This window comes from Grampus griseus (assembly GCF_964374135.1).
Source record: "Grampus griseus genome assembly, chromosome: 11".
In the NCBI taxonomy this organism is placed as follows: domain Eukaryota; kingdom Metazoa; phylum Chordata; class Mammalia; order Artiodactyla; family Delphinidae; genus Grampus; species Grampus griseus.
Window position 1 is genome coordinate 11,289,008 of NC_139005.1, and position 72,089 is coordinate 11,361,096.

Below are 72,089 nucleotides of genomic sequence, written 5' to 3' on the forward strand. Positions count from 1 at the left end.
CCATTGGTGATGTATGTCAATTATTTCTCAATAAAACTGAGAAAAAGAAAGAAATTGACATAATCCAGAGCAACACCAAAAAAGCTCAGGAAATATATGGATAAAACCATGTTTGATCATACCACAATAAAATATTTAATCATAATTTTTTCTTATTTTAAAAATAATATGTTTACCTCAGAAAATTTTAAAATATGTTTATATTATACATGTTTTGTGGCCTCTGCTTTAAGATGGGACAATTCAGAGTTATAATTCCCTCTCCAGAAACTCTTGTGGATCAGACCAAGGCTAGACTTTACCTGCCCTTGGAAACAACTTCCACTGTGCCCTCACGTTTTCTTGAAAAGCACTCCCTCAGTAAATCATCTGCACCCAAGCCCTGTCTTAGGCTCTGCTTCAGGGAAAGCAGTTCCCTAATGTGAAGAATAAGTTGAGTCAGTAGATTGAAAAGGAGTTACCACAGTAATGGAATACAAGAATAAAATAGCTTCAAACATACCCTGGTAAAATGACTGAACTCCAAGGATAAAAATAAAATCTCACAAATAATAAATGAATAAAGGCCAGTGAACGAGCATGGGACTTCTTAGCTGCATATTGGAAGCTGATGGACCACGGAACATTATCCAGGCTTCTGAGAAAAAAAAAGAGCTACAACTTAAGGGTCTATATATCATTTAGGTAACATTTACCAGTCAGGGTGAAGGAAAGATATTCCTAGAGCTGCAAAATTTCATAGACTCTATTACCCACATACCTCACCTAAGGAAAATTCTTCAAAAAGGACTACTCAGTTGAAAAATAAATCAGGGGACTTCCCTGGCGGTCCAGTGGTTAGGGCTCCGTGCTTCCACGGCAGGAGGCATGGGTTCAATCCCTGATTGGGGAAGATCCTGCATGCTGCCTGGCGCAGCCAAAAAAAAAAAAAAAAAAGAAAAAGAAAAAGATATTAGAATAGAGACTTCAAAATCGGGGAAGATGAAGAAGAGAACAAATAGTAGTGAACTATGATTCCTGCAATGTACATATAATTAAGTCTGAGTAGATAATGATACAGTGATTGGGAATTTGTAATATAAATGCTAAATAACGATTCTTGAAAAAAAAAAGTCACTCTGCAAGAGAAATCAAAATAGTCTAGAATTAAAGTGCTAAATCATCTCAACAAATCTTTGGAGTTGACAGGGGATATAAAGAAGAGAATAGGGCTTCCCTGGTGGCTCAGTGGTTGAGAGTCTGCCTGCCGACGCAGGGGACACGGGTTCGTGCCCCGGCCCGGGAAGTGCCATGATTACTCCCACACTCCAAGTAGAAAAAGAGGAGGAAAAGGGAACTACAAAGGATCTCTCATCTGAGTTACCCTCCTTTTTAGTCAGGGTTCCCAGAAGCTCCACCCACAGCTTCCACCAGCCATACGGCCCTCCTCTCACCACAGGGGCCTTGGAAATACAGTTTTTCTCCTGAGTGCATATCACTCCCCCAAAAATTTAGGTTCTGGTATTAAGAACAAACGGGAGAATGGATAATGGATGTCTGCCAGTGATGTCTGCCACAGTGTTGTGATAAAACCAGTAGAAATAGCAAAAAGGAACAGCAATAGAAAAACATAAAGATGGAAAGAAAGAATCATGTTTATAGTTGTTTAAATGTGACAATGGACTGAATTCTTTTAAAAGCTAACTGTCAGATTAAGTTAAAAATATAAAACCACTATAAGTTGCAGAGAAACAAAACTATAAGAAAATTATTTCCTAAAAAGGCTGAACTCAGGCAGCACCTTCCTCCAGTTTCTTTATCTTATTCTTCAGTGAATAAACAAGAGTTTAGGGCTTCCCTGGTGGCGCAGTGGTTAAGAATCCGCCTGCCAATGCAGGGGACACGGGTTCAAGCCCTGGTCTGGGAAGATCCCACATGCCGCAGAGCAACTAAGTCTGCGAGCCACAACTACTGAGCCCATGTGCCACAACTACTGACCCTGTGCTCTAGAGCCTGCGAGTCACAACTACTGAGCCCACGTGCCAAAACTACTGAAGCCTGGGAGCCTAGAGCCCATGCTCCACAACAAGAAAAGCCACCGCAATGAGAAGCCCATGCACTGCAACAAAAGGGTAGCCCCTGCTTGCTGCAACTAGAGAAAGCCTGCACACAGCAATGAAAATCCAATGCAGCCAAAAATAAATAAATAACAAAACAAAACAAAACAAAAACCCAAGAGTTTAGCTGCAATGATTATGATAATGAAGATGAGTAAAGATGATGCAGAATTGCAGGTATTTATTTGAAAATATAAAAGTATCTCTTTTTTTTTTTTTTTTTTTTTGCGGTACGCGGGCCTCTCACTGCCGTGGCGTCTCCCATTGCGGAGCACAGGCTCCAGATGCGCAGGCCCAGCAGCCATGGCCCACGGGCCCCACGCGGGATCCTCCCGGACTGGGGCACGAACCCACGTCCCCTGCATCGGCAAGGCGGACCCTCAACCATTGCGCCACCAGGGAAGCCCAAAAGTATCTCTTTTTTATATATCTAGAATGCCTAATTCAAAGGTTTAGCAAATTGTAAGATTAATATAAAATTTATCTCTAAGATAGCTTGCTTTTAATCAAGTTTCATATATCCCATAAGAAAGTATTAGAAACCAAGTACTTATTGTTACACACGATTATAATCTTCAAGATAGTAAAACAGTTGTTCGGATTTTGGGACATTATTATTTGAGTGAGCTCAAGGAAAAGAGTTTTGTGAAAGATAACCTTAGAATACAAAATACGTAGGTATCTATGTATGTAAGTACAAAAATATTTAGGTAGAATTTTGGATTTGATAATAAGCAAACTTATTTCTTATTATCAGAATATAATCATTATCATAATGTTTAATGCCAGTTATTAAAGAATTACTAAGGGTAAACATCAACTACAATTTTTGTTTGTTTATTAGTTTTTAATATTCCACATATGATATTTAAGGTAGCCCTTCTCTCCACCTGTCAGGTCACTTTGCTGACCAATAAAAATGGTTAAAGAATCTGAAAAGGGGCTTCCCTGGTGGCGCAGTGGTTGAGAGTCCGCCTGCCGATGCTGGGGACGCGGGTTCGTGCCCCGGACCGGGAAGATCCCACATGCCGCGGAGCGGCTGGGCCCGTGAGCCATGGCCGCTGAGCCTGCGCATCCGGAGCCTGTGCTCCGCAACGGGAGAGGCCACAGCAGTGAGAGGCCCGCATACCGCAAAAAAAAAAAAAAAAAAAAAAAAAAAAGAATCTGAAAAAATAACCAAAACATAACCTCCAGGGCAGGTCAAGGCAAATGGTTTACTAATAAATTTAAGGGACAGATAATTATCATAGTATAAAATCTTTTCAGAAAATGAAAATATATGGAAAACAACTCATTTTAGGAAGATCTATTAACATATTATCAAATAGATAATTTTCCCAAAACATTAATAAGTGCCTATGAGTATTCCAAATTCTAGGTCCGAGGTTCTAGGGGTACACATATGAATCAGATTCTTGCTTTCAAGGAGTTCACAGACTAGTCGGGGAAAACACATAAATTCAAATGCTGTAGTTAGTGAAATCCACTTACAGCAGTTTGGCAATCTACACAATCTGAATGAACCTTCTAGCACAAACGCTGCATTATCATGGCCAGAAGAAAATAAGGAAAATCAAAGAACAAAAAATAAAAAATAAAAGGACAGTGAAATAACAACTGAAGGTGAGAGGTAAGCAAGCATCCACTCTAGGGTTGCAATGGAGAATAAATCTGTAAGGAGGCGAAGTAGAATATGAGCCTCTTCAACAAGCTGGGACACCCACAGGGCGCTAAAATGGTCACAGGTTGATAGCAGCATCCAGCCCAAAGGAGAAGAAAATGTGAATTTTCTGTGGAAGGCAGCAATGCTCAGTTAGTTCCTCAGGACTCCCACAGGTGAGCTTCAACCATATATTAGTTTAGAATATATATTTGCCAAATAAATAAAGCCACAAGTCTTCATGTATTGTAGACCACCATGAATTGACTGTGTTTATCAGTTCATTCTGACTGCCAAATTATATCACACCGTAATTTATTCATCCAGTCTCTTGTCCATGTGCAGCTGGTTTGTTTTTGGTACTGTGAAGAGCTCTACCAAGAACTTTAGTAAACACGCACCATGTACATAAGTGCTATCATTTCCCTCAGGTAAATATCCAGGAGTAGAATTGCTGGTTCAGCATAAATGTGAATCTATTTTCAAGTTCACAAGACAATGACAAAGTTTTGTTTCAAAAATAGTTGAATCACTTTATACTCCTACTAGTGTTATAAGAAATTCTGTGCAACACTTACTATTGTCATTTTAAAATTTTTAACCCATCTAGTGAATGAAAAATTGCATTTCACTGTGGTCTTGATTTGCAATTCCCTGATGACTCATCAAACTGAACATCTCTTTCTATGGTAATTGGCCATGTTTTTCCACTGTCTTTTGCTCATTTTTCTATTGGCTTGTTTGGACTTAGTTTCAACTTATATCCAACTGTTTACCTGGTCCATCACATTATTCTCAGGCAACAGGACAAATTAGATATCCAACATTAGAAGGGTTCCCAAATACATCATGCCTAGAAATTACTCTGGCATTTGTTCACGCTGTTTGCTCCCCAAGCTTGCTGTGCTCTTCTCCTTCCCCAAAGGGCCTTCAGCTCAGAACAAATGTTACCTGATCTTTGAAGACACCCCTAGGCCTGATAAAATTTGTTCTGTACACCAAGAGCATTTCATTCATGCCACTCCATTATAGCAAACCACCTGTGTACCACATAGATGTCTTCCCCTTCCCTCGCTCTTTACTTGGAAAATAGAAGCTTCTTGATGGCTTATTTATCTCTGAATCTTCAAAAGTTAACAGTTCTTGGGACAAAAGAGGCATTAAATGTTCAAATTCAGAAGAGATGACTTTGCTACAGGATCTAATTTCAACAGCATTTCATTCACATTGTAAGAAAAGCCTTATAGAACAGCTTTAAATTAAGTTCTTTAACAAACGTGTAGGAAGGCATTTTATTAGTCAACTTCAGAAAATCTCAGTCAGTTCTAATTTCAGATATCTTGCATTCTCAAATCATGTGACCCAGTTTTGGTTTGGAAAATGATTACTTCAGGACTGGACACTACCATGGGACTCATACTCACAGACAGAAACAAAAGATTTCTCATGTTCAAATAATTTGGTTATATTTTATAAAGTACATAAAACATGAACAAAAACAAAAAAGCTGTGCTACAAGGGAAAATAAAGTTCTACTAGACAGGTTCAAAAAAATTGAGGCCACCATCAAAAATATAAACAAAAAATTGATTCCAAATAACTTAAATACTTAAAGAATAAATATTTTAAATTATCATATGAATACCTATTTTCATGCTCCACTGCAGTCCCACCTTCATCCTCAATAATCTGATTCACACTAAATTGGGGATTTAATAGGTGCATCTATCTACTCAAATACACTCATTCGCTCACTCAACAAATACAATGGCACAGAAGTGTGCCAGACCCTGCTGCTTCTTTTTAAGTAACTCAGGGGTTTTTTCACTTGAATTAAAGAAAGTTGAACTTACGGGACTGTCTCACTGCCCCAGAAATTTAATTAATACCAGCACCATGGATACACTTGAGTATGGAGTAGAAGAAACCACTTAGAAGTGAAATGTCAGCAAATAGGGACGGGAGCCTCCCTGGCAGAGTCAGTAGCACGTAAAGGTTAACGTCAAAGGGTGCAGCATCCAACAGGGCTGGGTTCAAATCCTGGCTCAGTTCTGCCCCAAACCCCGTATCAGTTTCCTCATCTGTAAAATGGTAATTAATAATACATAATTCGTAAATTTGCTGGGGAATCAAATGCAATCATGGAATACAATTTGTCCCAAAGTGTCTGATATTCAATAAATGATATGATGCCAGCCTCTGCTGAGGGAATACAAGAAATGTTTCCCTGGCTAGAGTACATATGAGATATATTGATATATCGCTTAAAGTGAGATACACATACATCGCTGTCAAGGCTGGGAAATTACCCCAAAGCCAATCCAGGCAACCACCTCTAGGAAGCTAAGTGATTTCACGATGTCTAGACAAGCCGGAGCTGGGGGAGATCAGTTAAGGTGCATGGGATCACACCGCATTCGGGGGCCTTAAGCCCCTTCCCCATTTCCCTCATATAAACAGGTTAGTTAGGAGTGACAGAGCCAGGGGTCGAGCGAGGCCCTTTAATGACTTCGGTTCCCGCCTCTCCCCGCTGGCGGCCCCTGCCTGCGGCACGCAGGTGGGGCCCCGTCTCCAGCTCCGCCGGCGACCCAGGAAAGCGCCCGCAAACGGACCGTTCCTTGCTCTCCCGGGAGGGATTACTGCGTAGGACTCCACGACTAAACAGCTCTCTCGCCACACCCTTTTCTCTGAACCCCTTAGAACCCAACTCGCCTCCTCTCTCCTCTCCTCAGCACCGCCCGCGATTCGGAAAACGACTTTTACTAGGAAGTGAGGGTTTATCTCCCGGCTGCTACCGGGCCACACGACCCTCTCTCCCGAGCAACAGCAGCGCATGGATGCTGGGCAGGACGCTGCCCTGCGCCCCGGCCACGCTGCCGGCTAACTCCTGGATTCCCACCGCTAGGAGTTCAAGCACCGCCGCCGGGTACTCCGGAGTCGGGACGCTCACCTGCTCGGCGCGTCTATCTTTGTGCAGCTGACCCACGGCTAGCGCAGGGGCCGAGGGCTCAGGCCCAGGCTTGGACTTCGCCCACACGCAGCCACCCTGCATTCAGCGCCTGAGCTGGGTTACCCCTTACTCACAAAGTCTGTGAAAAAACAAAATATTCACACCCGGCAGACTCCGGCGCGCCACACTACGCCTGCACCTCAAGCTTTCCTATTGGACGCCGCGACATCCGCGGTCTCAGAGACGGAGCGGGTCGACCAGCGAGAACCCGGGTAGCACCAGCGAGAACCGCCCCCTCTGACGCCTCCTATCCAATCGGAGGAGGATAGCCGGCTCACCCTATTTGCATACAAGCCATTCTATATATGCTCAGGGCTCGAAGCCTCCCCCGCTAAGAAGCGTGTACCACTTCCAAGACGTGGGTTTGGAAAGGTAGCGATGCCTACTTTTCCCAAAAGGAATCCAAAGTCGGCAGTCCGGCTCTGAAACAGAGAGCAAAATCACTACTGCCCTGCGCCGCATTTCCCAGGCTACGTTCTAAGCGCGGACGCTAGGTTCCCGGCTCGAGCTCTGCTGCTCACACCTCCCCAAGCCTCAAGCCTAACCCCAATTAACGCTTCATTTGAAGCACCTATCTGCACATTCACACGGCAGTTTAAGCACTACCAACTCTTTTCTTGACGTTTTGAGGGCCCTAAAAAGGGCCTTTTGGGATCTGGAGATAAGCCGCAGGCACACCTCAGCCGCCGAAGCCGTAAAGGGTGCGGCCCTGGCGTTTCAGCGCATACACCACATCCATGGCCGTGACCGTCTTGCGCTTGGCGTGCTCCGTGTAAGTCACCGCATCACGGATCACGTTCTCCAGGAACACTTTGAGCACTCCCCGAGTCTCCTCATAGATGAGGCCAGAGATGCGCTTCACACCACCACGGCGAGCCAGACGGCGAATGGCGGGCTTCGTAATACCCTGGATGTTGTCCCGTAAGACCTTCCGGTGGCGCTTAGCGCCTCCCTTACCTAGCCCTTTGCCACCTTTACCTCGACCAGACATCTTTCACAACAACACGTCTACAATCAAACAGCAAGCTGCTAGTAGTTCTGTGAGCTGTGAACCTGGGCTTATAGTTCCTTCTAGCGGACCTGTTTGAAAACCTCAAGCAAGTGGGCGGAGCTATAGGCTCCAGGAGATTTCTTTCTTTTTTTTTTTTTTTAAAAATTCCCTCCCTATAGGGCTTCCCTGGTGGCGCAGTGGTTGAGAGTCCGCCTGCCGATTCAGCGAACACCGGTTCGTGCCCTGGTCCGGGAAGATCCCACATGCCGCGGAGCGGCTGGGTCCGTGAGTCATAGGCCGCTGAGCCTGCGCGTCCGGAGCCTGTGCTCCGCAACGGGAGAGGCCACAACAGTGAGAGGCCCGCGTACCGGAAGAAAAAAAAAAAAAAAAAAAAAATTCCCTCCCTATAAAATTTCTTGTTTGCTTATTTGGGAAAGATTTTCTTATTTTTGCCATGAAATTGAGGAAAGACTCGATAAAATTTATTTTGCCTTTTCTCTCTCTCTCTCTCTGTAGGGCGCGGCAATTCTAATTTTATAGTTTTCAAACGGAATGCTTACTCTTATAATACCATTCTCAGACTAATGTGAAAATCAATAGGAACCAGGAATGCTTTACTACATGTTAAATTTAAAAGCAGTTGCTTTACACCTGTGGATCTTTTTAAGTCACTAGTTGGGGTAGAGAAAATCTTTTAATGGTTCTTTTTTCTCTTTTGGGGGCCCCGTGGAGAAAGAACTAAAATCCTTTCAAAAAGTCTAACCTTACCCATTCCCCCCAATCCCCCCAGACTTTTCCCTTGAAGATTCTTCTGCACAGTTGGCAGACTTTACTGCCTCCACCGCCTCCAGCCGAAGCGCGTTTTTTGCGTTTCAATCAAATAACTATTTCTGTGATTATTTAGTTAAAATACTGTAATCTTATTTCATTAAAACCCGAGGTTCTCACTTAAAAATTCAAAGTTCCTGTAAAATAGTGGATGCCATGATCGTGGCTTTAAATAGTGATTTATACTGCAGATCCCCAATTAGGAGGCTCTCCATTCTTTTCTTAAGAGAATCCCTGAGCAGAAACAAAACTTTTGAGTAGTGTCGCCCCTCTAGGAGATAGGACTGTCTGTCTTCCCAAAAGGGTTTACTGCGATAAAAGGCAGCAGTATTTAGAGGATGATTCATAACTCTTTCCCAGGTACTTAACACCTTGAGGAACAAATATTTTAGTAAACTGTGCTCCCTGTCCCTAGTCCTGACGAATAAGCCTTTCCAGCAGGAAAGCTTTATGGTAAATATTTATATATACCTAAATGCTTATTATTTACCTATCCTTACCCATCTCCATAGCACAAAAAAGTTACTGTTATTGTTGTTAAAGAAGAATTAAAAGAGCTCTCAGAACACTCTCTGGATGGCTAAAAAAAAAAATCCTAAATAGTCAAATTGTACCACATGATTTTAATCCTTGACTCAAAGAAGAAAAGTCTTGAAGAATCAGGATTCTTGTAATGGTAAAATAGGTTGGCTTTTAAATATTTACTAAGAAATCAAGGTTAGAACATTTTCAAGTTAGAGATCTCTCTTGTTTACAAGAATAAAAAGTGTCCATAATAATAATAATAATAAGTCAAAAATTGGGGGCATACCCTGCAACCTCAAGTGCTAGAGGGATTTCTTGCTTCAGGCCTTGTACTTTAGAGTAGCTCTCCTTCCGGATTTTTCTTTTTCTTACCATGGTTTCTTAATTTTTTTAAACTTTTTAAAAAATTAATTAATTTATTTTTGGCTGCATTGGGTCTTTGTTACTGCGTGCAGGCTTTTTTATCTAGTTGCGGTGAGCAGGAGAGCTACTCTTTGTTGCCGTGAGCGGGCTTCTCATTGCAGTGGGTTCTTTTATTGTGGAGCATGGGCTCTAAGAGCATGGGCTTCAGTAGTTGTGGCATGCGGGCTCAGTAGTTACAGCTTGTAGGCTCCGTAATTGTGGCACACGGCTTTGTTGCTTTGTGGCATGTGGGATCTTCCCCGACCAGAGCTAGAACCTGTGTTGCTTTGTGGCATGTGGGATCTTCCCCGACCTGAGCTAGAACCTGTGTTGCTTTGTGGCATGTGGGATCTTCCCCGACCAGAGCTAGAACCTGTGTTTTCTACATTGGCAGGCGGATTCTCAACCACTACACCACTAGCGCCACTAGGGAAACCCGGTTACTTAATTCTTAAGACGTTATTTTCCTGCGAGTGAGCGAGGACGTTGAAACCTCAGGATCCTGTAAGTTCAACTGAACCCTTAAAGGCGGAGCAGTCGGGCCCAGGGTATTCATATGGAAGGTTATGTAAATGAGGGTTAGCAGTTTTTCTTTTGATTGGAGCAAGCGGGAGAAGGCGGTCCTTCTGCCAGCGCTCTAATTGGGAGAAGAGCCTGCCTGTCATTGGTCACCGGAGCCGAGGTTGTTGCCGCGCCCAATGGGAAGGCGCTGCCTAGTGTCAGCAAAGTGTTGGTGGAGGCAGTTCAGATGTGGTACGTTGCCCTTCCATTCTAGGAACTGGACCGCTGGGTTTTATTTCCCCTAGCTGGAGTTTTAGGCGAGAGACAAACATGTCTGGTCGCGGAAAGCAGGGCGGCAAAGTGCGGGCAAAGGCCAAGTCCCGGTCCTCTCGCGCGGGCCTGCAGTTCCCGGTGGGCCGAGTGCACCGACTGCTGCGCAAAGGTAACTACGCAGAGCGAGTGGGAGCCGGGGCGCCGGTGTACCTGGCGGCGGTGCTGGAATACCTGACGGCGGAGATCCTGGAGTTGGCTGGCAACGCCGCGCGGGACAACAAGAAGACCAGGATAATCCCTCGCCACCTGCAACTCGCCATCCGCAATGACGAGGAGCTAAACAAGCTGCTGGGGAAAGTGACCATCGCCCAGGGCGGCGTCCTACCCAACATCCAGGCCGTGCTGCTGCCCAAGAAGACGGAGAGTCAGAAGGCGAAGAGCAAGTGACCCTGACGCCGCCACAGGAGAGCTGGCTTCCTCAGCAAAGGCTCTTTCCATAGCCACCCCGCAGTGTTTTTGAATACGGTTGATGTTATGGAGGGCCGGCGCGATCTAGTGGGGAGGTGGGCGGCGAGGGGCCCATTAGGGTCGGGGGCCAATAAAGTCGGTGAAAGTTGTCTGGTCGAGAGAACTGTGTAATCGCGGGGGCCTGCCGGGTGACCCAGGGGGCAACCGGGAGGCCTTTGGAGGAGGTACTGGTGGGTCGGCCTGAGCCACTTTCTGGGCTGTTTTGGTCCGCAGGTCACCCTCAAGGCGGGCAAGGGAGACCAGAAGGGACCCACTGGCCTGGAGGTGGGCAGAGTTGGGAACTCTTCCTCCTCGCCTGAAGGCGGAGGAGAGACAGAGTAGGTGCGAATGCGGCTGGGGGAGTTATTTTTACTTTCCCTTCCCAGGGCCTTTGCTCCCCTGCCCTGTTTGGGCAGTTCAGGAACCTGTTCTAGGAAGGAGACGGTGGCTTCGAGCTGGTCTTGGGCAGGAAGTTGTCTCTCCGCCCATACTTTTCAAAAGGTAAAATAACTTGCCGTCTTGGAAGTGTGGCTCTGATGACACGGTGTCAACAGATTTTTCTTGGCCTGACAGCTGTTGTGTTTTCGGTATCAGATATTTTTATGAACACGCTTATGTTCACATTTCTTTAAAATGAAGAATACGGAAGCATGAGTGTGTAATGTGTAATACGGAAGCATGAGTCACGAGGTTGGAAGTTTGTTCCCCTGACACTCATGTTGCAGAACAGTGCAGCACCTTTAGTCATGAGTTACATATGCTTATGAGCTTTAAAAATGATTTTCTCAAGTTTCTAGCTTCATAATGGTCTTATCTCCACCATATTAGATTCCTGTGGAAATGTAATTGGTTCGATTTTGCTTTATAACAACAAATCACCCTCTTGATGTCCCTTATGTTCTACCACTGGCCTGAAGTAATGACCTCATTCCAACAATGCCTATTGGGGTTGTGTTGCTTAATGGTACAGTAATGCTTTAATAAATATGTGAGATGTGAGAAAAGGCAAGGACAAATGATTTCAGATCAAGAATTTGAAAGTTACACACTAGCAATCCAATCTGTCCTTAACTGACCCTTCCATTTCACCCTTTTCTACAAGCTTTGTCCTGGCCCTCATGCTCCACAAAATAAGATCCCCGTTTAGATTTCACGTCTTTGGATTCATCTTTCCTGTGAGTCAGAGTTGAAGTCTTCTTGAAAAGAAAAAAAAAAAACAGTATGTCTTCATTCTTGGTAGTATTGTAGTTGGCCCGTTTTCTCACATGGACTGTCTTTATTTCTTCCCCAATATTTATTGAGCATGTCTATATGCCATGCACAGTACTAGGTGATGGGTGATGGGGGTATAGCTGTAGATGAGACCAACTGGATTTTGACTCTTAAAGCTCACTTATTTGTTCAGTGTCCTGAAGGTAGGACACTGAACAAATAAGTTACTATCAGAGAAAGAATTCCCCATCAGCTTCCACTAGTACTTGTGTCTCTCTGTTGCTTGTGGAATGAATGTCGGGATTACTTCTCCCATGTGATCAAGATTGAAGCATACCAAGGTCAGGCCACACATACCCCTGTTCGGAGGCCTGAAGTAATGACCTCATTCCAACAATGCCTATTGGGGTTGTGTTGATTAATGGCACAGTAATGCTTTAATAAATATGTGAAATGTGAGAAAATACCCAGGGTATGTACCCAGGGCAGTTTCCAAGGTGTCCAGCTGTTTACTCCATTACCACCTTCTACTCAGAAGGCTTCCTCATATGTAAAATAATAGTCATAATACCTATTTTGATGACTGAGATTGTTCCTTTATTGCATGCCAGATATTAGATGCTCAGTAAATTGAAAGAAGTACCATTTTCTACAGGGATATAGGCTTACCTTTATAGGTTAGGGAATAGGTAACTGTAGTTAATATGATTTTGTTGTTTTTAATGCCCAATTATTAGGAATAGTTATCATTGTTACCACTTTGTGGAGTGATGGGCAGTGGAGGGAAAAAAAGTGTATATCGGGTGCTGGTTTTGACACTTATGTCTTAATTTCCTAAAAAATTTGAGGCACGTGAAAGATTATTACCAAATGGTAAAGAAATTAGGATAGGACATTTATAAGATAAACTTTTCTTTTCCCTCTAAAGATTCACAGGAGTCTAATCCTGTTACCTGAAGATAAAAACAGGCCAGATACAAGGTACAGTGATGACCCCCATCCTCATTCTACCTCGACCACCACTGTCCCAGAGATTCTTAGGCTCCCCTTAAATACTTCCCCTGCTGCAAGCTTCAATCAGTCCCTCACCATTTCTGTTTTTGAGGGGTTTTTAAACCTGAATAGTTTATTGGCAGTTCTTGCCAATGTATGATTGTTAACTTAAAAGGCCAATATTTTTCCAAGCACGAGACCTGATGGAAGAAGATTTAGGACAAAAACTGGTGGGACCTGAATTCTTGTCCTTAGTAGATTTCTAATCCATAGTTGTGTGTGTATACACACATGCGCTTTCTCGTGGAGATAAGCCATTCAGCGTGGCAGGCTGTGACTTGGCCAGGATTTGTTCATTCTTTGTTTTTTCCTGCAGGGCCAGTCTTGCCTTTGTGTCCCTGAGAACTGGTCTGTTTAGTTTTGTCTGCCTGGAATCAAAAGGTTTAGTCTGGCCCCATAATTGGTGATAACTATATGCAAACTCTTCACAAATCTCCTTCCGATGGTTGAAAGGTCATATACTATGGTGTTTAAGAACTTTTACTCTCTGGAATGAGACCTGGGCTCAAATCCACTCACCTCCTTAGTAGGTGGGTGATTTTGGAAATGTTACTCAATCTCTTTAAATCTCAGTTTCATCTATTAATTGGGCATAATAATAGAGTTACATCAGTGGATCTGGGGGAAGAGTTAATGAGATAATGTAAATTAAGGCACTGAGCTTCCCATATAGAAATGTGCTCAATGAATAGTAACCATTAGTATGTGAAACTGGATTTAGAGCAAGTAGCAGTAGTCACGGGACCTATTGAAATTAGTAAACATCTGGCATTCTAACAATTCTGTGACTTCTCGTCTAACGCACCATAAAAACAAGCTTAATGGCTGTTTTACTAGCTATAAGACATCTACAATCCAGTCTGTAACAGAAAAGAGAGTCGTAAATAGCGAAATGAACCTTGTGAACCTGAATTTGTATTTTTTCCCCCTTGAAGGACAACCTAGTTTGGAATTAGTAGCTTGTTAAATGCACCCACTCAGATTAAAAATGGAACCTGTTCGTTCAACAATTTATTGAGCATATGTTACATGTTACATCTGTGATTGATAACTGGCTGTCAAGAACAATGATTATCATATAATTAGAAAGATGATTATAATCTAGCAGGCTACACCTTAAGAAAGGGAGATGCTCAGGGTATTATAGTAACAGAGAAGAGGCACCTGTGTTTCTCGGCCTGGTGGGGAGAGTGGCACCTGAGATGGGTCTAGTGCAAAAGTGAGCCTGACACGACAGAGCGTTCTAGGCAGAGGGACAGCACGTGCAAAAGCATGGGGGTCAAAAGGCAATATACCTGCGTCCGGGGAATCCAGGGGAGAAAGTCTGGCCTGGAGATAAGAATCTGGGAGTCATGATTAACAATGGTCTTCATGGGTAAAATCATCCAGAGGGAATATAAATCTAGAGAATGTAGGGAAAGGTGTATAAGTGAATCTCTGACAGGGCGTGTGGGATCTGTGAGGTCTAATCTCCTGTCGAGGAAGAGCAGCCTTTCAGAAGATGACGGGACACAGACTGAAGGAGAGAGCGTCAAGGGATGGAGATTTTTCACAATTTGGGTCGCTGTGCTCCCAGACACTTCCTAATTTGTCTTTATTTTGACATGTAAGTAGAATATGTTCTTTAAAAGTTATTACGTTGTCCTACCCAGGGAACGCTGGCAAGCTGGCTTACTTTACCCGTGGCACTGGAATGGAGATGCATTTTCTCCTTGGCATTTTCACATTGCATATACAGAAATTAGAGGGAGATATATCGTGACAGCAAAAACATTTTTTAAAATTTTATTTTTTTTAATTTTTAAATTGTTTTGGTTGCGCCGAGCGGCATGTGGGATCTTAGTTCTTCAACCAGGGATTGAACCTGTTGGCCCCTGCATTGGAAGTGTGGAGTCCTAACTCCTGGACTGCCAGGGGAGTCCAAAAACATTTTTTTACAAAAGCCGAGAAGAATATTGGCAAAGAACCATTTGAGAATGCATCTTTTGTTATCATCCCATATATTTGAATACAGGTTTTTACATATTTTAATTTTAATCAATGTTTTAAGTTTCAATTTTAAAGAAGTTATAGAAATGGTGGCAACTTTTTTTCTTTTTGACTTATAGTGGATTTACAGTGTTGTGTTAGAGCAACTTATTAATTCATAAAGCCGATGTAGGTATTTTAGAATGACTAAAGCAGGAGAAATTTGACCCTGACAAACTTAGTTAATGTTTAAGTGTTTAGTTTCCCAAGAGAGGGAAATGGAGAGTAAGAGGAACAAAACAAAACAAAATGAAAAAAGAAAGGAAGCTGGCTGGCTTCAGGCAGATACGAAATTATCACCGTAAAGCTTTATTTTGTTTTCTCTACAGGGAGAGGAAAGAAAGTTTAGGTGTTGAAAAACACATTTTAACATATATATATATATACACAAAAAAAGGTTAACAGTGGGTTTGGATAGTAACTGGGGTCTTTGATAATTTTATCAAGCCATGCAATTAAAAAGCCAGCACAGCCTAACTCCAAATGATGGAAACAAAGGAGGGATAAGCCCTACACTAAACAAAATTATCTTTCTTTTAGGCAAACCAGACAAGCAAAGTGCTCGTAAGGGTTTACTTGCTTTCTGTTTTAAAGTACGTGTCAAATGAACTCTCTTGTTCCTGTCAAAAGCCCAGGGGTCCCAGATGTTCACACTATTACTGAGTTGAGAGTCCTGGTCCAAGTAATGAGCACTTTAGTTGAATCCATAGTTTTGTCTTTGCCCTTCAGCCAAAGACCACCAGGAACATACCTGTAGTTTAACAAGTTGGGTTTGTTGTTCTTTGTAGCAGGGAGCACACATACTGGGGAGATGTGAGGTGTCTAATATATTAGAAAGGATTTGTTATAGGGCTTGGGTCTGTGTATAGGATGTAGGTCTGGGGCTTCGCCCAGGATTCCATACTGTGGAGGGAACAGAGGTACGTCTTTGATTTGGTAGCTTAATACAGCTAATCAGGTACAAGGAAGGAAGTGAGGCTAAAGCTGTAATAGGTGAAGATGCTAATGCATATGGGCCAACACAGGGGCTGTTTGGTCATTTTTGGGGTTTGGACAACGCTTATGTTTTTGTGTTCATATATGATACAGAGATCTCGGTTTTGTTTTGATGTTTCACAGTAGAATGGCCTTGTGTGTTGTTGGTGTCATGTAAAATGGTTTATGTTCCACGTAATACCATGGTACAGCTATGTCAGGCCAACTCCTAGTAACGCCAGGGTCTAGCCAATAGTCCAGGCCAGTTTCAAGCTGTCATGGGCTGTGTTCCCCTCTCTCAATAACTAAAGAAAAAAGCGTGACCCTGAGAAGAGGACTTGCTGAGCAGCGGAGGTAGGCAGAGACATCCAAGGCGAATGTCGGCAGTGTCCAAGCACCACGCAAAAGAGGGAACCACTGTCTGTGGGTATTTCAGTCCCACATTCATGTACTTTAAACATCCAAATCCTCCGACACCATCCCCTTGCTTTCACATTCATCAAGGGACGTTCTCTCTTGAATTTATCTTTTTGCGTGTCTTCACATAGGGTAAAAATGTCCTGGTATTTTTCACATGATAGTTCATGTATCAATATTTCTAATAATGAATTGTTTTAAATTTTATTTATATATGCTTTATATATATATAATTATACATAATTTTAATACATTTAAATGTATATATTAAGTAAATACCATGACCTCACTTTTCTCCCCTCTTCCAATATCTTGCTTCCCATTGTTGGGCCCAAACAGAATCCAGTCAGTTATTCTGATTTGAACTTATGCCAGGAAGAAAAGCATTCAAACCAATAAAAATCTAGGCATTTATTTATAAGCTTGCTAAGTCTTGGTTTTCTCATGCATAAAGATGGGATAATAGTATCTTTTCCTTATCATAAAGCATTTAGTGTCTAGTGTATGGTAAGAGCTCAATAAATTACTGCTGTTGTTGTGATTATTACCTTATATTTTCTACTTCGATTTTCTCTTTCCCTTTTGTGTTCCCCTGTCTCTCAGTGTTTATGGTATATATCCCCTACCTGCCTTCTACACTTCACACTTCACCTGCCTACTTAAGATCGCCATAGGTTATCTCACTGGGGTCTCAACCTCAGCTGTTCCAAACTGGACCAATTCCCATCATTCCACAGCCGCCTCTCCCAGTCCACTACCTAGGTTTGAATTTCTGCTCCCCTAGTTGTGTAACTCTGGGAAAGTTATCTAATCATTCTTCACCTCAACAGACACATCTGTAAAATGTGTACTAGCTACCCCACAGGGTTGTAGTAAGGATTAAATAAATTAATACATGTAAAGCACTTCTGAAAATGCCTGGCACACAGTAACGTTCCCTAAACGTTAGCTGCTGGAGTCATCTTCTTCCTGCTGTTCTTCATCGTCACCCTCAATAAGGCAGCTTCACAGCCTTTATTCGCTGGACACTGCCAGCCAACCAAAGCCCTGAGCTGGAGACCCCACGTTCTTGTTTCTCTTTCTGCCTCATCCCCTACATCAGATTGGTTATCCAGTCTTGTGCTTTCTTCCTCTGGAACAGACCTCTCGACTCCTCCCCTCGACCCACCCGTGGTGGTCTGGCACTCTTCATCTCTCCCCTACAGTGGGGAAAGATGCATCTTCCCACCTGGGGTCTGTCACCTTGCAGCCAATCTGTCCTCTCCATCACAGCCATAGGTCTCATTCTGAAAAGCAAATGTCATTCTAACAAACATGTATGTACCATGCGCCAAACACGATTCTGGGAGTTTTATAATATTAACACATTTGTTATCTGTATTCGGTGACTTCTCTGTCTTTTATATATTATTTATTCAACACATCCTCTGTTGAATATTTATTCAGGTGCTAAGTCAGCCAGGATCCTGTCTGGAAACAGATGGCATGCCCAAATGTGATTTTAGGACAGTTTAACGAAGGGACTGCTTACAGTGATGCAGGGAAAGCACATGGAAGGGCTGGTGACCGCTGGGCTCCACCACCCTCGGCTGATGGAGTGAAGGGGTGTGGTCACCAGACCTGGTAGGAGAAGGTAGTGTGGAGGAGCCCGCATGACAGGGAGAGTCAGGAAAAGCTAACCCAAGGCAACCATGCGGGGAGGGGCCAGGGGAGTAATTACCATGACCTCACTTTCCTCCCTTCCTCCTACACAGCGCTTATTACCCAGCCTAAATGGATGCCAGAAGGTAAGAAACCCCATTAAGGCAGTTTCTACAGTTCATCCTCCTTAGGGGCATAGAAGAGGGTGGAATCATGTAAACGGGGGATCCGGACCCTTAGTTATACAAATATAACATGAGCAGGCACCCACTGCTATGGGGAGGAATGTCACCGGACCTTTGCTAGCACGACAAAGTTTATCCCCCTGACAAAAACCCTTGATACACAGTGTTCTAGCAAGAGCAAACAGGACAGATGGAATCCCTGTGTTCCTGAAGCTTCCATAAAAGTAGACCTTAAAGGAAGTCTATAAAATTCATAGATTCCAGCCTATTCTTCTGCCGTGTTTTCATATATATGCCATTTGCCAGCCATACCAAAGTACTTCCTGTCTCTTCCGGCGGCAGCGGGTTAGGAGTGCAGGGAACTCACACCCACTTTTTGCTTCGGGAAAGAACTAGTTCATGCTTAAATCTCACTGCAAAGAAGGCTGGAAAACGTAAAAGAGCACACGGAATCCTTGAGTGAGTACCACTGTCTCTGTCAGAGTTTCTGAGTATTTTTTGCTTACTTCCTAGTTCTTAGCTTTGTTCTACTTAACAAACCCCTAACACAGATGGCCAGTCAATTGCAGTCCTCTTGAGATATTTTTAAGAACAAAATGACACACAGAAATTTTATCATCAGCTAATACGCATAAGCTAATGGCCTAACCACCCGCCTGAAGGAGCTTGAGAAACATTCCATAGATTTTTGTTAAAGGAATTTGTGCCAATAATTTTACAACTAGGTTGTGAAAGTGGAAGTAAAAAGACTGAATTTTCCTTATGCTCTCGTGTGCCAGTTACAAATTTATTGCCTCAGGGCTCCAAATTCCAACTTTATACGGGCTCTGTGGTAGTGGTTGGAGTTCCTCTGGGCCTGCCTTCCTTACAGAAGCGTGATGCTAGGCTCTGTGGGGAGAGGGCACTGAGGGCCTTGGCAGGAGGGAAGTATGACTCCTGCTGGCTCAGGCTGCTGCCCGGTTGTGGTGGGTAAGCAGTGAGGGGGTGAGGATACCGGGTGGCTTCTACTCCAGCCTCGTGCCCAGAATGCACATTCCCTGCATGACCTCCAGCCCTGACTCGCCCTGGGGACCACCTTCCCATGGTCCTCCCTAGGGGGGAACCACACACGCTGGGCCTCCAGCCTTCACTGGTGCCCTGACTCCCTCACAGGCCCACCTGTCCAGAGTTTCTCTCTCCTGGGTCCCTCCCCACGTGGCTGTGGAGTGTGACCGGCCACCTGCCTGTACGGCAGGTTTCACACTTCAGAGGCAGGGTTGAGTAGTTGTGGCAGAGACTCTGTAGTTCCCAAAGCCCCAAATATTTATGGAAAGTTTGCTGATCCCTGTTCTGGTCTATCAGTGGAAACAAACACACAAAAATAAAAAGTAATAAACACAAAGCATCTTTTAAAACAACTTCTGTTGCTCTATTTGGTTTTTCTCCATAAAAGTGGTACTTTCATGTTATTCTTTACTTCTTTACGTTAACCCTCAAGTTTTTAAAATGAACATGTATTTTTATGGATAAACTCAGTACAAATATGGATTTAGAAATACCTCCTCCTGTGATTTGGGTTACTCTGTAATAAGAATCGTCTTAGGAGCAAATGTTGGATTTGTACTCTGCCTGTATTTTAGTTCCCTCCTCACACAAGAAAGCCAAGAGCCGTTATTAGAAGGTATGGGTTCGTCTTACAATAAGTCCCTAAATATGGCAACCTTTATCAACTCATTGAAGAAAGCCAGGCCTTCATGAAAATAATATGGCCTTTTCATTTGTGGGTGGTACATTTCATGAAACCAGGCAAGATTTCAGAGCTATACTAATGTTCTTTTTTCCCCTCTCCCTACCTGAACTTCGGCTGTCACCTTCCTTCGTTCTTTACCTCACTCCCCAGTTTATTGGGGTCAAGGTTGCTGGGTGCAATGATAATGAATAACGTAGTTAATTGTGTTCTTCTTTGGACTCTAATTTTTTCTTGAGAATCAATGGATATAAACATTACTGCGTTCTAATTTTCCTCACAAAATATTGTTACAAAAAGTCCTGAAAACATTTTTTGCATTTCATAGCATTTTTAAAGTGTTAATTTTCCTACATATCAGTTATTTATCTCCTGCACGTGTGGTATAATTCTTACTAAATATGGATTCATTATGGTAAATGACAATAGAAAACATCTTATTTTTAGGCTTCAGATGGCTAAAAAGGGGAAATACTCTGAATAGGATAACAGATCAAGGAAAAACATGTATTTGGGGAGCCATGGTTTTTTCTTTGAAAACTTTTTTTCTCTAAGGAAAATGTTTTCTCTATTTGGTTGCAGCATCATTAAGGTAAGCAGTTGATACTTAGTATTTTTAAATGTTCAGAGAAAATATTTTCATTTTTTAAAAATAACTATAGAAAGGTAACATATAAATATTATAAAGGTCTGATGAGTATGTCTGCGCCAGCACGTGGCACATGCAGACCTCAGATTATTTTTTTCCAAATTGTTTATTAGTGCAGGTTAAAAAAAAGAAATTCTTTAAAAAAATTAGCATTGGTAAATACTGTATTCAAAGTATGAGACAGAAGTAACATAGACATTGATGTTTATCTCCTGGAATTTCCATTAGAGCCATGATAGTAGAGACCTCATCTGATTTTCTTACTACTGCTTTCCTAGCACCTAGCTTGCAGCAGGCGCTCAATAACAATCTGTGGATGGAATGAATAGTTTGTACTCCCTCACGCCTCCCCAAACCCTCAGGTACCTCATACCATCAATTATCCTCTCATTCTCCAACCTCTCTCTCTACTGGCTATTGACCCTCAGCAAAACGAACAGGCCGATTAAGGAAAACCCCTCTGCTCACCCAGTCCTGGCCACTTGCCCTGTCCTCCCTACTTTTCCTTCACAGCCAACTACAAGGCCTTCTTAGAGACAAAAGAACTGGAGTAGGTAGTTATTTTGGTCTCACAGAAGTCCCAGCTCCCAACTTTACCAAAAGTCCTTATTTCCAGGAATGTAAAGAAAAGCTTCCCCACAGCTCATTTATACCTTCCTGAACCCAGGACCTGGATGTGTAAATTTATCTACAGCTTTGCTCAGGAAGAGCTTTGAGCTCCAGAAGTCCTGTGATAAGGCTGTCCTCCAAACCGATTCTGGCTGAGGAACATTCCCAGGTATTAGACCTGCTCCAGTTTGCATTCAGGACAAAACAGAAACGTGCAGTTCTACATGGGGTGGTGACTGTGGCATCTTCTGTGATCTGAAGAATGACTTGAATGCAGTAAAAAGTAGTTTAATACTAAAAAATGTCTCCCAGCTAAACATAAATAGGGAGATATTTTAATAAAAAGCACAAACTAGAATATGCAAAATGAGAATTGCAACTAGACCTTAGATGTCACCTCGGGCTTTATGCTGATTCCATGCCATGTGATGATCCTTAATTCACACTTTATAGTACCTTAAAGGAATTTCACAATGATGTTAAGGAGTGATTAATGTGTAATAAAGCGATACTTGGATAAAGAAATGGTAATATTTATCCATATACCTGACTGAAGATTTATATCAGGCTTACATTTCACAGCAGTGATCTAACCAGAACAAACATTTTTATAAAACCATGATGTAAATGACAAATGCAGAAAAACAGAAAAATAGATCAATGGAACAGGATAGAAAGCCCAGAGATAAACCCATGAACATAGGTCACCTTATCTTTGATCAAAGAGGCAAGAGTGTACAATGGAGAAAAGACAGCCTCTTCAATAAGTGGTGCTGGGAAAACCGGACAGCTACATGTAAAAACATGAAATTAGAACACTTCCTAACACCACACACAAAAATAAACTCAAAATCGATTAAAGACCTAAATGTAAGGCCAGACACTATAAAATTCTTAGTGGAAAACATAGGCAGAACACCCTTTGACATAAATTGCAGCAAGATCTTTTTTGACCCACCTCCTAGAGCAATGGAAATAAAAACAAAAATAAGCAAATGGGACCTAAAGAAACTTAAAAGCTTTTACACAACAAAGGAAACCATAAACACAACGAAAAGACAACCCTAAGAATGGGAGAAAATATTTGCAGATGAAGCAACTGACAAAGGATTAATCTCCAAAATATACAAGCAGCTCATGCAGCTCAATATCAAGAAAACAAACAACCCCATCCAAAAATGGGTGGAAGACCTAAACAGACATTCTCCAAAGAAGATATACAGATTGCTAACAAACACATGAAAGGATGCTCAACATCACTAATCATTAGAGAAATGCAAATGAAAACCACAATGAGGTATCACCTCACACCGGTCAGAATGGCCATCACCAAAAAATCTACAATTAATGCTGGAGAGGGTGTGGAGAAAATGGAAACCTCTTGCACTGTTGACGGGAATGTAAACTGATACAGCCACTATGGAGAACATATGGAGAGTCCTTAAAAAACTAAAAATGGAACTACCATATGACCCAGCAAGCCCACTACTGAGCATATTCCATGAGAAAACCATAATTCAAAGAGTCATGTACCACAATGTTCATTGCAGCACTATTTACAATAGCCAGGACATGGAAACAACCTAAGTGTCCATCAACAGATGAACGGATAAAGATGTGGCACATATATACAGTGGAATATTATTCAGCCATAAAAAGAAACAAAATTGAGTCACTTGTAGGGAGGTGAATGGACCTAGAGTCTGTCATACAGAGTGAAGTAAGTCAGAAAGAGAAAAACAAATACTGCATGCTAACACATATATATGGAATCTAAAAAAAAAAAAAAAAAAAAAAGGTTCTCATGAACCTAGGGGCAGAACAGGAAAAAAGATGCAGACGTAGAGAATGGAGTTGAGGACACAGAGAGTGGGAAGGGTAAGCTGGGATGAAGTGAGAGCGTAGTGTTGATATATACACACTACCAAATGTAAAACAGCTAGTGGGAAGCAGCCACATAGCACAGGGATATCAGCTCGGTGCTTTGTGACCACCTAGAGGGGTGGGATAGGGAGGGTGGGAGGGAGACGTAAGGGGGAGGGGATATGGGGATATATGTATGCGTATGGCTGATTCACGTTGTTATACAGCGGAAACTAGCACAACATTGTGAAGCAATTATACTCCAATAATGATGTTTAAAAAAAAATAAAAGAATTGACACTATATATTAGAAGCTAAAATCAATAAAAGCAAAAAACTGGGGTGACTACTAAGTGGACAGAAAAAAAAAAAGAAAAAAGATACAACGGGAAAGTAAGACCAGGTATGTCTAGCCTAAACGCAATGCATAGATTGTCTCACTGTGTGTATACATATGGTGTGTGTCTTCGTGTATGAAATACACACTATGGGTGCCTGGATAAATCACACGAGCCCTTTAGTTCCAATACCTGCCTCTGTAAAATGGGGAAAATACCTCCCCAGGATTACTGGATAGGTATTAGTTATTAAAACACTTCGTAAAGAAAGCATCAATGCAAATTAAAAGTGTTAAACATTCTCATTCATTTTCTGTGCTTCTAATAATAAAGGCTCATATAAATGACAAATTCAAAAAAGAAAAAGTAGCAGCCTTTTCTGACTGATAGTTTAGAAATGATTTAAAAGAACCTTTTGCCATTCACTAGTATCAGTTCACAAAGCTCTGGAGAAGAAAGTAATCTTTGAGAAGACGACTCATCTTTTTAGCAATATATAAACCCTCTCAATTTCTCCAAAGCTAACATATAATAAACCTAAAGGAAAATAATTATCTCTTCTTCATCCTTTAAAATTTAAAACTTAACATGTTAACCACGTTTTCAATAAAATTCTCATTCCATACCAGAAATGGTAGTTCCTTAAACCCAAGTTTTAAATACTTGCTTCTTTTCTGCCCATAAAACAGATATTATGTTTATACATTATCAGTAACACAGAGGATGTCTTGGTGTAGAACATTTATTTATTTATTCCATGAAACACTTAAAGTTTAGGTCAGTGGGAAATAATTTTAATCAAAGAATTGTACATTTTCTTCCCACATATCTTGCTTTGTATTAGGAAATGACATTGTGACCCATTTCACTACAATATTACAAAATATTTACAAGAAAACATTAAAAATAACTCAAACATGAAAGGCAAGATGGGGTGAAATAAACTGGTTTTTTAGAAATCTCTACTCCAGTGTCCACAGCACACGAGAATCAAAACAAATAAGTAACAAAGATCCCCTTGATGACAAGTTTCCAAGGAACTGGAGTAGGGGAAGAAGTGGCATGAAAATGGTGGTATGAAAGGGGATGGATGTTAGCAGCACTGCTTCAATAACCAATCTATTTTGAATGAAATACCCTCTTTTATATGCAGTAAATTCTGAACAAGGCTAAACTTTAGGATATTCCTTGAACTGAAATTAAAAATACCCTGACAGTGAAAGTGGCTCTTTCACCTAAGTTGAATAAGGGCCTCTCTCTCCATGAACCACTGATGTGAACAGAAGCCTGTTCTAGCATCAAAAGCTGTCACAGCAGCCCTTCCATCTCTTTCATGAATGCTTCATAAACATCATCCTTAGTTTGTACTGAGACGGGAACAGATGGACCGGATTTGGGGGCTGCTTTGGCAAGAGGCACAGCAGAATCATCCTCTGACTTTCTCTGGGGAGTAGCAGTAGCCCCTTTATTCTCCCGACGTACCCTCAGTGCGGTGGGCACAAATCGAGTAATCTCTGCCTTGGGATTAGTGATCTGTGGCTTGGCACTGATGGTTGCTGTGGCTTTCTTCTCAATGGTGGCTGCACTTGTATCATCCGCCTTGGGTCGCTGGATCAAGTTGGGTGGAGCACTTAAAACCCCCGGGTTCGGCAAAGGAGCTGGTGGGAAAAGCCCAGGTGGGGCAGGTCCAAGTGGAGGCACCAAAGGTGGGCGCATCATGCCAGGACGAGGTGGAGGGATACCTAAATGAAGGAGAAAACGGGCAGATGAATACCACAAGGATAAAATTTAACTACTATTAAGGATGTTAAAAACATAGGTTGACAATTTTTTTAAATGGAAAATTTATAGAAAATAAATCATGTTGTTTGCTATTTGAAACTCAGGAATATATTCTGATAGTAAAGAATATCTTTTATAAAACAGTATTCACCTTCTGTTTGTATCCCTGTACTTATGTTTTTTCCTCTCTCAGTAATGTGCTCCTTTAAACTTATAAAGTAAAATTAACAACATCAACTGGTTTCAAATATGATCTCAAATTGTCAAATCTGAAATTTGACAGCCCAAGATTCTATTCTACCTGTAGATCGCAGATGCTATCAGAACGAAGGTTGGGGATTTGATTCCCATCCGTTATTTACTGATTTGCACAACACTTTTCCCCCTCAAAAGGTAACTCAATGGATAGGAAATATAATTTTAACCCTGGGATGAGAAAATCTAATCACAAAATGTCACCATTACTGGAAAAGAATTCACGTCTTATTGTTGGCTCAGACATACCATCATCATTTACCAGGAAGTGCAGATTTAATTTCTCCAAATGCCTCTTCTAAGATTGTGATTATAAAATACCAAATTTCATCAAACCTAAGATGCTATTGCTTATACAGACTCATAATTATTCCAAATACCACTGAGAGAGAGAAAAAAAGTTCAAGTCCAAGCTGAGGAGCTTAAAAGGAGACCTTCACATTAAACTGAGACAGTCAGTGTAGTAAACCATACATACCTGTCACATCTAAGAAGATCACAAGGAAATTTGCATATCTAACCTTGATACTGGGTAAAGAGAATGGAAAAAAACATCTCCCTTGTGATTGTAAACTCAACTGATACTCATGCAGATGTATGGCATGACTTCACAATTCTAAGTGTAGTCCTAAAAAAAAAGTCTTAAATGAAGAATTTAATCCAAAGTGTTCTCTGGGTGGAAAAAGTCCCTCATGTGATAGGTAGAATCAAGGCAAATACCATCTGGAAGAACTCAACTTCAATCTACGCCAAAAGCAAATAAAAACCACTATTTTAAGATACCCCTTGATTTCAGGATATTGAAATGTGAAAATGTCTTAGAGCAAATGAGATATACAGTAGACAAGTTTTTGTCATAGAAATCAATGCCTCACCTGGAGGTGCAGGGGGAGGTAGCCTGGGTGGGGGTCCCCGAGGAGGAGGGCCAGGAGGCAGACCTGGAGGTGGACCAGGGGGAGGGCCAGGGGGTCGACCTGGTGGTGGTCCTGGAGGTAAAAGTCGGGGTAAAGGCCCTCGGAGCCCTGGCATTCCGGGTGGTCTCAGGAATGGAGGAGCTCCTAAAAAGAGAAAAGTGATTAGTTAATGTCAAACAAATATATTCGAAGTAGTAACTGCGGTATAAGGTGACTGAGATTTAGTTTAACTTATCACGTTAACCTGAAATCAGGTAACTTCAACATTTATTATGGACCATTTCTCTTTATTTCCCAGCACTGACAAAATCACAGCTCTGCTGGGCTGGAAATATATGAAGATGAGACTTCTTAAATGGTTCCAATATAAGCTGAAAATGGAATATAGAGCAGGGTGCTTTAAGGATCCCCTGAAACTCATTAAGATATACAGACAAAGACCACTGAGAATGTCATAAGAAAGGTAATTTTGCTTTGCACCAATCAGAAGAGGATGAATTCAACTGAAGATTTAATTGGCTGACTACAGGATGAAGGACTAAAATCATAATTAGCCAACAAGTTTTACATGTTGTTTCAAATTGTAAATAAACTTTTTTAAACTTTTAAGCCAAAGACTTGATTAACACTGATGACTCTGTCTCTAACTATAATGATTACACTGATATCCAAAAACTCCCAACCAAAGAAGGATACACAACAGTATTTACTGTGCTCTAGTCCTGCTTGCTACCAACTCAGAACTGGGTCAACTTGTCATATTAAAAAGTAATACTGGGCTTCCCTGGTGGCGCAGTGGTTGAGAGTCCGCCTGTGGATGCAGGGGACATGGGTTCGTGCCCCGGTCTGGGAAGATCCCACGTGCCGCGGAGCGGCTGGGCCCGTGAGCCATGGCCGCTGAGCCTGCACGTCCGGAGCCTGTGCTCCGCAATGGGAGAGGCCACAACAGTGAGAGGCCCGTGTACCGCAAAACAAACCAAAAAAAAAACTAATACTAAAGAAACTCCCAGTTACATACTCCAGGTTTCTGCCGACTAAAATCAGAACTAACCCTGAAAAAGGAAGAGCTTTGGAGAAAAAGATGGCTGTCAGAAGCACTATGACTGGCAAACAATGTTGTAGGAATGAGCAAGTTGTGCTTATCCTTTGAGAATCTTGATTTCTTAGGGAATTACACGAGGAGGAAACAAGAAATCATCAACACTAATGATGTATATTTTTTGAAATAACTTCATTTTAACCACATTTAGACTTATTTATTTACAACGTGTAAGCACTTACCTGGAGGTGGTCCAGGAGGAAGGCCTGTAGGTGGTCCAGGTGGCCGTAAAGGTGGAGCAGGTGGTGGTCCAAGAGGAGGTGGTCCTGGCATGGGAGGTGCTTGTATCTGAGAAGGAGGAACAGACTGTGGAGGAGCCTGCTGCTGTGAAGCAGCAGCAGATGTGCCATCAGACAGAGATTCCTCCTTATGCTGTTTCTGTGACTGCTTTTCTGCTTCAGAATCATCAGAATCTTCATCATCGTCTTCTGAAAATTCCTCTACTTCTCGTCCCTCCTCAGGGATTTCCTGACCTGAAAGAAATTTTAAACCAGGCACATGGAGTTGACTCATTTCTTACAGCCTGTAAAACAGCGATGCCTGAAACACATGCTCAATAAATGCTTTCTTAAAATTAACAATCAAGTCTTCTTCAATAAAATACTTAGATAACGCAAGAATAAAATAGTATTCTACTTATCCATGCTAGTGTAGCAGAGTGGAATGAGCCCAAGTTTTAGAACAAGACAGACCTGAACTTAAATGCCAGTCCAACTACTTACTAGTCATGTAACTTTGGGCAGCTGAACCTTGACTTTTGAAAAACAAGGATTATGTCTCCAAACCTTGACTTTTGAAAAACAAGGATTTATTACTTGATTGCTGACATATTAAATAGGAAAATATATGTAAAGCAACCGGCAGGAGGAAATACCAAAAGGTGATTCGCTGTTCTTTCCCTGCCTTACCTGCCATTCGAAGCATCATGGCTTGAAGAGGAGTCAGCTCCTTCATGTTCTTCTTCTTCTTCCTCCTTGATTTCCCAGGCATATCTGCAAATCGCACACTCAGACCTAAAGGGTCAGAGAAGGGAGAATGGAGTGGATTGGGATCAACAAAATTCAGTATATGCTTACTATAAGACAAACGCTATAAAGTACTAGATATAATTGCTTCCCACTACTTGGCAGAGAGACATAGCCATATTAAAGATAGTAAATCAAATGCCAACTGATGGTAAATATATGCTACAGTGATTTCAAAGTTACAAATTTAAAAAATTTAAAGAATACTATTAACATCTTTATGCCAATAAAATCAAACACCCAGATTAAAATAATAGATGATTTTCTAGAAAAATATAAATTACTTATAATTGGTCAAAGAAGTGATAAGATCAGAACATAAAAAATTAAAATGGTAGTCAAAGAGCAAGCCCCTCAAAGGCACCTGGCCCAAATAATTTTACGAGAAAATTCAGCCAAACGTTAAGTTACAGAAATTTACTGTAAAAGGGCACAGGAAAAGATGGAATGCTACCCACAACTTGAAGCTAGCATAACCCTAATACCAAAACTAACCTGCTGGCCAACATAAAATACAAGCAAATTGAATTCAATAGTGTTTTAAAAGAAAAATACATCATAAACATGCAGCATTGGTCCCAGAAATGCAAAATGGTTTAACATTAGAAAAGCCATGAATATAATTCATTACAATAAACAACTGAAAGAAAAATAATAACATCCCAACAGATACTTACGAAGTATTTATAATAAAAACTCTTAGCAAACTTAGACTAGAAGGAAACTTCTCAACCTGACAAGGGCTCTCCACTAGACACCTAAACATGCTAAATGGTGCAGTATTAGGAGCATTCTTATTCTTAGACGGTAAACATTTACAGGAGGATAGAAGTTCCACGTGGGCAGGGCTTCAGTATTATTTACTCTGCATCCTTAGTGTCTAGAAAAATGCCTTGCATATAGTAGAAACTCAATTATTAGCTGAATGTCAAATTATAGTTAGGATAACCATTTCCAGCACATGTGCACTGATGAATATATATAAGAAAAACTAACTAGTAAAAACAAACAAAAAAAACTAGTTGGCTGAAAAAAAGGAAAATGAGGCAAATGATCGCAGTCTAGAGAAAAAAAGAACTGCTGTGGCTCTAGCAACTTTCTATTGATATTTTAAAGTACTAGGTCCTACCTTAAGTGTCCTCTATCATTTTTCATTACCAGCTCTATCCACCCCTTTAAACTAGCTTTCTGGTTTGCAATAATGATTCTTAAGAAATATCAGGAGAAAAATTTATCATTATTAATACTAATATCAGTAGTATTACTAATATATACTGTGTTGCAGCCTGCAAAAACAATTACCAAAGAAGCTCCAAGACTACTGAAATGTGACAAACTATACATTTTGTAAATTTTCTTGATGAATGCCATAGCTTCTTTCTAAAAGTATATGTAACTCAGTCTGAATTTATCATAATCAAACAAACACATAACACACATTATAAGTATGACATGTTTCCATTAAATCATGACTCTACTCACAGGTGTACCTTTATGTTAACTATGGTTCTCGTTCATGTAAGATACCACGAGCACAGAAAATTTAAAGGGCTTTGAATGTAGATATTTAAACAGACTCATTAAAAACCATGTGGTTTTCTTGATACAATTATGTGGTTATTCTCTCTTTCCTATACATATCCATGACAGAACATCTTTATGCTGTTGAATAGCTAAGAATAGCTATCTTTTTCCCCAAAAGTGGACTTTACCACATAGGCTTTTTTTTTAAATTACATATACTGCTTAGATTTTTTTTTCCCCCTCATAATTATCCATCTAGTACTTATTATGTGTCAACAACTTTGAGATTTTAGAAATATAAAGATGAATAAAGCATTGATCCCTCCTTTCAAGGACCTCACAATTGCCTTCACAGATCCATTAATAAATCAGGACCTTAGGCTTGTGTGCTTCTTATTGATCAATATCATGGAATTTTCATCTGCACATACCTGACTTCTTTTCTTCATTGTTTTCTCTCTCATTATCATCACGGTGCACAAATTCATCCCCTTCACTTTCTCCATCTGATCTGTCAGTGTCGCTGTCATCAGTACTGTCGTCATGCTTATCCTGATCCATGTCTTCAGGATAGCCGTCATCTTCACTGGTGCTGGAAACATCATCATCATGACCCCGTTGAGCTGAAAAGGGAGGAGGAAGCCGGGAACAAGTTATACATGTGGATCCTCCACTACATGGCACCCCCAAATACAGAAAATCAGGCTATTTAACTCAAAATAATTTGTTTTAAAAATTTCTATGTATGATCTCAGCTATTCATATAGTCTGACAATATTTTCACTTGACAATCGTTTTAAATTCTTTTTGATAATGTAAGATTTTTTTCTAAAAGGTTCAAATTTGAAAACAAATTCTACTTAGAAGGTTACATACAGACATGCACATACACAATCATTGTGACTGTATACAATGATGCTCTAGTCTGATAATGATAAAGCTAAAAGGGAAGCGGGTATCCAAGTTATCCAGGTCTTAAGGAATTGATGGTAAGAGAGTGACATCTTCAAGAAGTCTAATTTAAAACACAACAAACATTTCCATACTTCCTTATGCATGCTGCTTTTACTTGGGTAGATTCTATGATTTATCCATCTGTTGGTATGTACATGCTATCCTCATTTATTTCCCAAGCTCTGAGGGTGGTGAACAAGATGGTTCAACAGCCAACATAAAAAATGATAGTGGAAAGGTTCTAAGAGCAAAAGGAACTCCTTACCAAGTTCGGGACTATATAACATGTCTTCATCTCGCCTACGAGGGGGAAGATCTAGGGCAAAGCCCACTTTACGGCCATACATTTGCAAGACTTGAGGAGGAGGTGGACCAGGGGGAGGACCAGGAGGCTTCCTGCCAGGGGGCAAACGTGGAACACCATGTCCAAGAAGAGGAAGTATAGAAACTGCCCGAGTTGGAGGTCTGTAAAGAAAATGTACAGTAATCACATTAATGAGGTATCTACTTCCTCTTCTGAACAATTTTCAAAGGATTTCTCATTTCATATCTAATCGAATGAGGAACTGCTTACATCCCCACTGTCCTTTATTTCCCACTGCATTAATTTTGGCACAGGACAGTCAAGAGACGCTTCTACTACACGCTGTTTGACTCTGTTACCACTTCCTTACCCATAGGCTGAAGTCTTCTTAAGGATGGAGGGCGGCTGGGCGCCAGGAAGTGGAATGTCCTGGATCAGGATGTTGGAAGGAGCATGCGGCATATCTGGCAAAGGAATGCTCTCCACCTCCACATGCTGTGCATTCTGAAACAGGGAGAATCTTTCAATAGATAAGAGTAATCCCCAAACTCAACACTAAAAATTCAACATCAGCTGTTTCAGAACCTGGATTTGCTTTCCACCTAACACAAATATCATGAAAAACAAGAATACAAAGCTGCAAGTCAACATTGCTAAAGACTGCCAATCAACTGAAACTTCGGAATAACATATATTCAGTGGTAGAGCGTGGGCTCTAAAATTAGTCTGCCTTTGCTGAATTTCTGTCACATATGAGCTGTATGACTTAAGCAGGTTACCTTAGCTTCCTTATCTATAAAATGGGACCCATACTATCTACTTTACCAAAATTATACCATTTGTTTTTTTTTTACATTTTTATTTTGAGGCAAAATTTACAATGAAATGTACAAATCCAATGAGTTTTGACAAATGCATATACCTCATACTCCCTCCCAATCAATCCCTAACACTGTCCCAAGGCAACCACTGATACAAAATCTTTCCTCCATAAATTAGTTTTGCTGGTGTTCAATGGAATCATAACCATGAAGAAAGGATCGCATGTTTTTGAGATTTATCCATTAAAAAAATTTGTTTAAATCTCATGTTGTTTTGAGTATCAGTTGATCATTCCTTTTTATCATTGAGTAGTATTCAATTTTATGAATATATAACAGTTGATCCATGATCTTCTTCATGGACAGCTGGGCTGTTTCCACTCTTCAGCTATTACTGTATTGGCAGGTAGATCAACTTCTCTTGTATAAATACGCAGATTTATATTTGCTGGCTCATGGGGTAGGTGTATGTTTAGTTGACAAGAAACTGCCAAGAGGAGGTGGTTCAACACGATCAGGTCTCCCATGAACAACTTTAAGAGCAGATCTAAACATAAAGTTTTAGTTTAGCTCTGAAAAGAAACTTGATTACCTTGACAGCATCAAAATATTGGCTAAGTTGAGCCCTCTTCTGTTCATATTCTACTTCTAGCTTTCTCAATTCTTTGTAAATATCTGGATTCTCTTTCTCATAGAGTCGTAAAATACGTTCAAAGGTTTCACGTAGCTTTTTACGCTTGTCTTTCAGCACTTTCTCATTTAACTGTGGCTGTTGCACTGGGTTAAACTCTGAGAGAAAAGAGCAGATTATGAAATTAAATACAAAAAAGTCACTTTGTCTAGGTATCAATAGACTATATCATTTAATAAAAATCTCCTTATATGTTAAAACTTTTCAAAAGGATCCAGACACCAGATATATTCTTGTCAAAAGAAATGCACTATTTATTAAAATTCCACCCCTTTAAGAAGGCCATTAATTTTACTTCCTTTTCTAAGAAATGTCACCTAATTGACTTTATCATCATTGTAATAAAAATCAATTTTCACTCCTCTATGCTAACAACCTGATATAGTGAAGCTTCAGTCAGACAAACCTGGGTTTACATGCTACACTGGCTCTGTCATTTAATTCTGAGATCTCTGGCATTTTACTTGAATTCTCTGATCTTCAGCTTCTTCATCTGGAAAATGGAGACATCAACTACTTCACAATCAAGCTCTGATGATCAAATGAGAACACAAATAAAATATCCAGTGGTGTCTGGCTTACCACTCAACTATTACTTTTATATGGGTTAGTATTCCTTGTTTAGCTACCATATAAGTCTTTCTCTCCCATGTGTTCAACATGGGGCTTAATTTCAGGTCCCTAAAAGGGACCAAGAGAGATTAGCACAGGACTCCCAGGCCTGCCTAGTCAACCATACCTGCCTCCCTCCATCCCCCTTGCCACTAACTGACTCAGAGATTAATCGGCATACGATCCAAATTGGGACCAGATCCTCCTCTGAGATTTTAAATATGGGAGAGAGAAGCTCTCACAAGCAGGAATGAAATAAAACTAGAGCAGTCTATGGCCTCATCTCTCAACCACCACTAATTCCACACACATATTCCACCTTCTATACCAAGAAATTCACTAGCAGTATGCTGACAGAGAGTGGTCAGACAGCTGGACAGTCTTGCTAATGATATCTGGGTTTTTGAGACAAGCTTCCCTCCAGAATCTCCCAATTATGGGAGTCAAGGTATACTTTTTTCTGCTTAGTTTGTATTGAGTTTTATAAATTGTAATTAGAGCTGTGATGAATAGTGTTCCTTCCTTTTTCTTAAAAGAATCACAAGCTTAATTGTCATCTTTCTTAAATCCTATTAACTATTAACCTTGATGACTTACTCAAAACTAGAAGTATGGCCTCAAACCACACTATTCCTAGTGTGATTAATGAAAGTGCTAAATGCTTGACTTTAAATCCCAGCTCTGCCACTTCCTAACAGTATAACCTTGAGAAAGGTACATAACGTCTCTGTGCCTGAGTTTCCTCATCTGTAAAATAGGGGCAATACACCTACCCAAAACAGTTGTCATGAAGATTAAAAGAAAACGTGGGGAAAAAACCTGGTATGTAGCAAGGTAAGAGCTCAATAAACCTCAGTTATTACTATACAATTTGGGGTCATTCAGTAGGTAATATCCTGACATCCTAGGGCTAGGAATTGTCCCTACCAATATTTAGAACAGGCAACAAGTGGAATCAGTTATAGCTGAACTGGGAAAGACGCAAGATGATACAGCCTGACCCAGAACTCTTGCCCAGGCTGGCTGCAGAGGCTCTGCCACATTATTTCAGAAAGCTTGTAATACCATAACCCCACATAACTGGATTTTTTTGAACCCCATTTAATGCATCATTGAGAAGTTCCACTGTATCTCTTTTACTCACTATCTCTGTTTTTTAGGCAAACCACCAAACTCGTTTGGAAACCTTTGTAAACAAAACTTGTAAAGATCACTTTAACATGAAATTAAAAAAAAAACCGCAGGGGGCAGAAGACAGAATTGGCAAAAATTTGACAGCTGAAAAGCATGGAGTTAGCTAGACTATTTTATTTTTGGATGTTTGAAAGCTACTAAAAAAAAAAGGAAAATGAAAAACTCCATGTTCTAAAGTTAAGAGAATGGGCTGAATATGGAATCCATTTTGTGACTCGTCCTCTGTATTAATTATAACTATCTAAAGCCACTTTGCACCATTCTGACTCCTACTTTTACTTAATTGTATAATGTTCTGTTAAAAATACTTTCTAGGATTTTTTCCCTCACATACCTGCAAGTATAAAGTATATAAATAAGGGAAGTAAAGGTTAATTAAATATGTTATAGGATCTTTGGAACTTGGTAAAACTGCATTCTATTTTGAAGAGGTTTTGGTTAAACTAAAGAAACTTTTTTGTGAGTTAGGATAAAACTTCCAATGGCAGCATCACAGATGATTCTCAAGCAACTCAGATACAAGAAAAGACAATATGCAATTATTTCATGTGATTCCAGTTATGACAAAGCAGTGATATTGAAGATGCACATGATGAGACTGGATACAATTATTCTGTTAAGTGTGAAAAAGGAAGAAATCCTAATACGATAGTTTTAAAATTTGATTTTAAGTATTTGATTTCTTTTATATCCTTACTAAGTGGTCAATTATCTTTGCATCTTCTCATTGGAAAAGATGGGAAATTGACTTATATTCACGGTGGTCCAATATTTAGATTTAAATGGTAGTTGCCAATATTAAAATACAAAACAAAAAAACCCCAAGGTGATTTCAAAATCCAGACTTAGTATTCTCTTAAAAAAATGAGCAAGCCAAACTGGGCTTTTGTTAACTTATAAAAAACAATTAGCTAAAGCTAAAGAATGGCTTCCCTCTTATTCTAGATGAGCTTTCCAGTTTGTAATAGCCCCTCACCCCAACTGTTCTTCTAACTCTAAAACTAAATCTAAGCATCACATGCCATAAGCTTTTCTATATTTCTTGTGTCTGTGCTGTTTCACTCATTACCTGCCTGCCTCTATGTATCAGACTATTATCCCTGTTGTAAAATCCAGCCCTTTATAAATTCTTACCCATTTCATCCAATTTTTCCATGTCCCGGATAATTTGTTTGGGATCCTTCATCTTTAAAACTGCAGCTCGTACCATCATGCGTTGTTTTTTGTTCTTAGAAAAATGAAAAAAGAGCAGAATTTAAAGAAGCTGAACACTCCTGAGTTTTCGTTTCAATTTGTTTCAACAATCCATGTAAACTGAAGTTGAACTTCTCCTTGGTTTCTGATCACTTGTTTCAACCACCAGAAACAGAGTTATGTAATTAATTTCTTACTCCCCAAAATGTTTCAACTTCAGACAAAAAGATAAATGTTATTTATTAGAAGTGTTTTCTTAGGCAAGTATTTCTTTTTAAACTTGTGAGACTTAGCAATTACTTAAGTATTTTAAGGGTTTTTTTTCTTAAAACAAAGTTTGCAGCTAAATTCTAAAATTATACATTAGAGAAAAATTTTGCAGAAATTTAATGTCAGCAATGAAACAAGAATAAACAGTTGAAAACTATTAAAAAACTAGGTTCTCTCAATGTGTTAAGGTATGATACTAAAAAGTAAACCCTTTCTTATTCTGGGGAAGCTTTTTGCCACAAACTCAACAACTACATAGTCAAGAAAATGGATGTACAAAGCTATTTATCATCACATTTACTTCCATTCACTAACTCAGTGGCTTCTAACAAAGCAGTATGTTATAATAAATAGCAAAAGAGAATTATTTTTTTAAGTATTTATTTAAGTCACTGGGAAGGGTAATCAAATAAACCATGTTACAGTAACCCATCATGAGCTCATCTACAAAATTATTTCAGTTCAGTTTCTAAGTACAGTATTTTGGCTTAGTAAATCTTACGGTTTGTTATGAGAAGCATAAAATATCTTTTCTGGAAAATAACTGGAAATGTTTTCTAAATCCACTCATCTCAAATAACAAGATGTGCCAAACTACATTTATATCTAACAGGATGCTTCTGAAATCGTACCTTCTTTAATTCTCTCTTCCGAGCTTCTTTTCCTTAAGAGAGGGAGAGAGGAAGAATATAAAACTTTAAAATCCTGAACATTAGCATTTCCTCCAATTTAATACAGATTACTGTCGGAGGTTGCCCCGTGCACTGTAAGATATTTAGCAGCATTCTTGCCTCTACCCACTAGATGCTAATAGCACCCTTCCAATCATGTCAACCAAAAATGTCTCAAGACATTTTTAAGTTCCTTAAAAAATAACTATGAATCTGCAAAGATGTCATAAAATACTAAATAAGAACTTGCAAAACAATTTGTTCAAAATTCCAAATACAAAGAGAATTGCCAATTCTACTTTGCAAGTCAATCAAATTAGAAACACGGGTACTAATTTTTTTTCATGCTTAAAAGTTTTAATCATGTGCCCACTAGAACACTAGACAACTTTATACAACTGACACCTCCTAACACTGCTGATCTTATAATTAAGAAATAATAAAGTACACTCCCTAAAGCTTACAGTTTTCACCACCCCTCTTCTTCATCATTCCACATTAATGGACACTTACTGGCTTGGTCTGTGGGGTTCATAAATTTTCCACTCTTGGTGGATGATGTAGATCTCCGTCCCATGTTGACAATTTGTGTGGTTTACTTGCTTGTTTAAAAAACAAAACAGAAACAAAACCTAAAAACCTGCAAAGACAAAAAAATAGCTTATTTTTCCTAGATTTACAAAACTTCTTCCTTTTTATATTTATAAAATTTTTTTCCTACCAATCTCTGAAAAGAAACTTTTATTATTAAGATCTTGTTCTTTCCCTAGTTTTGACTTTAGTGTGCAGGAAAGACAGCCTCAACTTCTCTAACCACAAAAAATTAGATTCCTATTATTATTTATAACATAATGGTAATGGGTCTGAAGACCACTATGAATATCATTAAGTCGTCAATTAACTTTCTTTTCTGGATCACAGCACTGACTCGTCAATTGAAAAAAATCAATCAAAAAATGCCTCAACAATATGACATAAACCATGTAGATGAGAAGCCATTAGTTCTTTTCCTATATCCTCCCTTTATTTACATGTAGGGTGGAAAAAGGAATAAAAAGGGAACAGGGTAATGATCTGGGCTCAACGACAAATAGCTCAGCCTTGCCTCTCTCCACGGTTTCTTGGCATGTATTCCCATCATCTCTAAGACAGTAAGAACTCATTAATTTAAGCCTATTTAATTCAGATTTATTTCTAATTCAGATGTAATTCCTGACGCTCAAGCAGAAGCTTAAACCATAACTAAAAACACAAATATTCAAAATAAAGTATTGATATTATATGAGAGATCTTCTAAAAACATCAACATTAAGATATTTTATTAATAATGCCTACTTGACTCCTGATTTGTATTTTTTAAGGTAACCGAAAGGGATAACTGTGTTTGAGGGAACCTATTTTATAAATCAACATTTTAATTAACCGAAACACTATTATATCCCTTCTTCCTGTCATTCCAAATGAATGAGGTTTAGCTTTTTGATACTTGCTCTTTCCAATAATAAAGGGTGATAAATTTCCTTCCTTTTGAAAGCAGACACTTTTCAAGCGTGGGAAAGGTAAGATCATGAGGTAGATTTTTTAGCAGACCACAGAATTACACCTTCCCTTCATGAAGATTCTGTCAGGCAAGTTTATTGGTGAATGCATCTTTCAGCAACTGTTCAACTGCCTTGTTTTCTGCTAAAAGCTTCCAAGCTGTTCCAGTGGCAACCGATTTGCCCTGTCAAGGGTTTCCTTCTCAGAAAAACCGGGAGCGAGGGAGAAGGAAGCGGAAACAAGCAAAATTAGCAGAAATAGAAGCTCTTACATCTTTGATGGCCTGTATCTTTTCTGCCTCCCTCTTTCAATTACCCTCAGGCCCGTGTTTTTAACCCTCCTCTCCCACACCTGAAACCTAGAATAGATACGAAGTACAGAAAATTTTTACAGAAGACACTGGAGTCTTAGTTTGCATGCACAGACTACTTTTCTATCTCAAAGCAGAGGTGATAGGGAAATCGGGTCACGGCGCTGTTCAGGGGAACTCTCAACAGTCAAAGAGGCTACAAAGGGATGGAGCCCAGGTCCACCATAGGAGCCAACAGCATTAGCAACTGCCAAAACCACAGCGACAGTTGACCCTGCCTCGAGGTGCAGGACATCAAGCCTAAGGCAACCAACCGGGCAACGTCAGGAGGCGGCGCTGACCGACCCGGGCGAAGTCAGCCGCTTGACCGCGGGACGCCGCGCCGCCCCAGGGGATCCCCTAGTCCGCGATCGCGGAGACCTCAACTGCTGAGAGGAAGAGCAGGGCGGAAGGGCCTGGTGTCCCCGAGGCAACCGCGCGGGCCCCGGGAAGAGACGGGAAAGATGAAAAAACGGAGCGGAACGATCCCGCACACTCACACTTCTGCTGGGCTCCTGGGGCTATGAGAAGCGGGGAGGGGACGATTCTCGGCCTCTTTGACTTCGTAGGGCCCTTCACCTCTGCCTCTCAATCAGCCCACCAGCCCCCGCCATCTTGAAACCTCGCGCCCCTCCGCCATCCTTACGTCACTTCCTGTCCCTACGGGCCGAAGATCTCAGCGTTTCTTCGCCCTGGAACCATAGAGAGTAACCAAGAACTCCAGGACCAGAGTGTGTTCCGCTACAATACAGTACCGAATTGGTTGGTTATAGACTAAAAGCCCGCCTTCACTACGCAGTACAAGAGCTTCATGTTGATTGACACTTACCTAGCCCAATAAGAATATGAAAATGAAGCCCGGGGGGATATATGATTGGCTGATGGGACCACTGTCCTACCTCGCCGCAGGCATTCTGACCTAATTTCCGGGAGCTCCATTTATTGAGACGCCAGAGGCCTGCGGATAACCGATAGGGGAATGTTTAGCGCTGTGCCCGTCACCTTGAATTGTGTATTGTAGGTTTTTTGTTTCCTTCATGACGTAAGCGCGTGCGATCTTTCGGGAGTTTCCGTTAGAAAACGAATCCCCGGAAGATGCGCTTCGCTAGCGTGCCGTGCGCCTGGAAGTTCAGTAGTTGTTTTTACACAAAGAATATTTGTAGACCTAAGCAATTCAGTGCCCGTGTTAGAATCCCAGAGTGCTAATCTACAGGATTAGTGTTTTTGAAGAGGAAATATGGGGATATTTGTACAATCAGTTTTAAATTTACGAGTGTGGAGGTTGGTTTATATTGGCTCTTTTAGTTTCTGGTCTTTTCACCCACCAAAAATCCTTTATGAAGTCACCATACAAAGGGGATTATTCCCTTAGCTCTAATCTTCGTCCTTTCCTTATCTTTTATCTGCTCTTTAAGACTCTTTTCCCCCTAAAGGTGAGTTTAAACATTAAAAAAATATCAGTACTATCACTTATAGGAAAATGTTAGATATAGGCCAATTCTTACTATCAGTTATAAATATTCCAAAATCTTGACGGAGGTATGTATTAATGTTTAGAAAATATTTAAATGTGGGCTTAACTGATAAGATTGATCCCTTACCTGAATTAACCTTTGTTTGAGAAAATTCTTGATTTGGTTTTAGACTGAATTCTGAGTCCACAAGAGCAGTAACAAGATACAAGTTTATGAATCAGGTAATAAAAACAAAATAAAATTTAATTTTGAAGATGAACTAAATTGTGACATTTTGCAACTAATTTATAAAAGCAATGACAAGGTAAAGAAAAGACTACATTTGAAAAACTACAGTATTTAATGTAGCTTTTTAAGTTTTAAGATATGTTGAGCTTTTAAAATTTAAAGACATTTCTTGTACTTGGATGCAAGAATCAACTGTAACGAACATTTTTGCATGAATGACTTTTTTTTTTTACATCTTTATTGGAGTATAACTGCTTTACAATGGTGTGTTAGTTTCTGCTTTACAACAAAGTGAATCAGTTATACATATACATATGTTCCCATATCTCCTCCCTCTTGCGTCTCCCTCCCTCCCACCCTCCCCATCCCACCCCCACCACCCCAGGTGGTCACAAAGCACTGAGCTGATCTCCCTGTGCCATGCGGCTGCTTCCCACTAGCTATTTTACGTTTGGTGGTGTATATATGTCCATGCCACTCTCTCGCTTTGTCAACATGAATGACTTTTAAAATAAATTTGTAAGTAGAACCTAGGAGTCTCAATGGGGAGTAATTGGTTGGTGAAGTATTTAGAAAACAAACACTTGGCATCTTCAGAAATTCAACTGAACCATTAGACCTCTGTAGCCTTGGGATTTTCCTGAAATTAGATAATGAAATGGATCACCTAAAGTTTTATATAGCAAGGGAAGCTTTCTGCTAGTATTGAAAATAAAATTTCGCTTTTTTAAAAACTCATAAAGTAATAAATTACAACTTTCCTTTAAATGACAATTCTTAAAACAGTAAGTAGCGGTTTCTTCTCCTGCATACTAAATTCATTTATATACCTGGGCTTTGCTTGTTTGCTTGTTTTGAAAATGTTCCAAAGTGTTCAGACATTCACTTGAGGGATATTTAATCATCACATCACAGTTGGTCCGGGTTGATTGCAACTATAGAAACAACTTTTATCTTTTATAGTTTTAACTTTTCCCTCTTAAAGTTCCATCCAGATTACAGTGTGTAATTAGTAGAAGTTTACAGAACGATTGCTTCCTTTCATCGTTGACATAAATTGCTACAAACCATATTTCAGTCTCTTCCAACTTACAGAAAATTGGATTTAAACTGATGGTCAAAATTACAGTAGTATTTCTATTTCATTGGAAGGCTCAGTGTTTGTATGTGGGCAGAAGTTACTAAGTATGTCCCTTAGAACTAAATGATGTCTGAGCTAGTGGTAGAAGTGAAAGTCTGTGCATTCAATGCAAATTTGAAGGATTTTGACTGGGAATTAGAAAAGGAAAAGGTAACCCCTACACCTGCTGCTCTACAATAGCATTCACCCTAATGTTGATCTGTGGAGCACAGTGAGAAGACATACCAGGATGTAATCTTTTACTCACAGGGTCTAGCACCAACTGATCCAGACATTCATCGTTGATAGAAGACTCTCTAGAGTCATCTAGTTTTAGCATCTTTGAGTCCTCTTTCTGAGTTGTTTATGGTATTTATGTCTATTTGGAAGCTTATGGAAAATGAGCCTAATCAAAGAAGCAAAACACTATTATTGAGAAAGAAGCAGAAAAATATTCCAGTGGCAAATAAAGTAACTGTTTATTTCATTTGTTGTTTCACTGTGTTGGTGACCTCAATAATGGCATGATGATATTTTTCTGAGGCTGACTTGAATTCCACCAGATGCTTCTCATAACTTTTGATGGCTTCTTGAAGCTGTGTTTTCTCCACTGCTCCCAGGATGGCACGGAAGATCATATCTATGCCAAGGCCAAGAACAGCAACTCCTATGCTACCAAGGAGAGAAGCACCAATTTGAGCTAACACAGTGACCAACTTGTTAATTATGCCAGTTGTGATGTTTGAGCCCACGAGTTTAACAGCCACTGCACTGGCAGCAGAAGTAGCTTCTCCCAGGATGACTGAAATAACCTTTTGTACTATTGCAATTTTCTCGGTTTCTTTTTCCTTAATATCCTGAAGTTTTCTATAAAGGGTTGGCTCTAGTTTATCTTTTAGTGCTTCATCAACCTTTTGCAATTCTTTTTGGATTTTCATCATGGCTTGGATGATGATATCACAGTTTTCTTTGATGGTCGCATCTCTTTTCATTTCAATGGAGGCCAGCCTGCACCCTAAGTGCGTATTTAAAACCCCAATCAGCTTATTGGTGGCATGGAAGCTGTCAGATAAGCAGTCAAGGAGCTCCTGGTGAAGACGATTTACTTCTTGTCGCCTTTTTGGGTTCTCTGGGTAGAGGAAGTCACTTTGAGCCATATTTCAAATATGATCTCTGAAAAATACAATAGTAAATCTTTACTAGAAATCTTGAAAAATATCTGCTGGATGTATAGATTTGACCAGGAAATCTTTTACTTTATGAATAGCAAAGTAGTATGCTATCTAAGGAATTTCTCAGAAAACAAGTTGTTCAAAACAAGTTTTTGAAACTTGGAGTCAGTGTATGAATATATGGGTGACATAATGCAACTTGTTGCTGCATTAATTATGGCATTAGATCTTGTGGAGGGGGGGAGATCCTAGATAGGAAAGATTTGTGTTTATCTAGCATCTGATTATTAATAAATGTGATTACTTCCGAGTAATATTTAATAACATATTTGAAATGGTTAGCTCTTGATTACCAGTGACCCTTAATTTCCTCAAACTCTAGTCACCACATTGAATACCCCAACCAGACTGATTTTTCTAATATTTGGAATTAAATTAGTAGGATCAGAAGAATATTAAGATCTCTGAGTTTACAGGGCAATAATTGCTAATTTTGTTTGTATACTCTGTTATCTTAATTTACAATATTCAAAACACTCTTTATGTCTTTACAGGTCAATTATTTGCTCTCCAAACCTAAGAGGCATCCAAAGGCAACACATATAACTTTAGAATGTTTACCAAAAACTCCTCGTGATAACGGTTTATTTTCAAGGTTCCTTAGATTAAAATCTCACTTGGAGAGACAGTGGGCATCATGGAAGGGACAGGGCAGTCCTGACTATCTCTCTGGTTCTCCATTGGCAAAGCTTATAAATTAAATTATTTAGAATTGTCTATATTACACTTGACCATTATTCAGATACGCTAGAGTTAGTCTCAGAAAGAAGATAATGTCATTTCACAAAGGTATTAGGGAATAAGTAGCAAGAGTACATCACAGAATGAATATAATAAGCCTGGTGTTTGTAGCCTGCTTGTGTCTGTACTTTGGGCTCAGAGAAAGAAGGAATAAGCAACACCCTTCTGAGTGAATTTGGGTGAGAGTTTGAAGCTAGTGAGAACAATGTTCCTCAGTATGCACACCTGGAATAGGCTTACTATGTGCCTGACACTTGAATATTTCATTTGAATTCTTGGGAGAAAAGAAGGAGAAAATGGAGTCCTTTATACCTGTGTGGGATCTGGCTCCTCCTCTCTTTGTGTAAACAACATGCTAATTAATCTAGGCCCTATCTTTCTAGGACCACTGTTCTTAGCCTAGATATTGGGAATCTCAGAAGCATGGGGGGAAGGAATGAAGATGTTTTCTCTCAAGAAAGTAAACATGAACATAACCTATCCTCCAAGTTATAAAGATACAGTTTGGAAATGGAAAGGGGAAAAATTTTGGAAATGGATTAGGAACATAATAATTTTTGCTCTTAATTTTAGGAAAATGCACTAGTACCCCTGGTGGAATAAATTGTATCAATGGTCAGAAATTCATTTTTATCTTTGATTTAGATACAGTACACACACACACACACACACACACACACACACACACACGTGACAGATACAAATGTCCACAAATTAGAATATATCTCAATTCCATTTAAAGAAATTGTTTGTTAAAGGACTATTAAATATTCCACAAACTCACCATTGGGTTGCAAACTGCAATTTGATAACCACAAATTGGGACTTTGATTTTCGCTTTTTTCTCCTAGAAATTTTACGTTAAACTGTTTTCTTTTTTGGTTCCTAGTTTTCAGATCTTATCATGAAGTGAAAACTCCAGTTTCTGACTTTGAATTTAGAAGATCACCAACTACATCCCCATCCAGATATTTAGGTGAGAGGAGTCTTTCTTACCCTGAAAAAGTGGGAAATTTCTCTAAAAGCTGTCATATGCTGTTATCTGAAGGCATGGCTTTTAGAAAAGATGTGTGGTTCTATTTACCTCAGGATAAACACATGGAGAGATGAACCTTCCTCCTTGATGGGAGGTTGAATGTTTCCAAGTGGTCACTTCCTTCCTAATTAATTCATTGTTTTAACACAACTTGACAAATTAATCATAAAATACATCTGAAAGACTAAATAGGTGAGACTACTTACTTTTTTCAGGATAAGTAATGTTGGGACTTTTTCCTCCTCAAACATTAAAACAGTATAAAAACACAATATTAACAAGTATTGTATAGGTGCAAGAGTAGGTGGAATCATGGAACAAAATAGTCCCCAGAGAAGACCCTTCTGTACATTTGACTTAACATATAATAAATGTAGAATCTCAAATCAATAGCAATCAGTATTCCATAAATGATCCTGGCATAATGGGCTAGCTTGTGGGGGATTAAACATTAATTTAAAAATATCAGTGTAACATATGTAAAAAAGATCAAATGATAAAATAGCTAGAAGAAAACAGATAATTTTCAAATGTATATGGAGGGCTTTATAAGCTTAAAACCAATGGGAAAAAGTCACACAAAAATTTGACTAACAAAGATGACCACGTAAGAAGGACTGAAAGCAAACTGGTTAAAATACAGGAAATATTAAAAAGTATTGGTTTCTAACTAGTCTTGTTATTAATACAGAAAACAGTCAGGTAAACATGCAAACAACTCTGAACAGACAGTAAAAGAAGAAATAGTATTAATTTATTGATGAAAAGTTTCAGTCTTACCAGAAATCAGATACAGTACTTTTTCAGCTACAAAAGTAGTATTTTCTTTCCTTTACATACTCAAGCCCTTGCACATGCTCTTTTATACCCTTCTTCCTAGGTTGCAGATATCCATAATTTTGTGCCAATAACAAGTCTGAGTAAGAGATATCATGATGTGCTCAGAATTATTTTTCACATCTAACGAAAAAAGACTTATTTTTCTGAGTCAGGCTTACCTCCTTTTTTTTCTTCCCTGGGGAAGGGGACTGAGGGTTCCTTATGCAAAGAGATCTTCAGCAGCCCTGCCACCATACCTGCCCCAGTACTGAATACAGTTTAAAATTACTTCCATCTCAACAGTGAGATAAATGCTAGAGAATTAGGTGGAAGAGAGGTGGGGTTTGAAGGTGAAACCAATTAATTATGTTTGGGACAAGTGAAATTTGAAGAGCCCGATGAAGGAAGTAATTTAATAATTCAGTAGCAATTTGCCTAATGGAGAGTAGTACTTTACTATTTATTATAAGGTAGTATGCTAGGCTCTGTAGAGCATACAGAAATGAAAGAGACGTGGTCCCTGCTTTCGTGAAATTTCTAATCTAGTTAGGAAGTTAAGACAGATTTAAAACTACAACATCAAGTTGAAAGCACTATGTCATACAAAATTATAGATAGAGGTGGTGCTTGCCTTGTGCAAATTCAAATTTTAAAGAACTCACTTTGAAGTAAGACAGAGAAAGACAAATATCGTGTGATATCACTTATATGTGGAATCTAAAAAAAATGGTACAAATGAACTTAGTTACAAAACAGAAGTAGAGCCACAGATGTAGAAAACAATCTTATGGTTACCAGAGGAAAGTGGGGGATGGGGGAGGGATAAACTGGGAGATTGGGATGGACATATATACACTACTATATATAAAATAGATAACTAATAAGCATCTACTGTATAGTACAGGGAACTCTGCTCAATACTCTGTAATAACCTGTATGGATAAAGAATCTAAAAAAGACTGGATATATGTATACATATAACCAATTCACTTTGCTGTACAGCAGAAACTAACACAACATTGTAAATCAACCGGACTCCAATAAAAATTAAGAAAACTAAAAACAAAACAAAAGAACTCATACTTTAATAATATTTACACTGGGGCCATGTGGAGACAGTCTGTCATCTAGGGAGGGTTAACAATTTGTACCTTTCCAATTGACACTCCTAAATATGTGCTTGATACTTAGAGGAGAGGTTATACACCGCATGGAAAATCTTAGCTGGCAATGTGCAGCATTTCAGCTATCGCCCGTGACAATTTAGTTCTGATGCTCGAATTGCTTACTTGTCTCAGCAAAACAAAAAAGGTCTGCCATTAGTTGGAGTCACCCTTCTTAAAGATCACAGTTGTTACTCAGGCATGGCTCAAGTGATGTCTTACCAGTGATATACAGTACTGTAGCTGAGAGGAGTGCTGGGCTATACACTGTCCTCTATCTTACTGCATTTTCAGGGCAGATCTTTTAAATATTAACTTGAAAGTTCAATCTTTTAAAATCATTTTAAAGTCATTTTAAAAAATGACTTTTAAGATGGGCATCAGCAGGTAGCTAAGTGGTGTACTTAATCCAGCTCTGATCACCTGCATCTTTTGTATGGCAGTTGTGAACTTTTACACTATTTGTTATAACACGATAGTGCTCCCTGTTAGTGATGGGCAGTTACCATCCACTTCTGTACCGCCGAATTTGTGTGGCTATTTGAGCATTTTATTGTAGTGGTTCATGAAATAAGTTTTAAAGAGCCCTGGGGCAGCCTGATGGGGAATTGCTAGCCAGCAGGTGGAGTGCTTTGTCTCTGGCACGCCAGTTTCACCCCAGCCTTTGCTGAAGCAGCTATGCTTTCTTTGCTGCTCTATCTGGGCTGTGGGTGGAAAAAGTTTGTGTGATAAGCGAGTTCTTTTGCTAAAATAGAGTTAGGCTATCACATGTATTTTGGCTTGTTATTTTATTTAAAAAAAGGAAGTAAACAAATCTGGAAGCACTGATACTTGATCTGCTCATCTTAGGAACTTGGAATGAAAACAAAGACTAGCTTCAGATGGATTCTTATTGGACCTAACTCATCAATATTGTTGAAATAAGAAGTAAACGCTCATGATTAAAGAGCATATAAGAAATGGGAGAAATATACTGACGATTGTATCTGAAAGTTAAAGTTTATTTAATGATACTATACAGTTCTTTTAGTTTTTCAGGAAAGGAACCACCTTGCAAAATAAAAATGTATTGATCATCACATATGTAAATAAAAATTTCTCAGGATACTTTTGTGAATAACAGTACTGCATCGACTCTCAAGTGCTATAGGAATTTAAAGAGAAAATTTAATATGGAGGTCATTAGAGGAAGATTCATGGAGGAAGTGACAGGTGATTGTGCATTGATAGACGGTAGAATTATAACATGATGAAATTAAAAGATTTGATAAAACAAAGTATTTTAAAATAAAAAGTTTATAGCAATGATATATAAACACTTTAATATGTAGGAGGAAAAACACCTATAAACCTACCATCTTGTTTTTCTTTTATTATTCCTTTCCAAAGTTTATTTAAATGCATAAGTATTTTTACCAAGTTGTAATAATAAGAAATAAAATTTCATCTTATATTAACTTACTTAAACACTTCCCCTATTTCTAGTTTTATAATTATTTTATTGGTTATATAAAATATATTTATATTTTATAAAGTATTTCATATATCTTTACCATAATTTAACAAATTCTTAATTGTTTCACTGTCTTAATATAAGTATTTTAATACACATAGTTCTTTTTTCACTCTTCAATTATCTGGATTATTTCCTCAGGATAAATTTCCAGAGGAAATTCAGATTATATAAATATACAATTTATGTAATCAATAGGAATAAAAATTTATATTACTTTTGATATGTATTGCAAATGCATTCCAAAAACTTTTACACTGACATCAAAAATAAATTTTTACAGCAGGACACTGGGTGTGTTTCAAAGTCAAAGACAATTCTGTTAAATATTATTGGTTTGAGGAGCATAAGGTCAAACTGAAGAGCTCTTGCCATTGTGGAAATCCATCCTGAAAAAGTTAATGATGAAATGATACTGAGGTTTGCTTCCAAATAATCTAGAAGGCAGATTGGAGTAGCTTCATAGAGGTAATAAGATCAAACTTGTTTTGATAATTTTTGAAGCTGGGTTATGGGGGTGTGGGAGTTTATTATATTATTGTCTTTACTTCTGTGTATGTTTGAACTTTTCCCATAATAACAATTAAAAACAGAAAGAAAGAAAGAAAAAAAGAAAAACCATGACCCTGTCCAAGCTTCTGATGTTTGGTGATTAGTGCTCTCTAAGGTTTTACCTTTCTCCAATGTGTCTCTTGTCCTCACTACCCATATTTGGTCCAGCTATCCTGCAAGGTTCACTTATCTGGGAGTGTGGGTGTAGGGTATGGGTAAAGTCAGAAGCTTTTCAGGAGAAAATAACAGCTACTAACTAGTCCTGAGCTTCCTTCTTTAATTTAAATCAAAACCATGGCCTTTCATTAAAAAAAACAAGGTTGATCATGGTGTGATGACACTCTGATATAAAGTCTTTAAAAGAATATTTCTGACCAGAAAGCAGAATATCTAGATCATTCACCAGCATTTATCAAATGTTCACTTGAGAAACCTCTGCCATATGCCTTGAGTAGACAATGTTCCTTGCCCTCAAGAAGATAACAGTCTATTTGGAGACACACAGCAAAGGCCCAGTGATATTTAAATGTAATATAACTTATGAAGGAGCATAAGTGCTATACATTAACTAGAATTAGATCACACATTCATATTTTCGCAGATACTGGATGCTTAAATTAATGTTAAAGACATAAAAGGAAATGTTACATTCCATGTAAACAACACACATTCACACGGGGTCATTTCATCCTTATTCTTTTCTAAAATTGATGTCTTTACTACTATATCATCCCCTCTGAGTTAATTATATAAGCTGTTATTTTTCTTCTTTCTTGGTGTCTTCAGAGACATAAATGATCACCAGGAACATGTCACGGGATCCGCTTTAAAAAAGTTGTTTTGTTGATTTATTATAGTTATGACTAGGATTCAAGCCTGACCTGTTACTGCAAACACCCTTTAATATGGAGAAACAGAGTATTATATCAATACTGATAGAAATACCCATATTGCTTACCTTGCTGTGTTTCTGAGTTCAGTGGTCCCAGCAGTTGTTGGGGAGTATTGCTGCAGTGCTTTTTCATCTGGTTTCAACTGGATGTTTCTAATGGAATGTGATGACTTACAGGCTTTGCTAGTCTCTGCTGGGTCCCTCTGCCTGTCTGGTTCATCGACTGTTTCTGCATGGTTTAGTTCTCAGAATTCTTTTATTTTCTATATTAATATAAAATTGATATATATTAAGTAATATTAATTATAAGTGATAATTATAATAATTATTATAATAATTATAAGTAATTAGTAGTGCAATGGTAAAACATTAAAATTTTTGTTCTTTAATGGACTTTTTTGTTGTTGAAAAGTGCTATCCAACTGAGCTAATTCAATTCAGTAGACAAGATGCCTCTTTGATTGAAGCTGTCAGATTTTGGGTTCCCATCATGTCAACTTTTCCAGATATTAAACTTCCTTTAGCTTCTGTTGCATTTTGTACCTGTTGCTGATTGATCTAAGTTCTCAAGAGATATAGATACAGATATTTTCAGCCAAATGTGTTTTTTTTGTGTGTGTGCTCTTCTTTCCTGCTGGAAGTTCTGCTCTTTATCACTCTCTCTCTTGTCATCTTGGTTAATTGTCTTGACAATATAAAAACCTTAAAGATCAATTGGACTCCTTTCCCTTAAAGCTTAGATCAGAGTCTCCCATGCTTCTTTCTCTAGATTCTGTCCTAATCCCCACTGATTCCTCTGCAGCAAAGACACATCAGAAGCAAGAAAATCACTCAGCCTCTAGTGATTTGTAATTTACTAGTTTGTAATTTATGGATTGGCATAAAAGGACTGTGAGATAATAAATGTAAAATACTTGGCACAGTGCCTGTTTTATGGCAAAAACTTACTAAATGATAGCTATTCTTATGTTAACAAGAAAAATTCCTGTTGTTATTGAGTGGGTAGAGGATTGGGAACCAAGATGCCAGCCAGGAGACTTGGATTGTACAATCTAAAGGTGCTGCGCTATAGTTCTAAAGAAGGACCAAGTGGGGTGCAGTAGATTGCTTTTGTCCCCCTGGATCATTTTGCATTTGACATAGCCTAGGGACCCACCGTGTAGGAACATGGGAAAAAAGTATTGTGGCCAGTGTAGCCGAAGTGTGTATGTATGGATAAGTAGGATTTCAACAGATGTGTAAGGAGGTGGGGTATGAAGGAGATGATACAGGTGAAGGGAAAACTGTGAACAAAAAACTGTGGAGCATTTTCAGGGAACAAAATTAACCCACTATGCTGGTGGCACAGAGTATATGTGGGAGCAATGAAGGGAAGGCAAGTAGTGGAAGACTGAGAGCAGTTTGTTGATGGCCTTAGATGCCATGCTAGGAAATTGTATTTTATTCTCTAGGCAATACTGAACCATCGAAGGTTTTTGGTTATGGGATAATATTAGGAGGTTTGGATTTCAGGAAAGTCAGTTTATACAAACTGGGTTAGTGGGTATGGACAATAAAACATGGGTTACCAACTCCAATGCCTATAGTAACTGGACAAGATATGTAAGTAATTGAAACACTTAGTGTAAGACAATAGGGTGTAGAGGTGAATGTCTAGTCTAAAGGGGACAACCTCAGCTCTAGGAAATTTCTCCAGCTCAGAAAAAGGACTTAGTGCTGCCAGTTAATTTCATTTTTTCAATAATCAGTAGAAATTCAGATTTCTATGTTTCAATTTTTAAATTTGCAACTGATAAAAATTTTGAGAATACACTGTGGTAGGTCAAACAAAGCATATCTGCTGGTTAGATTTCGCCTGTGGATTGCCAGTTTGTGACCCCTTGTCAAAAATATTGAGATAAAATGTGAGACCATTAAAGTTGTCTAGATGAGAGTTAACTGGAATAGTAGTTATGGGAATGGAAGGGAGGGGATGGATTGAAATAAGTTCAAAGGGAGTTAACAAATTTTAGGGACTGATTTAATATGGGGAAGAGAAAAGGAAAAGGGATTTGAGCCTCAATAATGAGGCAAAGATTAAGAGGAGAAAGTGTTTTCTGAGGAGGTGAGAGCAGTTTTGGATAATTGTATGGCATATACTGGTGCAGTCACTATGTGGAGATGACCAGTAGGTAGTTGGAAATGTAGATCTGGAGATCGGGAGAATTGCTGAACCTACGCCATGAAGTTTAGGAGTCATCTGCATACAGATGGCATTTGTAGTTATGGGATCTTGAAGGGAGAAAGCGTACAATATAATGGGGGCCAAAAACACAGCCTTGCGGCGCTTAGGAGACTGGAAAGGCATTGGTGGTATAAGGAAGAGAAACCTATAAAATAAATATATGCTTAGAGAGGATATAGAAGGACCAGAGTTATATAGCATCATGGAGCCCTCAAGAGGAAAAAATCTTGAAGTAGGAAGAGGTATTCAGCAATTTTAATAATGCAGAGAACTCAAGATGGTTAAGGCCTGGAAATAGGCCAAGAGATTTGATAATTAGAACTTATTGATGCCCTACAGGAAAATAGTGAGGGATAGAATAAATTACAATGACGTAAAGAATCTCTCTCTTGAGAAATTTGAGAATTAAAGGAAGGAGTGAGATGGAATCATTACTTGAAGAGAAATCAGAGTCAAACTTTTTTTAAAACTGAATAGGGCAGTTGTTTTTGTTTTTGTTTTTTTGCTGCGCCATGTGGCTTGCAGGATCTCAATTCCCTGACCAGGGATTGAACACAGGCCACAGCAGTGAAAGCCTGGAATCCTAACCAACTGAATAGGGAACTGAGTATGTACATAATTAAAGGAGAAGGAAAAATAAAGAAGGAGTGATGGAGGATGCAAGATGTATTAGTCAGCTTGGGCTGCCATAACAAAATACCATAGACTGGGGGCTTGGACAACAGAAGTTTTATTTTCTCACAGCTCTGGAGTCTGGGAAATATAAGATCAAAGTACCAGCCCATTCAGTTTTTGGTGAGGGCTCTCTTCCTGATTTGCAGGCAGTCACCTTCTTGCTGCATCCTCACAAGGTGGAGAGAGTGAGGGAGGGAGCTCTCTGGTGTCTCCTCTTACAAGGACACTAATCCTATCGTACCAGAGCCCTGCCCTTATTACTTCATTAACCTTAATTACTTCCTAAAGGACCTGTCTCCAATTACAGTCATACTGGAAATCAGGGTGTCAACACATGAATTTTGGGAGGACTTCAGTTCACGGCACAAGAGAAAAGGGGAGATGATTGATAGAGCAGAATTCTAGAGGAAATACCAAAAGAGGATTGTGAACATTGGTTAGAGACATTAACATTTTTCTCTATTGCAGAAGAAGACGAGTTGTAATGAAAGTACAGAAATGACAGGACAGACATTGGGAGTTTGTATTAGATGGCCTTGATCTTCTTTGGAATATTGCATTCTCTACCTCCTCAGTCTGCTGTTATCCACCTTTCAGAGATACTTGATAGTTTATATATTCTGTCCGGAATTTTTTGTTGTCATCAGTAGGAAAGATTGGATGGAGTGTGCTTGCTCTATCTTAACTGAAACCAGAGCCCCTCTATGTAATTTTTAATATTTTATCCAATCTTTTTCACTAGATTGGATGGGTATTGAGGGTAATACCTGTGAATACTGTCATTCCATATGTCAGCATATCCAATTCAGGATCTAGCATGCAATATTTGATATGTGGTTTAAATTTAATGAAACCCCCTGATTCTACTCTGTTTAAATTATTTTTTATTAAAGCACAAGATCATTTCTGTTTTGAAGTTTGTATAGCTTTCCAACCTTTGATACGAGTTATTCTCATGTTCAGATTATACTTTCAGCCTCTTTATGGTTGCCAAATATACTTTTAGTTTTCATTTGGATTACTACTTGTTTTACAGTGCTGAAACATTTCTTCTGAAGAAATGTCTTCAGGGTCAGAAAACGATAAAGAGAGGCTCGTTCAAGCTGCCAAAACGTTCTTCTTTCACATGCACGATCTTGCTTCCTTCACAAATGCACTCACCGAATTGTTTAACAGCAGTATGAACACTCAGATCTTCTTGGTGGCTGTGAAAGAAGATGGTAATGTTAAGGATGTCTTTGAACAGATGCTCAAAACTTTTAAGGAGATGCAATCTGCAGTGGTGGCAAAGCAGGACAGAATGCAAAGTGAACCTTTATGTTCCAAGATTGCAACAGCTATGTGCTCTATGCTTGAGAAGAGTAGCAGTGTAAAGGAGTTGCAACAGTCAGCCAAAGGAATGTTCAAAAATGTCCATACACTGGTCATTGCCTCTGTGCTGAATAATGGTAACATCCCTGAGAGTTTGGAACCTTCTCTTTCACTCTTGATGAAATATCCAATCATGAATCTTCAGTAAAGTGACGTCTATAGAAAAGACACCAAAGAGCAATCAGATGATACCACATCTGAGAAAAGCCCAAGTCCTGGTCCATCCAAAGCCACTACAATAGACACCTTGAAAAAGTTGCAGAATGCACTAAACACTGAGAATGCCAAGGATACCATCGAGTCAGCTGCAGATCAGATGGAGCAAATTGTCAAAACCATGAGACCAATCTTAGAGATCCTCCAAAAAGCCATAAAAACTATGGAAACCAAGGTTTCTGTGTTTAAGAAATCCAAGGACTAGTAGGAGTGCAACAGTAGTGCTCATTTCTGTCAGAAAACCGATTCAAATCCTGCGAGCTTTTATAGTACTTTCTAAGACCTTGGATGCCAGACATGTGGTCTGTTGGGACATGAGTTTGAAGAATAGTCACCTGGCAAACCATGTTCCTCAAGTTTTGCTTTATTCAAATAAAAATAAATGGTCAAAGAAACCCTGCTTGAAATGGCAGTTACTGAAAAGAATATATTGTTCAAAAAAATCAAATATGGTATTATATTTGAGGATGTTTCTAAACATTGTATTTCATCTTAAAGCATAATTGAAATAACCCTCAACTAATTCCCACTCTTAGTAATTCTATTTCTAGTTCCTACAGTGCGAGTTCCAGGTAAATGTATACACTATCACTAAATAATCTGGTTCAGGCCTAGGAAACAAAACTTCTGCATTTTTGTCACTCACATACCAATTTCTGTACACTTCAGTGGCTTGCCTATCATAAGCCAGCACTAAATACTTTTGATGTGATTTATCCAGAAGTACCTAAGAATAATGATGAGGAGTAATAGCATTTTCTTGCCTATGTGAATAAGACCAGAGCAAATGAGTTATTCTTTGTCTCCTACTGAAGTCTTATGATTAGGAGATAATAGAGGTTGGAAAATGGAAGTGCTCTAACATTTTACACGAAAAAACACCTAGTGCTTGTTACTTGACCGTAATAGAAGTAGGATTTCTGAGATGTGCTTGTATTGGGGAAAAAAGTTAGACAAATCCATTTGCCTACCAAAAAGTCTTGAGCTCTCATGAACTGCAAATGAGTGTATGCTCTCAAGATTGCCATATTTCAAAAACAAACAACCCAATCAAAAAATGTGCAGAAGACCTAAATAGACATTTCTCCAAAGAAGATATACAGATGGCCAAGAGGTACATGATAAGTTGCTCAACATCACTAATTATTAGAGAAATGCAAATCAAAACTACAATGAGGTATCACCTCACACTGGTCAGAATGGCCATCTTAAAAAACCTACAAACAATAAATGCTGGAGAGGGTGTGGAGAAAAGAGAACCCTCTTACACAGTTGATGGGAATGTAAATTGATACAGCCACTGGGCAGAACAGTATGGCGGTTCCTTAAAAAACTAAAAATAGAACTACCATCTGACCCAGCAATCCCACTACTGGGCATATACCCTGAGAAAACCATAATTCAAAAAGACACAATGTTCATTGCAGCACTACTTACAATAGCCAGGATGTGGAAACAACCTAAGTGTCCATCAACAGATGAATGGATAAAGAAGATGTGGTACATATATACAATGGAATATTACTCAGCTATCAAAAGGAACGAAATTGGGTCATTTGAAGAGATGTGATGGACCTAGAGTCTGTCATAGAGTGAAGTAAGAGAAAAACAAGTATCGTATCATTAACGCTTGTATGTGGAATCTAGAAAATGGTACAAATGAACCTATTTGCAGGGCAGGAATAGAGACACAGACGTAGAGAACAGATGGGTGGACACAGGAGGGAAGGGAAGAGTGGGATGAATTGGGAGATTAGGATTGACGTATATACACTACCATGTGTAAAATAGATAGCTAGTGGGAACCTGCTGTATAGCACAGGGAGCTCAGCTCGGTGCTCTGTGATGATCTAGATGGGTGGGATGGGGTGGGGAGGGAGGTCCAAGAGGGAGGGGATATATGTATACATATAGCTGATTCACTTCAGTGTACAGCAGAAACTAACACAACATTGTAAAGTGATTTTACACCAGTTAAAAAAAAAGATTGCCATATTTCACATGATACCTAATAGAAACTTTCTTAAGAATAAGAAAGACAATAACTCTAGTTTTATTTTTTTCTTTTTAAGAAGTATGGAATTTACTACTTACTTTAAAAGCAGTTAACTCTAGTTCTCTATTGGAATCTTCCTTTCTGAGAATACCTAAGATTTTTCCTATTTAACCTTTTTTTTTTTTTTTTTTTTTTTTGCGGTACTCGGGCCTCTCACTGTTGTGGCCTCTCCCGCTGCGGAGCACAGGCTACGGACGCGCAGGCTCAGCGGCCATGGCTCACGGGCCCAGCCACTCCGCGGCATGTAAGATCTTCCCGGACCGGGGCACGAACCCGCGTCCCCTGCATCGGCAGGCGGACTCTCAACCACTGCGCCACCAGGGAAGCCCTAAACATTTTTTCGTTTAAAAATTTAAATCCTATTTTCTCTTTAAAAAAATGCTTGCTTCTTATCTAAATCTCAGAGGAGCTAAGTAGCCTGGACTTTCAGAATTCAAAGGTATGGAGCTAGCTCTCATCTTCACCCCATTTAGCCCAATTAGTAGGGTCTTTAGAGACCTAGCAATCCCCCATCACCCCACTTATCTTGTCTACTACCTGAAAGAAGAGTCGGAGAACATCCCCAGCTGTGAAGTTCGATGATTTATACTTCTTTTTAACTGTTTGCACATAATGGGGACTCAATATATCTTTGATATTTCCTTGGTAATTAGATTTTTTTTTCGCCTTTATCTCCACATACATACACTTGTTTTCCTAACAGATGTGCTTAAATTTGTGATGAAGGCTTAAAATCTAATTTGCCATAAAGTCCTCTGTGAATTAACATATGAGTTTAAATTCTAACTTTTGTAATATTTTAGAAGAAACCTGTGTGCAACACCCCATTACTGGCAGTAAATGAGACTCCACTAACATCTTTCATTAACTTTCCCTTTTGTTTCTTGGGTTTCTACATTGGTTTGGTCTTGAATGCTGATAAAAATCTCTAAAAAAATTTTTAAAATAATAAAATTGCTTGACATCAGGGAAAAAAAAATCTCTAAGGAAATTTCACACCTTTAATATGCCTCTGGGTCTCAACACTTTCTCATTTGATGAATTTGTCCTTTGCTTTCTAACTCAAGAGTCTCTGATTTGTTCCTAATATTTAGGATCATTAAATTAAAAAATAAGGGAAAATCATTGTATTCATCATAACACTCCTTCAATTGTTTGAGACAGAAAATTTAATTCAAATTATTGAAGCAAAAATATAATTTATTGATTTATGTAATGAAAAAGCCCATGGTATCCAGTTTCAGGCACAGTTGGATTTAGGGGCACATAGACTCTCGCCAAGATTCACTTTCTTTTCATTTCTCAGCTCTTCTTTCATTGTGTTAGCTCCGTTCTCAGGAAGACAGGGGCTCTCTTCTCAGTGGCAAGATAGCTGCTAGCGATTCTAGACTCATATTCTGCTTTCACTATTCTCCACTCAAAATAAAAAGTGGCCCCCACCCCACACCCAGCCCCAATCCCAATAAAGTACCCTGATTATGTCTCACAGGCTCAGACTGAGTCATTTCTATCCAACATGAATCTCTGTATCCATGAAGAAGAAATATACCTACAGGTCTACCCATAGGCAGTGGACTGAGCCAGCTCTGAATCAGTTGATAGCTGGGCGGAATGATTCTCTACGGGGATTCAGGGTGCCCTGACTGGAATAAAGCAAAAGGGTACAGGGAAGGCAAAAACCACAACCATTTTTTATGCTCTACTTTTGGAAGAGATGATGACACAGGTCAAAAATGAGAGAGAAGCAATAACTACGGGAATAGGGATGCACTTTTTGCTGGAAGCTGTGAAAACAAAAAAACATAAAAAGAGTTAGAGATGTTTTAGGTAGCAGAGATTGTTTTAAAAAACCACCTCATTTCTCCTTTGGTTCACTTTTTAAACTTAGAAAATTCCTAACAATAATAGTTGAAGCTAGCACTTTTAAAAAATTAATTAATGTATTTTTTATACAGCAGGCTCTTATTAGTTATTTATTTTATACATATTAGTGTATACATGTCAATCCCAGTCTCCCAGTTCATCCCGCCCGTCCTGCCACTTTCCCCTCTTGGTGTCCATATGTTTGTTCTCTACATCTGTGTCTGTATTTCTGCCTTGCAAACCAGTTCATCTGTACCACTTTTCTAGATTCCACATATATGCTTTAATATATGATATTTGTTTTTCTCTTTCTGACTTACTTCACTCTGTTTGACAGTCTCTAGGTCCATCCACGTCTCTACAAATGACCCAATTTCGTTCCTTTTTATGGCTGAGTAATATTCCACTGTATATATGTGCCACATCCTCTTTATCCATTCCTCTGTCGATGGGCATTTAGGTTGCTTCCATGTCCTGGCTATTGTAAATAGTGTGAAGCTAGCCACTTAAAAAAAAATTCTCTCTTAGAGTTCTCTAACTGACAGCTTGCTTATTTTGCAGATGATAAAACAGGTACCAAGAGGTTAAGAGGTGTACCTCAGGGTACCCAAAAAGTTGGGGGTAGGGATCTCCGGATTTCCCATCTTTATCGTCATCCGCAGCAGAATTATTTCCGTTACCATCGTCCCCATCTTAATTATCACCATCTTTATCACCATTATGAAAGTGAACATTGATTAAAGGCTTATTCTGTGCTGGGGTCATTTTAAGCACTTGCTATAAATTAACTCATTTAATCCACACAAAAACTATGAGGCATTTATCCTCATTTTTTAGTTGATAAAACTGTGACACAGAGATGTGAAGAAACTTGTCAAACATCACGCATCTAGTAAGTAGTGTAGGCAGCCATCAGACTTAGGCAGTCTGGCTCAATGCTCTATTTTTAACCGCTGTATTATCTCTCCATATATTGCATGTACATTCATCAAATTTTTTATTATAAGGTGAGCAAAAACAATTCACACAGTCCTGTTTGGTGTGTGTGTGTGTGTGTGTGTGTGTGTGTGTGTGTGTATACTGCCTACACGTACACACTCTTCATGGGAAAGGTTAGCAGCCACTAAGATGTGGCTGATGGAAGAAACACTGAAATACAAAAAATTATTGTCAGGTGTAACTACTAACTGGGAGTACAATGGGATAAGGATATAGAATGAGATGGAAGATGTAAACCTTTAAAAAAATGGTCTAGGGCTTCCCTGGTGGTGCAGTGGTTAGGAGCCTGCCTGCCAATGCAGGGGACATGGGTTCAAGCCCTGGTCCAGGAGGATCCCAGGTGCCACGGAGCAGCAAAGCCTGTGTGCCACGGCTGCTGAGCCTGCGCTCTAGAGCCTGCGAGCCACAACTACTGAGCCCGCGTGCCTAGAGCCTGTGCTCCACCACAAGAGAAGCCACTGCAATGAGAAGCCCGTGCACCGCGGTGAGGAGTAGCCCCCGCTCGCCACAACTAGAGAGGGCCCATGTGCAGCAACGAAGACCCAATGCAGCCAAAAATTAAATAAATAAAATAAATAAGTAAAATTTTAAAAATGCTCTAAAGAGTGGAATCTCCTTTTCAACCAGCCTTTGCTGATTATTTAGCATATAAAAGACATTTGAGGTAGAAAATCATTCAACTCTATGATTGCCTCAATTGTTTGATGACCATATTGTTTGATAGGATGATCAGATGTTGGGGAAATACTTTTCCATTGCTTCCACATAATATATAAGATCCCTTGAGTTTCCTGGAATTTCTATTTGGAAAATTACCAACAGTAATTTTCAAAACCCCACTTTTCTTATATAAGAGAAATTAATAATGCATACTTATTTCTAAGCTTTTGTCAAAGTTTGTGTTAAAATTGTATTATCTGAATTCTCACAGGGACCTAGGAACAATCAATACCACTTTAGCAGGTCACTCCTTAAAATGATTCTTAAGCATTTTCTGTTTTATTTTCTCTTCATTGAGGCTAGAGATCACAAGGACCTCTAACCCCACCCTTTCTCACTGTTTCGTGGGATAAGATTCTACTGAAGAGTTGTCAGCAACTGATTGACAAGGAAACAATATAACGGAGAAAGATTATGATTTGAGGGTGTGATTGGCTTTGGTATTGAAGCTCTACCCCTAGATGGTTGACTGTGATCATTTTTGTTACTTTCACTAGGCCTCAGTTTTCTCATCTGTAAAATGAGAGCGCCTCCAGGCTTTTGGAAATACTATGATCACCACTACTACTCTTCACTTTGCTTCATTGTGATTATGCTAATGTTCAAGTAAGAGAAAAACAGAGATATTACTATGTGGTAATCATACTCACCCTTCAAAATCACCTCTTAAACACCCTTCATAATAACTAGGATATTAAAAATAGCTTATTTTAATTTTATTTTCTCAGGTTAAAGTAACTTTTCTTTCCTAACTCTCTTGATACTTTTTCTCTACCTCTCATATGGTCATTATCATTTCTACCTCACATTATTATTATTATTATTGTTTTCACACAGGCAGACAATATATTTAGGAGAATAAATGGAAAAATCTGTGAATTAAATTAATTACAGTCTATAAAATTTCTCATTTCAGAACAATTCACATTAACTTTACTTTTGTATTTGTCTTTACTTTTCTTCTAGACTATTCAATGCTTTTTATTCCCTCTGTCCCTAGGACAGTACTTTTCAAATTGGAGGTTGTGATTCCATTAATGGTTTGTGACATCAGTTCAGTAGGTCATGGCCATCAATCTTTAATAATGTAATAAAATAGGTTAAGATGAAAAACACTAGTTAAATGCATGTGAAAAGATCAACTATTATCTTGTTATATATACATTTATGTGAACATATTTGTATATTTATATGAATGTGAAGTGTGTTTATAATGTCAGTAGTCAGAGCACAGAAGATTGAAGCCAATTTTAGGTTCTCAATAACATTTTTGAATGACAAAATAAATCTCCTGAAAGTGACCTACAGAGAAAATTGTCCTGGACTTTTTGTCAGAAAAAATGGGAAACGGTCTCACTTTTGTTATTTATAACCTGCTTGAATAATCTTACAAAAACCATTTAACCTTTCTAATCCTCAGTGTTCACATCATTATAGGGGGGTCAATAGCCCAAAGTTCAGGTGGTTGTAAGAATTAAACAGATAATGTGTGTGAAAGCCTTTTGTAAACTAAATTTCTATACAAATACCATTTTATTGGTGTATTATAACCTGAATTTGGTCACCTCTGCCTCAGGTATACAGTCTGGGGAGAAATGCATAATATTATGCCTTTTATCTCATGAAGTCTGAATCTGTGAGTTAGATTGTTCAGAAATACGTATTCAATCTCTTGAAAAAAAGCAAAAAAAAAAAAAGTAAAAGTGACATGCAGTATATCTAGTTAATCTTATTTGGTGGTAAATGTTATCTATAACCTCTTTCTGTCAAAATTTAGAGTGATGAGTGTTATTCTTTTAGAATATTGTCTATGGGACTTCCCTGGTGGTCCAGTGGTTAAGACTCCGTGCTTCCACTGAAGGGGTCCCGGGTCCGATTCCTGGTGGGGGAACTAAGATCCCGCAAGCCGCATGGCATAGCCAAAAAAACATGTGTTTCTTCTGTCTCTTCCTTTCTTTCTATTCTAACTGTCAATATTACTGAAGTAGACATTTGTGCCATTAAACTGTTATCCCAGCTCCATGTGCAAAGTACTTTCCCAGAATTTTTCAATTGTGTTTGAGAGGGTGGGTAACAAGTGCTATCACAACATTCCCTCCAGGCACGTATTGCCCCCATATTATAAATGAAGAAACAGGTTCAGAGTTGTCATTTGCACAAGGCCACAGAGCTACTAACATATGCCCAGCTCTCACTGGTTCCACCATCTCTGCTCTACCCATCATGCCCTGTGGTCTCCAGATTCATCCAATTACTCATTCTTTCATCCATTCGTCTGAGACAGACATGCTACCTCAAGGTAAGTGTGATGCCACAAATTGGGAAAATTACTTTGGGATAACTGAAACCCAGAGTAAAAGAAAATAGGAAACAGTAAGTTAATAAAATAAAGACTTATAATAGTAATAGTAATAGTAGCCAAAGAGTTTTGATTACTTACTTACATGTGTCACATACGGTTCTAAGAGCTTTTGCATGCGTTCCTTCATTTTCTCTTCACCGGCATCTTACAAGGTAAGTTTTATTTTTAAAAATTATTCCCATTTACATATAAAGAAACTGAGGCACAGAGAGACTAAGCCATTTGCCTGTATTCCCACTGCTAGTAACTGGCAAGATTAACATGTAAAACCACACTGACTACAAACAATTGGCTACATTTTTTTCTAGAAGCATGCTTAAGAATTTTAATTATGTGAAACATTTTCGCAAATAAACCCCTCTTCTTTGTGAACCCAATGATACAGAACAGAGCATGTATTTGTGTGTCTACAGATTTTTGGCACAGATTATTTTGCTGAAAGAAGCAACAGTTAAGGACAAATAACTAACATAACATATTTTAAGTCTTCCACGGGGCCTGAAAACATGTTTCTATGGTAACAAGTATATGTCATGTGAGGGGTGAGAGAAGAATTAGAAGAAAAAGCTATCAGTTTAGAATGTCTTAAACAATTTTTATTTTGCGAACTCACTCCTGTCGATGAGTTATGCTACCAATTTGACCTTTTGACTCCTCGAAGGCCACAGATTCCTAGGAACTCTTTGAACTTGAGAACTTCAGTTACAACTTAATGGAAGCAATTTTGAAATACATTGAAGGACTGGGGAAGCTCTGCTCTTTAATCTACTGTCTCTTCATCGGGAGAACTGCAGTGTCCCTGGCTGACCCATTTTAAACGGCTTCATGTTGTTTTTCACATATTGCGTCTGTCAGATTAAAAGGGAACCGGAGAGGAAATGTAAGTCACTGGCTCATAGGGACTTTTGGGGACATAGAATAGTTTGTGGCTTCTGCTGGTGAAAAAATCAAAAGAAGATTTCCTGAGAGGATTCCAGTTTCATGAGAAATTAGATTCTGTGAATTCCCCAGGCTGAGGTTAATAGTTAGTCCAGGTGATTGGTCAGAAGTCAAGTGGGCAGCAGCAGCCATCTGGAAAAACAGGGCTGGGGAGACCACTGACCTCACTCCCTCCCAGTGAAGGATTCTCAGATAAGAAAAACATGCCACCTCCCTTCTCCCATTGTTCATGTTTGCATCAGTCTAATACCGCTCCAGGATGTTGGAATAAGCAGAGTGTTACTTATCAGTTAATGGAAATGACTGTCTCTGGCCTTACAGATAGGCCAGAGTGAGCAGGACCTTGACCTCAGTGTGGATGCCAGTTTGAGGACGTTTGCAGCACTGCAGCCCTGATGTGTTGAGAAATGCGGACAGGCTGAATTATTAACAGCAGCAGTGATGATGGAGTAGAGGAAGATTCGGGAATATTTCAAAGGTAGACCCTGTAGCTGGGTTGCAGTTGACTTTGAGTGTAAACGAATGCACATGTGGATGAGGACAGTCTTCCTCTTTCTGAATCAAACAGGGTACGGCATCTGCTATCGAATTTGCACAGCATTTGCTCCGTCAAACGACTGTGGCTGGCAACATACAAAGATAAATTGGAATCAGCCACATGTTTTTCTAAAAAGAGACTAACACGTATTTTTATTGTGATAACTCTAATTTCTCCTGCCTTTGGTTCATTTTTCACAATATCATCAAGGCTCTTGCTACAATACTGATCTGATTGATCCTCCATTCCTTACAGACTTCTAATGGTTTCTCACTACTTACAGCATGAAGTTTGAAAGTCCTTGGCATGGAATACAAGAGGTTTTTTTTAAGCAACCTGGCCCCATCAGAACTCTCCAGCCCCTATCAGTGTCCTACTTCCTTTCTACTCTTGGCCTCTTCCTCTGTCCTACACACCCTACATTCCAGCCATCCAGAATTTCAAAATTTCCCTGAAGATACCAGGCTGTTTGAAATCTCTGTGATTCAGTATATGCTTTTTCTGCTTGAAATGACTTTTTCTCTCTTTTTTCACTGAAAACCCCCATTCCTACTTCAAGTCCCAAGTGGTCTCCTATTGTGAAGGCTTCTCACTTTCCCCAGAGAGAACGAGCGTCTTCCTTCACCGAGCAACCATAACCATTGCTCAAACATCTGGTGTATACTTAGTGCTTTTGTGTGTAGACATTTGTTCATATTTCCACTTCTCATTAGACTAAAAATCCTCCTTAGGATAGTAATTTTGCTTTATTCATTTTGTATCGCCTGGGTCCTCCTATCCCAGTTCCTGGAACAGAGAAGACAATTAAAAGATAGGAGTGGATGAATAAATCACACCTCCTGCTTTATTTTTAACAATTCTTGTTCATGAAATGACCATGACAAAAAATGAGCTTGAGGGAGAAGGTAAAATGCTATGTTTTATGCACTACCTTTTCCAGTAGAGATACTTACTCTCTCTGTCTAGAATGTCCTGTATATCTGGGCCATTGCAAAGCACATTTTCCTACAGGTAGCTGAGGAGAAAGAAGAGAGCAGAAACCAAGAAACAAGGTGAGTTTTCTCTAATCTGCCAATTGCACCATTACTGAAGGCCAATATCCATGTTTTTGGCCTTTTTCCCCCAAGCTCACTCAGAAAAACAACTTTTATAAAAGAATAGGGATGTAGAAAACAAATTTATGGTTACCAGGAGGGAAAATGGGGGGAGGGATAAATTGGGAGATTGGGATTGATGTATACACCCTACTATATATAAAATAGATAACTAATAAGGACCTACTGTATAGCACAGGGAACTCTACTCAATACTCTCTAATAAGGACCTACTGTATAGCACAGGGAACTCTACTCAATACTCTCTAGTGACGTATATAGGAAAAGAATCTAAAAAAGGGTGGATATATGTATATGTATAACTGATTCACTTTGCTGTACACCTGAAACTAACACAACATTGTAAATCAACTATACTCCAATAAAAATTAAAAAAAGAAAAAAAATGAAAATAAATAAATAAATATTTCTTTGAAAAGATTAAAAAATGAATGGTGGCCTGCAATCCTGGTAAGAGTGGATTCCATTTGGATCAATAACAATACCTTTTAGCAGCTGACAGTTATACGCACTCTGGGTCCCAGTTGACTGCAATTGCAACCAATTTCCTCTTGGGTGGTAGCTCGTATTTACAACTTCAAACAGCTCATACGGAGGGACCAGGACCTCCTTTTTGAGAGAGAAGTCTTGTACAGGTGCCCCCAGGCAGGTCAATATGGTAAATAGAGTTTGGTCCCCAAACTTCTGTGCCTCTTCTCTCAGGAAAGAGGTGGAGAGGAATTGGCCAAAGCGAATGGTGGCACCCATGGGGGCTTCCAAGTAAACGCCCTTCACCTCATGGTGCACCTCATAACACAGAGAGTCATTCCTTGTGACAATCTCTTTCCTCAGCAGCTGGATTGCCGTGGTCAGGTAGTAGTGTAGATATTTGAAATGGAATGAATGTTTATATTGCTGGGGAGACCCAGCAGCACTGGCCATGGCTCTGGAGAAGTCTGAACGAACACTGCTGTTCGACGAATAAACCAAGATGGCCACAGCATGTGTAACAGTCATGTTCTCAGGGAGAGCTTTTCCTTGTGTCAACCAGTCTAAGTGTGCACGTTGCCAGACCCTGTGGTAATTCCTACGAGATTCTACTTCTTTCGTAAAATAATCCCCTTGAATCAGGTCCTCCATGACTTGTTGGCTGCAGCCTTGGTACTGATCATCAAAGGAACCGGGTGCCAAGTCAAAGTCAATTTTAACTGCGACCTATAAGGAAAGAAAAATCTTGATTTTAATTTTTCAAATTCGATGGTGAATCTTGTTGACCTGAAGTAAATAGCGTGCCAGGTATTTCTCCAGCAAAGATAGGTCTGTTCAGGATCAGCAGAGAGTTGCAATTCAGGTTCTGCAACTGCGGTGCGCCGTGTACAAGTCCCTACAGGGCAAGGGAGGAAGAATGCTTTCATAGAGAAGAAAAGGAAGATGGGAGGGTATAGTAAACAGAGAGTTCATGGCTTTACATTCGCCCAGTCCTTGCCAGGAAAGAAGAGGTGTTTTTCTTCTTCCTGTTAGACTCTGCTATGCCGCAGGGCATGAGAGCTCCCCTTTCTGGTCTCCCGACTCTATTTAATGGAGGTTTCTGTTTTTTTAATTTTTTTTTTTGTTTTTTTGGGGTTTTTTTTTGGTTTTTTTTTTGTTTTTTAAATTTTTACAGTGTGGTAGCAGATTTGCTACCCTGTAGCAAAGACCGAGTTGTCTGCTCAAAATCAGTATTTGCTGAAGTAAGTTTCACTCATAACCATTACACTGATCCAGTCCTTCCTGTATCTGTGACCCATGCTAGATGTTGAATTTGGTTTGACAAATATTACTGAAAGCACAAAAAAACCTCATCTCCCCACGGAGGAAGTGACCCTTTTTGTATCAGTGAAAAGTCTTTTTGCATATTGAGTATTTTGAAGAAAAAAATTAATAATCAAAGTTTAATTATACTATCTGTTTCCTCTCCTAACCCCTTCACATTCTCACACAGGTGTTATAAGTAATACCTCTTTTATGAATACCTAAAACCTATATTAAGCCTTTGGCTTTGATTTAAGAAAAGACTTAAGTGATGAGTAATGTCGGGTTCTCCAAGGGGGCCCCCAGTAAATGACAACCCTCTCCTCTGCTCAGGACTTGAAATATGAAGGCTAAAATATAATTTTTACTACTGAATGAGAACATGTTGGAGCACCCATCTTTAGGTCTGATGGCTGGTGGGCTTGTTAAGGGTAAACCCCAGAATGAGCTGACTTGCCCACTTAGCTGCAGGCAGTATTGGATTGCAACCTGTCCAGGTGAGATTCTTGCCATGGGAGGAACACAGAACTCATGCCTTTTGCCATTGGGTTAATTACCAGGAGGAAGAAGAGCAAACACAGCATATCCAGTTATTCTTCCTGACGTTACCAGTCAAGTAACATCTGTCCACCTCCAGGGGAACGATGTGAGGAGAGGGTTGGACAGAGGTCAGTGGGGTTCCTGGCAAAGTCCTTCCTCTTAGAAATCAGGAGTAGGAAAAAGACATTTTCTCATGGGTAGCCAATGGAATATTACTGATTGATACCCAGTGCATATTAAATTAAAGTTAGAGATTTGAAGACAAGTTCTTTAAGTATCATCCATCCATAATTGAGAGCCATATTTTTCAGTTATCTTAATTTCAAGGTGTTTCCTTCTGGGCAAAGAAATGATACTTTCCTAATAAACAGTACTTACTAAGGAACATATTAAGAGATAAAATTCCATCCAGTGAATGTCAACAGTGTTGTAGCTGGAACTCAAAAGCATACCATTTGGTATTTTTACTATGTTATTTATGGTGAGAAGTCATCTAGTTGTGTGTAAACTGGAACAAAATTTTAAGACTGCTTAAATGATTTTAACCGATAATTCTTTAGAGCAGATTTGCAAATAATTCTACAGAATCTATTTAAGCCAAAACAAAATAAAAAATATCTTCTATCAAACCTTGTGAACTCCAGAACTTTAATCTATTACTAGATACCAAATGGGTATTCTGTCTTCTTTCTTTTTTTTTTTTTTAAAGTTGAGAGCTATGTTTTACTCAGTGGGAATTTTTAGGACTTCAAGCCCGGGAGATGGCATCTCACGTAACCCCAAGAGAATTGCTCTGAGGAAGTGAGGGGGGAGCTCGGATATATAGGAGTTTTGTAACAAAGGGCAAGTACTCGGAACATCAAAAGATTACTGTTAATTAAAGAAAACCAGACATTAAAATTAAGGAATTTAGTGCTTTTCTATGTATGGGAAGATGCAAGCGTCTGGGCTCACTGAAACTGTTTTCTCTTAACATTAGGTTATTTTTCATTATAGAGAACTTTCTAATACCTCTTTTGAGTTGATCCGTATGATACAGGATAAAGCCAAATAGACTTGGTTGATTTTGCATTATTTGTCCTACAGAAGCAATGTTTTACTTAAATTTTATGGAGAATCAAGAAAAAAATGCTATGCCTCTAGCTTCTGTGATGCCAAATCTGTAAACTGTAAAGAACTCCATAATTTTAAATAATCGTTTTCAACCCTCTTTGCCAGCATTACGTGTTAGTTAAAATGTCTAAGTGAAATTACATCCCAAGGGACTAAAGGTCATCTAAAGGTTGCACCACTGGAGCCCTGATCATAAAGAGATCACCTCCTCCGTGGTAACTCACCGTGGGTCTCTGCAGACTTGAGCACAGCAGCAGGAGAGGAAGTTGTCCTCTTAGGAGCCAGATTCTCACCTCAGGGGCTGCAGTATTTGGAAGAAGACTCCTCCTGCATCTGTTGGTCAAAGGGCAGCATTTGTTGGTGTTAAAAGCACTTCTTCGCCCCTGCAGCTTCATCCTGAAATCAGTTCTCAGGGTGCTCCTTTGGGGTTTTCTTGGGGTTGAGTCTCAGCAAGAACCTTCCTCACCTATGTCTATGTTGAGACTTCTGCTGACCACCACCAACTAGCAGTTTCCAAGGGAAGAAATCAACTCGAACTCACTTGCAAAGCTGAAATCTCTGTTGAATAGCCAGACTTGTGCACCAAATAAGGAATTCTGAAGTGAACTCAAATTAGTTTCCGACTTAAAAAAATCCTGATCTAGTCTCTATGCAGGGAAATTCCAAAGTCTTGTTACAGGTCTGGCTCACCAGCTTAGCCTTAACTTTCTTAAGAAGGCAGGAAGGGGCTTCCTAGGTGGCACAGTGGTTAAGAATCCGCCTGCCAATGCAGGGGACACAGGTTCGAGACCTGGTCAGGGAAGATCCCACGTGCCGCGGAGCACCAAATCTCCTGCGCCACTACTGAAGCCCCACGCCTAGAGCCCGAGCGCACCGCAACAACGAGTAGCCCCGTGCGCACCGCAACGAGTAGCCCTCGCTCTCCGCAACTGGAGAAAACCCACATGCAGCAACGAAGACCCCAGGCAGCCAAAAATGAATAAGTAAATAAATAAAAGAAAAGAAAAGGCAGCAGGCAAAGGCATGCACTATATGGTGTTTGGGGCCAAGTGGTTTTATCTTGAGCTGCAGCCTTTGAGTGATATGATTGGCTCGTGCAGGTCCCTGGGAAGATACCACCTCAAGGTTGGCCTATGCTAGGCTCATCTGGTACTGCTGATAGGCCCTGCCCAGAAGGGACTGCCACAAAGCAAAACAGTAGGGTTACTGCCAAAAAGAAAGCTCTCTTTGCTGCTTTTCCACTGCACGTTTGAAATCGTCCACTCTAGAAATTATACCTGTTCAGATGACAGATCTTCTATGTTTTCTCTTCTAAAGGCATCAGATTCTCAATCCACACTATTTCAGTCTGGGGCGAATCCAAATGACTACTGTCAGAAGACAGCCTCTGAGCAGCTGACAGCACTCAAAAGTAGGTGACATCGATCAAGAACAGGTTCCAGGGTGTTGAGTTCATTCAGCATAAATGTCCTATGAAACCCTCTCTCTTAGACACTTCCCTTTCTAGTCTGAACATCCTTCCTCTGTTCCCAGTCCTTGGGGTAATTGTTTTTCTTGCAAATCTTTCCCACTTAACACTTTCATTACTTAACTGTGAAAGGAAATGAAATCTTGTTCTCGGAAATTCTGGTATTTTTTTCAGCAGCAGTAAATATTTTTAAACTAAATATCCTGATAATCACAGCAGTTATGTCTCATAACAAAAGTTCAGAATATCTAGAAAAGTATAAAGGAGGAAACCAAATTACCCATAACCTATCATCTGGGGAAAGGTACTATTTAGATTTAGATTTTGGTTTTGCACACACACACACACACACACACACACACACACACATGTTCTAGGACTGAAATAATGTGTGCAATTTTGCATGCTGTTTTTTTCCCTTATTTTTTTTCTTCTACATCTTATGTTTCCTTTTTTAAAAAATTGAGGTATAGTTGATTTCTCTTAATGTTTTAATGTAAGCATGTCCGCATGTAACTTAATACTTACTGAAAACATGTTTTTTTATGGCTGTACAATATTCTACCATCAGTGAAATATGGGGTGGATCCATGGACTATACTGTCACAAAAACAGATTGGTGAATAGGACACGGACTCTTGAAAAAGACACGTCAGTTCAATTCCTGGCTCTCCTACTTGATGTTTGACCTCATGCAAGGTACTAAGCTTCTCTGTTCCTCAGTTTCCTCATTTGGTTTTTTGTTTTGTTTTGTTTTTTCGGTCTCACCGTGCAGCATGCAGGACTTTAGTTCCCTGACCAGGGATCGAACCCGGGCCCCCTGCAGTGGAAGCCCGGAGTCTTAACTACTGAACCACCAGGGAAGTCCCTCCTCATTTGTTAAGGGGAGATAATAATAGTACTTACCTCTCTGAATGCTTTGATACATTTATAACCCTTTAACAGCACCTGGCACTGAGAAATTTTTTAATAAATAAAAACATTATTATTTGTACCAAAACATTGTTATTTATACCAAAGTTTATTGAATAAATGTATTACATTTAGCCTGTTTTCAACTTTGTACTATTATAAACAGTGACTTATGAACATGTTTTGGACACAAATCTTTGTGTGCTTTTCTTCTTGCAATTTTAAGACACAATTTAGAGATGTGATCACTTACCAATGAAATGTATATCGTTTTGGACATCATTGAAAACATGAGTAGTGTATGAAAATATCCCTTTAAGATTTTAATAATTCTCAAGATTCCTTGTATCAACTGTTAATTTGGGATACTGAGGTTTCATGAAGAGAAATAAAATTAGAGTCCAAAAACTTGGATTATGGGTCTCATTCTACAGGTTGGTAGCTGAGTTTACTTAAAAAAAAACCCTGCAAGCTGTGCTGAGCTTCAGTTTCCTTAACCTTGTGGAGTTGTCAAAAATAAATAATGTGATAATAATTACCTTTTCTGGAGAGTGCACTGTGCTTCAAGACCTTTTGGTATGTTATCTTAACCCACAACACGACTATAAGGAAGAGATATTTTAACCTCCACTTTATGGGTGTATTTGCTGAAACTCTGTGAGGGCAAATAACTTGTCAGTGATCGCAGGCGGTTTCCTCTTACCTCCATGGCCCACCGTCTCCAGAAATTCTAAAGGACCGTAAGTGTCATTTTTTTTTTTTTTTGGCCGTCCCGCGTGTCTTGCCGGATCTTAGTTCCCCAACCAGGGATTGAACGCGGGCCCTCGGCAGTGAAAGCGCCCTAACCACTGGACGGCCAGGGAACTTCCCTGTTAACTGTCATTTTATTATTATTGTCTGTAAGGGTTTTGTTGATTTTCCTAATGTGACTGCCGCTTCCAAAATATGACCACTAGGGGGCAGCAGGAACCTTTGTAACCTTTTTGTACAGCTGGAATTTAAAGATTGGGAAGGGGAGGGGGGGAGGGAGGAAGAGCGAGACACAGAGACAGAAACAGAGAAAAGAGACTGAGACAGAAGAAGGGAAAGAGTGAGGGAAGCAAGAGAACACCAACAATAATATCTGGGGTAGGGAAAGGCCACAGGTCTGGTGTGTGAGTGTGTGTATATTTTTGATTAAAATAAAGTTTTCTGACAGTGTTTAGTCATTGAAAACAATCATCTTTTGTCTTAAGGGCTATTTTATTAAAGTTCCCATAAGAAAATTTAATATTAGTTAATTTAGAGCTTGATGTTCACCCAGTTACCATTTTCTTAATGATGCCCAGTTCTTCAAAATCTGCTGTCTTGATGGGTAAAAGGGATATGCGTCTTGAAGTTCTACAGAATTGTGTTGGTATTTTGCTTCCATGATTTCCCAGCTTTTGTGAATCTAAATAAGTAATGTCAGTTCTCCGTCTCAGCTTCTTTATATATAAAAGCCGAGATGACAACACCACTCTTGCAGGGTCGTGTTGGCAATGAAATTGAGATACTCTGTAAAATATCATGGAATGGATCCATGAGCTATACTGTCTCAGAAGCAGATTGACTGATGAATGATAGAACATGAGTCCTTGAGAAAGATACTTCGGCTCAATCCCGTGTTCTATCACTTCCTTAACGTTTGACCTGGGCAAGTATTTTACCTTTCTGCTCTGCAGTTTCCTCAGTTTCCTGATGCCACAGACACTTAGCAGGTGCTCAAAGC

General features: G+C 39.4%; 6 protein-coding genes across 6 annotated transcripts; 2 read left to right on the top strand and 4 right to left on the bottom strand.

Moving 5' to 3' along the window:
- Positions 1–7,445: 7,445 nt before the first annotated feature.
- On the bottom strand, positions 7,446–7,757 carry H4C16 (H4 histone 16; the record flags this gene model as incomplete). Its single annotated transcript, XM_082666707.1, has 1 exon — positions 7,446–7,757. The coding sequence occupies one exon, from the start codon at positions 7,755–7,757 to the stop codon at positions 7,446–7,448; it is 312 nt and encodes a 103-aa protein (XP_082522833.1).
- Positions 7,758–10,235: 2,478 nt separating this feature from the next.
- On the top strand, positions 10,236–10,891 carry H2AJ (H2A.J histone). Its single transcript, XM_082665091.1, is given in 2 exon segments — positions 10,236–10,710; positions 10,713–10,891. Coding segments are annotated over 2 exon segments (441 nt in total). The 5' UTR covers positions 10,236–10,343; the 3' UTR covers positions 10,787–10,891.
- A 13,330-nt stretch (positions 10,892–24,221) lies between these two features.
- On the bottom strand, positions 24,222–35,889 carry WBP11 (WW domain binding protein 11). Its single transcript, XM_082666090.1, has 9 exons — positions 35,799–35,889; positions 32,760–32,956; positions 31,717–31,850; positions 31,308–31,507; positions 30,520–30,711; positions 28,448–28,552; positions 27,722–28,012; positions 26,402–26,584; positions 24,222–25,231 (listed from the first exon to the last, which is right to left on the bottom strand). Exons 1-9 carry the CDS (start codon positions 35,875–35,877, stop codon positions 24,798–24,800), a joined length of 1,815 nt encoding a protein of 604 aa, XP_082522216.1. The 5' UTR covers positions 35,878–35,889; the 3' UTR covers positions 24,222–24,797.
- A 6,100-nt stretch (positions 35,890–41,989) lies between these two features.
- SMCO3 (single-pass membrane protein with coiled-coil domains 3) lies at positions 41,990–42,667 on the bottom strand (the record flags this gene model as incomplete). Its single annotated transcript, XM_082666328.1, has 1 exon — positions 41,990–42,667. One exon carries the CDS (start codon positions 42,665–42,667, stop codon positions 41,990–41,992), a length of 678 nt encoding a protein of 225 aa, XP_082522454.1.
- Positions 42,668–53,417: 10,750 nt separating this feature from the next.
- LOC309829388 (uncharacterized protein C12orf60) lies at positions 53,418–54,149 on the top strand (the record flags this gene model as incomplete). Its single annotated transcript, XM_082665236.1, is given in 2 exon segments — positions 53,418–53,873; positions 53,877–54,149. Coding segments are annotated over 2 exon segments (729 nt in total).
- Positions 54,150–57,692: 3,543 nt separating this feature from the next.
- ART4 (ADP-ribosyltransferase 4 (inactive) (Dombrock blood group)) lies at positions 57,693–68,354 on the bottom strand (the record flags this gene model as incomplete). Its single annotated transcript, XM_082666645.1, has 3 exons — positions 57,693–57,784; positions 65,022–65,730; positions 68,184–68,354. The coding sequence occupies 3 exons, from the start codon at positions 68,352–68,354 to the stop codon at positions 57,693–57,695; spliced, it is 972 nt and encodes a 323-aa protein (XP_082522771.1).
- Positions 68,355–72,089: the final 3,735 nt, after the last annotated feature.

Excerpts from the sequence above, each read along its gene's own strand:
- WBP11 (XM_082666090.1), bottom strand. The coding sequence starts at position 35,877 with ATGATGGTACGAGCTGCAGTTTTAAAGATGAAGGATCCCAAACAAATT. Across the intron at positions 28,553-30,519 it reads CAATGAAGAAAAGAAGTCAG|GTCTGAGTGTGCGATTTGCA; the intron begins GTATGTGCAGAT and ends CTGACCCTTTAG. Across the intron at positions 25,232-26,401 it reads ACCTCCCCCTGCACCTCCAG|GTATCCCTCCACCTCGTCCT; the intron begins GTGAGGCATTGA and ends TCCTTCATTTAG.